Source organism: Hemiscyllium ocellatum, unplaced genomic scaffold, assembly GCF_020745735.1.
Source record: "Hemiscyllium ocellatum isolate sHemOce1 unplaced genomic scaffold, sHemOce1.pat.X.cur. scaffold_402_pat_ctg1, whole genome shotgun sequence".
Classification (NCBI taxonomy): Eukaryota; Metazoa; Chordata; class Chondrichthyes; order Orectolobiformes; family Hemiscylliidae; genus Hemiscyllium; species Hemiscyllium ocellatum.
The window spans coordinates 563,454-625,245 of NW_026868839.1; the positions used below are offsets into that span (position 1 = coordinate 563,454).

At 43.7% G+C, this 61,792-nt stretch overlaps 1 long non-coding RNA gene across 1 annotated transcript; it reads right to left on the reverse strand.

The window, feature by feature from the left end:
• Positions 1–9,205: 9,205 nt before the first annotated feature.
• Positions 9,206–59,625, reverse strand: LOC132813619 (uncharacterized). Its single transcript, XR_009644110.1, has 2 exons — positions 59,192–59,625; positions 9,206–9,316 (listed from the first exon to the last, which is right to left on the reverse strand). It is a non-coding gene; the product is annotated as an uncharacterized LOC132813619 (long non-coding RNA).
• Positions 59,626–61,792: the final 2,167 nt, after the last annotated feature.

The following is a 61,792-nucleotide window of genomic DNA, read 5'->3' on the forward strand; positions in this document are numbered from 1 at the left end:
AAACTTCAATATGATCCTCCCTCAGTCTCATGCACACAAAAGTAACAAGTCCTAGCTTGTCCAACCTCTTTCTATAACTATTACCATTGAGACCTTGGCAACATCCTTGCAATTTTTTTCTGCACTCTTTCCAGTTTAATAACATCCTTCCTATAACAAAGTGAACAAAACTGAACATAACACTGCCAATATGACCTCACCAGCATCCTGTATAACTGCAACATAACTCCCTAATTTCGATACTCAGTGATATAAACCAACTAAGGCCAATGTGCCAAAAGCTTTCTTCACTGTCTACCTCTGAACCAACTTTCAGAGAACCATGAACCTGAATTCCAAGGTCCCTCTGTCCCATTACAGTCCTTAGGACCCAACCATTCACCATGAAACTCCAAACTTGATTTGACTTTCCAAAATTCAAAAACTTACACTGGTCAATAATAAAATCCATTTGCCATTTCTCAGCCCACTTCTCCAGCTTTTCAAGATGCTTCTGTAATTTCTGAAATTTCTGATAACCTTCCTCACTCTCCATGATGCCGCGTGTTTTCGTGCCGTCTTCAAACTTACAAATCATGCCTGTAAATTCTCATTTAAATCATAGATATATGTAATATGTAGTGGTCCCAGCATCAACCCCTGAGGCTTTCCACTATTCACAGGCCTCCAGTCTTACCAGCATGTTTCCAGTATTAAACTCTGCTTCCTACCATCAAGGCAATTTTGTACCTAACTTGCCAGCTCCCACTCAATTCCATGCGATTGAACCTTCCAGAGTGGCGTACCATGTGGAATCTTGTTGAAGGCCTTACTGGAATTCATCCAGACTACATATACCACCCGGACTTCCTCAATGTGGCTGGTCACTTTAGCAAAGAACTCCAACAAAATTGTGAGTCATGCTCTCTCTTGCATAAACTCCCGTGCTGAATTTGATGAAAGGTTTTTGATCCAAACATCGATTTTCCTGCTCCTCGGATGTTGCCTGACCTGCTCTGCTTTTCCAGCACCATTCTAATTTTACTCCGAACCACACCCTGTCTTTCCAAATGCATGCATATCCAATCTCTCCGAATCTTCCAAAATAACCTACCCACTAGCTTTTAGGATTACTGGTCTTTAGTTCCCAGGTTTATCTTTGCAGCATTTCTTGGATACGGGCTCAGCATTCGCTACACTCCAGCCGTCCAGGACCTCACTCGTTGGCCAGCGATGATAGAAAAGAGCCAAGCAGTGTTCCCGAATTTCTTCTCTATCCCCTCCTATCCTCTTGCGGTGTTCCTGAATATAATTGATCAGGACAAGGAGTTTTTAGAAATACTGCAAGTTCTGAAATATACGTCTATTTATTTTAGGTACAAACACCAAAGAGTGAGAAAGTGACTCAATGATGGTTAACTTAACACATTAGAAAATATGTTAATCAGAGGAAGTGACTTCAGAAGAATTCCAGCTATTGTGGAAACCTGAGAATTCTCAGAAATTAACGATCCAAAAAAGGAAGGCCATGAAACTGAAAAGGAGATCAAAAAGAGAACATACATGCTAACAAACAGGAACACAAAGACTGCATCAATCTGCATCTATGTTTCAAAGGAAACTAAATAAAAGCAAGGTCAAATGTGGAAATTTGTAATCGGGAGTGGAGAGGGCATTATGGAGAACAGGGAAATGACCAAGAAAACTACCAGTTACTTTGAATCTGTCTTCATGGAGGAAGATACAGAAAATCACCCAGTAATACCAAGTGATCATATCGGACTCCAGGAGCAAAAGACATAACGTCATTTTATATCAGAAACAAGGTAGGACTTGAACATCGAGCTAGATTGAGCATTGCTAAGACGAAACAGATGTACTTCCTATCAAAATGTCGGAAATAAAACACTAATAGTACTATTAATTGCACTGCCGGTGACTATGTTTTATTTTCCTGCACATTCTGCAGAGACTAGAAACTATTGTGGATAACTATGAAGTAAGGACTATACATGAATGGAAGGGATCCAAACAGATAAAGGGAAAAAGAAATAGTGTGGAGAACTGCAGACCAGTTAACTTGAGAGCTGTAGTGAAACTGTTGGAATCTATTACACAGGATGACATTTTTGTCATTTAGAAATTAATAGCAACAATGGAGAGAATCAGCATGCATTTCTGATAGAGAAATCATACTTGATAAACTTCGGAATTGTTTGAAGTTGTTTCTTACAGCATAGATAATGGGGAAACAGTAGACGTGGCATATGATACAAAGCTGGGTGGCAGGGTTAAATGTGATGAGGATGTTAGAAGATTACAGGGTGACCTGGACAAGTTAGGTAAGTGGGCAGATGCATGGCAGATGCAGTTTAATGTGGATAAATGTATGGTTATCCACTTTAGTGGCAAGAACAGGAAGGCAGATTACTATCTCAAGGGTATTTACTTAGATAAAGGGGCATTACAGAGAGATCTGGGTGTTCTTTTACACCAGTCAATGAAGGCAAGCATGCAGGTCCAGCAGGTAGTGAAGAAGGAAAATAGCATGCTGGCCTTCATAACAAGAGGGATTGAGTATAGAAGCAAAGAGGTGCATCTGCAGCTGTACAGGGCCCTGGTGAGACCACACCTGGAGTACTGTGTGCAGTTCTGGTCTCCAAATTTGAGGAAAGACATTCTAGATATTGAGGGAGTGCAGCGTAGGTTCACGAGGTCTGTTCCTGGAATAGAGGGATTACCTTACACTGAAAGACTGAAGCGACTCGGTTTGTATACCCTTGAGTTTAGAAGACTGAGAGGGGATCTGATTGAGACGTATAAGATTATGAAAGGATTGGACACTCTGGCAGCAGGAACATGTTTCCGCTGATGGGTGAGTGCCGAACCAGAGGAAACAGCTTAAAAATACGGGGTAGGCCATTTAGCACAGAGATGAGGAGAAACGTCTTCACCCAGAGAGTGTTGGCTGTGTGGAATGCTCTGCCCCAGAGGGCAGTGGTGGCCCAGTCTCTGGATTCATTTAAGAAAGGGTTGGATAGAGCTCTCAAAGGTAGTGGAATCAAGGGTTATGGAGATAAGGCAGGAAGCGGATACTGATTAGGAATGATCAGCCATGATCATACTGAATGGCTGTGCAGGCTCGAAGGGCTGAATGGCCTACTCCTGCAACTATTGTCGATTGTCTTTTGTCTATATATTGGATTTTCGGAAGGGTTTCTATACGATCTCAGTGAGTTCGTAAATGCAATGACGTTTTTGATATCTGGAAATTAACAGCAACAATGGAGAGATTCAGCATGCATTTCTGATCGAGAAATCATACTTGATAAACTTCGGAATTGTTTGAAGTTGTTCCTTACAGCATAGATAATGGGGAATCAGTAGAAGTGGCATAGATTGGATTTTCTGAAGAGTTTTTATAAGAACTCAAAAAACGAGGTTGTAAATGCAATGAATGTGAAGGGTGTTTGGAGGAATATATGTAAGTGGAAAGTTAAAGTTTGGTTCGCCTTCATTTAAGAGAGTCAGAACATTGATGTAAAGACATGTTGAATCAGTTTCACAGCGTGTTGATGAGACTGTGCCTGGAGTATTGTGTACAGTTTTGGTGACCGAATCTCAGAAAGAATATACTGACCACAGAGGAAGTGCAATGGAAATTCTCCAGATTAATCCCTCAGATGGTGAGATTGCCTGATGAGGAAACTCGGTCTGTGTTCTCTAGAGTTTCAAAGAATGAGAGGGAGGTCACAGTGAAATTTAGAAAATTCACGAAATATATGACAACTTGGTAATTAACAGAACGCTTCCCTCGCTGTCTATTCCACATTCAAGGCAAATAATGGCAGGATCTGGGACTGGCCAGTTAAGACTGCAATATGGTGGAAAAACTTCACTTGGAGGGGACTGACTAACACAGGGGCATGGCAACCTACTGACAGGCAAGATTAGGGAGAATCTCCAGATATTCTCCAAGTGTGTCCTGCGGAACAGAATAACCAGAGAACAGGTAGGACTCAATAGTGACTGGCCAAGACGCATCCCAGTAAACTTTAGTGGTAGGAGACAGACGGTGTTGGTAGAAGGCTGTTTGTGCAATTGGAGGCTAGTCTCTAGTGGTGTACCATTGGGATCAGTGCTGTATCTCTTAATATTTCTGATTCGGAAGTGTTGGTGTTGGACTGGGGAGGACAAAGCTAAAAATTGCATAACACCAGGTTATAGTCCAAAAGATTTATTCGGTGGCACTAGCTTTCGAAGTGCTTCATCAAAGCGCACAACCATCTGATGAAGAAGCAGCGCTTCGAAAGTTCGTGCCACCAAATAAACCTGTTGGACTATAAGCTGGTGTTTCCTGATTTTAAACCTTATCATAAAGGATGCAGCTGTGAATCTGGACGAGGGGTGGGGGGGGGGGCATAAGTAAGTTTGTGTTTGATACAAAGATTGGCCGGGTAATTGGCAGTGAGGAGGAAGGCCTTATGCCACAGGAAGATACAGATGGAATGGTCAGATGGTCACATCAATGGCAGATGGAATATAACTCTGATAAATATGAGGTCATGCACTTTGGAAGAAGGAATCAGGCAGGGGAGGGCTCAATAAATGGCAGCACACTAGGAAGCTCAGAGGGTTCCTCTCCACATATCCCTGAATATGGCTGGACAGGGTAACACACAATTTAAGAAAGCGTACGGGAGCGTAAACTCAGCCTTCACACATTGAAGCATAGATTATAAGAGCTATGTGGAACTTTCGTTAGGCCAAAATGGAATACTGTGTGTATTTCAGGGAGATACATTACAGGAAGGATGTGATTGCACTGGAGGGAGTGCAGAAGAGATTCACCAGGATGTTCCCTGCGATGGAGCATATCAGCTATGGCGAGAAGCTGGATAAGCTTTGGTTGTTAGATTGGAGGAGAGGAGGCTGAGGGTGACGTGAATCAGGAGGATAAGATTACGACGGACATGGATGGGGTGGATAGACAGCAGCTAGTCCTTTTAGTCAAAGGGACACACTTTTAAAGTAAAGGGTTTGAGGCTTAGTGAGGATTTGAGGACTGTTTTTCACCCAAAGTATGTTGGGATCTGGAATGCACTTCATGAGAGGGGAATTGTCATGGTAACGTAAAATCCATTAGAAAATACATGTTTGTGCACTTGAGATGCCATAACATTCACAGCGACGGGTTTTGTGTTGGAAAGTGGGGCTAATGTAGACCGTGCTGTATTTATGATAGTACAGAGTCTGTGCTTCTGCGATTGTATGGCTGTGAAAGGTCAATCATTCAGTAGATTAAGATAGGAATTAATCAGTTTGTGAAGAATAGATTATCAAAGTATATAGGAGTGAACTTGTAATATCTTCTGAAAATACGTCAATGGCAAAATTAAGAGAAAAAGGTGCAGCTTCCTTACAGTCTGATACCAGATAATTGAGGACAGGGAAATAGCAGATCAATAGAGCAAATGCTTCAATTATGCCTTCACAGGAAAAAAAAAGCAAAAATAAAATTTCCTCCCAATACTAGGGAACTTTAGTCTGGTGAGAAAAAGGGAATAGAATGAAATTAGCAAGTGAAACGTTTTAGAGGAAATATTGGACTGAAATTGATGGGCATACACAAAGTCAACAGAGGTTTATGAAATGGGAATCATATTTGAGAAAATGGCTGTTAGCAAAATTATGGAGAAGGCATTAATGCAATACGATTGGAATCTCAGAAAGATTTTTGATAAATCCCCAAGCCTTTTGTGCAAATTCGAATCCTGTGGGACTGGGGCTAATATATTGTTAATGCTTTAGAATTGGAGAGCTGGCAGGAAACACTGAGTAGTTGTGGTTCTTTTCGCCGAGCTGGGAATTTTTCTTGCAAACTTTTCGTCCCCTTTCTAGGTGACATCCTCAGTGCTTGGGAGCCTCCTGTGAAGCGCTTCTGTGCTGATTCCTCCGGCATTTATACTGGTTTGAATCTACCGCTACCGGTTGTCAGTTACTGTCCGCTGCAGTGGCCGGTATATAGGGTCTAGGTCGCTCTGTCTGTTAATAGAATTCTTGGATGAGTGCCATGCTTCTAGGAATTCCCTGGCTGTTCTCTGTTTGGCCTGCCCTATAATAGTGGTGTTGTCCCAATCGAATTCATGTTGTTTGTCATCTGAGTGTATGGCTACTAGGGATAGCTGGTCGTGTCGTTTCGAGCTACAAATCTTCTCACAAAATTTGAAAACAGTGAGTAGGAATAAAACCATTTTTTTAATGGAAGGCGTGGAGGATATTACAAGGATTTGGCATCCAGATATTCCCAATACACATCATATCTTTGGTTAAGTGGCTGAATTGCAATATTCCCAAGTCTGCTGACAACAGTAAACGATGTCAGCTTGTGAGTGGATGAGGAGGATGTTAAAACGGCTCCAAGGTGATTGAGACATGTGGGGTGACTGGGCAAATACCTGACAGATAGAGAGCAATGGCAGAGATGAGAGGTTTTGTACTTTGATAGGATCAATTGAATGGCAGCCTATCATTTGAAAAGGGATTAGTTGAAAAATGTTGATCTATAAATGAACTTAAGCTTCATTTTTTGTTTATTTCTGCGCAGCCTTCTGGGTCCATGTAGGGCACTGAGTTCTGAACACGGAAATCAATACTGGGAATGGCATTGGCACGCTGTATACAGTGTACATAGACCCAGCAAGTGGGAACTGTAACATTGAACAGAATCTGGATCTCCCTGTACACCAGTCTCTGAAAGCAATATTGCAGGAGCAGAAAGAAGGTAGGAAGATAAATGGTTTATTCACCTTCATTTTAGGCGGATTTAGAATAAAGGAGTAAGGGTCATTTACAGCAACTGTACAGGGCCTTGTGGGACCCCATCTCGAACATTGTGCAGTGTTGCGTGCAGTATTGGTATCTTACCTAATAAAGGGCAAACATGACATTGAGGGAGTGCAGTGAAGGATGACCAGACTGATCTCTGGGATGACATGTTAGTTGTGGCAGCAGAGTTTGGGATGACTGGGCCTGTATTCTATGGGCTTTAGGAAAATGTGTGGAGATTTCAGTGAGATATATAAAACTCTGACAGGGTGTGACAGATTTGAAGCAGGGATGATAGTTCACTTTATAGAAAACATTTCATGAATCGCATTGCAGTCGAATCGTACTTAATAAACAAGTGTTATCAGAGAACTCCCTCTATATTGATGGGCCCAAGGCATTATATTTCATAATGTTTAAACATATGTTGGGATATGAACATTGTGTGGGGAAAGCTGCATTGAGGAGATGTTTGGCCATGAAATAACATGGAGAAAGCTCAACGTTTGGATGACCTCCTCCTCTCCCAATGTTTCTGTACAATCTGTTGGAAAGCTCTGTAAATGTCGTCACAAGCTCTCAGATGTTATGAAGGATGTCTATGCAGGGTCAACAGGACTGTGTTTCCCATTCCCTTTTCTGATAACGAGGTTGATGCTGGGTGTTCTGTCAGGTTTTATCCTTTAAGACCTCAGAGTAGTTTGATACAACTGAGTGTCTCACTTGGCCGATTCAGAGACCATGTCTGTGCGTCTGGAGTCACTTTTAGGCCAGACCTAGAAAGCACGGGAGATTCACTTCCTGAAAGTACATTGGTGTAGGAGATTGATGTTAACAATCAACATTGAACACAAGATCACTATTACTGACACCAGATTTTAGGTCTCGATATTTTATTAATTATTTTTAACTTCCACTAGCTGCTGAGCATTGGCCTGGTCTGGATTCGTAATCCAATGATATGTCCACTACAGCACCATCTCCACATGGGGACCTACCGGAAACCACACTGACCTGATTACTTTGGTGCTACTTGACAGCTCTATCAAAAAGTATTCCCACCAATTTGACTGTCGTGATGGGACTCAGGGTGTGGTAATTGTTCAGATTGTAATTACTCTCCTATTCAGGAACTGGACATAGCTGAGTAATTTTCCACATTGCCAGGGGGATGTCAGAGTTGGAGCTGCAATTAAACAGCTTCCCCAGGGAAATGGCTTGTTGTGCAGCACAAGTCTTCAGTCCTATTGCAGGAATGGGGTCAGGCCCCATTGCCTTTGTCGTATCTACTGTGTTCAGCTGTTTCGTCATGTCACGGGCAGAAAATCGAATTGTTTGAACACTACCATCTGCAATTCTGTGGGAATCATGATGAGTGTGAAGTGGATCATCCACTCAACACGTCTGGCTGAGGATAGTGCAGACACCACATCCTTAACTTTTCTCACTGACGTACAGAGCTGTTCCGATATTTAGGATGAGGATATTTGTGGAGTACTCTGCTCCAGTAAATTGTTTAACCATCCATCGACATTGATGTTTGCATTTGGCAGGACGACAGAACTTAGATCTGATCTGTTAGTCTTGGGATCATTTCCCCTCTCCATCAGACATTAGTTCTGCTGGTCGGAATGTAACCAGTTAATTGCAGTAGCTTTAATGGGTTGTGAACAGGTTTAGGTTCACGTGATTCTGACCCTGGCATGTTCACCCACACTCATCACTGAACCATGGATCGGCTTGATGGTAATGGTAGACTGATGAATTATTGTAGGGAAAATGTTACAGATTGTCGTTGAATACAATTCTGTTTCTGCTGCTGCTGTGATCTACAAAATCAAATGATAACCCAGTTTGAGTTGCAATATCTACAATTCAATTCTACTGACTGTCCCCCAGTTCACACCGAGACCCATTCACCCATCAGCCCTGTATTCTGTACCTCACCTGGTTTCTGATGTGGTAACAGTTGTATTTTCATATTCTTATTCTGCTGAGGGCCTCTCCCTGCTGTCACGCCTCTAATTTGTTATTTTAACTCAATCCATTTAAAGTAATGATCTAAATCGTTTCTCTTCCACAATGTCAACTTCTGCATTTGAAGTGAATGTCTTTCCCTCTTTTTCCACCCTGACCATGATTAAGAGCTCTGCAGTGTCAGTGATGCCAGACTTATGTAGTTTCAGTGTCAAGGAACTTGTGCACCATGCGTTATTGTTCAATTCCCAGTGTACGGCTCTCCATGTTGGACAGCATGTTTGAGCATCTTTGACATACGTCTTTGGAAATTGTTCAAAAACAGAAATTGCTGAAGAAATCGCTGTAGATGTTGCAGCATCTGTTGTAATGAATGCAGTGTTAAACATTCAGGTCTATTGACCCTCTACAAAGCTCCCAGTTTCTCAAGAAATTTTGGTATTTTTATTGCCAGTATCCATAGTTAGTAGTTTTGTGGAAAATTGTTCTCTGCCTATTCATTTCTGGAGGAGCTCAGCAGGTCTGTCAGCATCTGCAGAGACAGAGAAACGGCGTTAGCATTTCAAGCCCAGTGTGATACTTCTTCACAACTGAAAAGCATTGGAAACTTGGCTTTTTAATATCTTGCCAGAGGTGGGAGATTGTTGACAGGGAAAAGAGGGCATGGCAAAGATAAACCGGCTTTTAGCAGTGGTGAACGAGTAGATGATATAAAATTGGATTAAATTAAGATGTGAATGGGGAAAGGGGTTCTCTCTATTGAGTGCAAGATAAAGAAGACACAATCACATAAGGTCATAGGGAGGCCAGGAGGGAGAATGTTGACTATGTGGCAGTATAAAGATCTGGCCATAAATACATTTTCACTATCGAGATCATCACCTACCTTAGACAAAGGATATCAGGTGCTTGACTTCTTATTGGCACCAGTAAGCGATTCATGCTGCCTTAGTTTTGTAATAGGGAGAAAAAACAATTCACAGTATGAAGTTTGGGCGAAGTATTGTTTACCTGTCATGTTTGCTATACTTTCAAATTCGCAGTATTTATCTTTAAATTCTAGTTCTTGAAGTTAGCATTGAATGGAGTGTAGAAGGTTGAGGGATGGCATTACAGAAGTTTCTAAAATCACGAGATGTCTGAATAGCGTGAATAGCCAAGGTCTTTTACACAGGATGGGGGAGTTCAGCCAAAGTAGGCATAAGCTTAAAGTGAAAGAGGGAAAATTTACAAGGGACACAGGGGCAGTGTTTTTGCCCAGAGGGTGGTGTGGGTATGGAATGAGCTGCCAGAGGAAGAGTGGTATATGCGTGTGCAGCTAAAACATTTAGAACTCATTTGTACAAACATATGAATGGGAAACATTTCGAGGCATATGGGGGCAAATGAAAGCAGATGGGACGAGCTTAATTTGAAAAACTTGGCCAGCATGGATATTTAGAAAAGCTTCACGCAGAATCAGTGTGGTTTTGTGAACAAGAAATTATACTTTGTCCTGTAAAATCGTGCAAGGTATTTCTGGAGGTGCCTGAGAATGTAACAAGCGGACTTGATAAAGGAGATCTGGTAGACACCAGGCTTTCCAGAGTTCTTCCATAAGGTATTACTAACTAGAAGTTCTTACACAAGACAGAAGATCGTAGGATTTTGGAGAACGTATTAACATGGTATGATGATTGGTTAGCACATAGAAATCGGAGAGTCAGGATAAATGAATCTTTATGATATAGTTATACCTGTTGGAGGTCCACGGCTATCAGTGCCATGGCATCAGTTATTTACAATCTATACTGATAGTCTGAAGGAGGGAGCTGAGTGCAATATACATCCGAGTTTGAGGATGACACTGAGCATCAAAAGCAGGTTGTTATTTAATGGAGAACATTTCCAGAAAAAGAACAGTACAAAGGGATTGGAGTGTTCCTGTGTTTGAAACATAACATCAGCATGCTGATGCAGCAAGTAACTAGGTTGGTTCATTAGCCAGCTTCCAGGGATGAAAGGGTTGTGTTATTGAGAATCTCTAAAATGGTGAGGTGATTATTCTTTGGGGTTTAAATAAATGAGGAGTGATCCTGCTCAAAATTACAAGAGACAGAAGGGACTTGAGAAGGTCGATGTTGAGATGTTGTTACCATACCTGAGTGGAGTCTCGAACTCGAGGACATGAATACCGAATATGGAATATCGATTTCTATCTGAGACACAGAATGATGTCTTCTCTCAGAAGGTAGTGAATGTCTGGGAGTCCCGAACCCAGAGAGGTGTGGAGGGATACAAGAAAGTGGCGTTAGACCTGGAGTAGATCAGCCATGTTCGTATTAAATGACAGGGCAAGCTTGAGGGGCCGAATAGCCTACTCTTGTTCCAATTTATTAATTTCACATGTTATGCTTTTGCAAAGTAACTGGTTCTTTTCCCAGAGGTTGTGTTGTGTAATGTCAAATTCGGGTGAGCAGAGGATTTGTGTGAGTTAACGCTGGGTGGGGTATGGGGGCTGTATTCACAATAAATCTGGGTCTGTAACACGACCCATATCTGGAACAGATGTCGCCGAGAGGGGAAGCCTGGAAACAGGGATGGAGGGTGAGTGTCACTTCCAGACCCAGCCTCGATTTTCCAAGTATATTTCCAAAACTGCACCGAACCATCGGAGTGGCCTTGATCTGCCCCTGTGTAACAAGTCTCAAGGGCTGAATGGAACATCAGAACACAGGGCTGAGGGACACGAGTGGGCCATTCTGCCTTTGACACTACTCCACCAGTAAATAAAGTCGTGGCTCATCTCATTGTGGTCCCAGCTAGACTTTTCTCTCCATGCACCATTATCCCTGATTCACATGTCTATGGAAAATCAGACAAAGCATGCTTCGATATAATATAAAGATTCAACCACCCATCTTCTGGGAAAGAGAATTCCCACTTGAATGAATTCCCACTTTCTGATTTTTTTCTCACTCCAGTTGTGACTGAGGATGGAGGGTATCACTCTTTCCTTTTCTAGTCCCACTCCTCCACTGCTCACAACAAACTTTCAATGTAACCAGGTTGGGTGATTTGGCCGATGATAAAAGTCTCAGACTGGGTCAGGTTCAGTGATAAGAACAAATCAGGCAGATTTCTTTAGTCAGCCACAACTTACTAACAGAGGGATATGTTGGATCTGTGTGTAGCACTGCTGCCTCACATCACCAAGGAGCTGGGTTCAATTCCAACCTCGGGCGACCCTGTATGCGGAGTATGAACATTCTCCCCATGCCTGTGTGGGTGCTCTCCCATTGCTCCAGTTTCCTGCCACAGTCCAAAGATGTGCAGTTTAAAGTGGATTGCCCATAGTGCGCAGGGAAGTGTAGGTTAGATTGGTTAGTTATGGGACATGCAGGGTTACATGGATAAGATTGGGGCACGTCCAGGTGGGATGCTGTTTGGTGGGTAAGTGTGTACTTAATAGACGGAATGCCCTGTCTCCACACTGTATAGGTTCTATGACAATGACAATAAATTTGGACTTTACAAACACCCAGTGGGTACATACTAATCCACACTTATCTAGGTCATGTCTGTTACAATCTCATTCCAACAGTAACCTGTTAAAGCCTTTATAATATAAGCCTTTCACCCCAGGAATACGTGAAATGAAATATCTCTGAGCTGCTTCCAATGTAATTATATCCTTTCTCAGATAAGGAGACACAAAAGACAAATCTCACACTCAGATCATAATGCTTATAATTGTTTTCTCAAAGTGTTGTGAGTCTTTGGAACACTTTTCCCCACAGACCATAGCAGGCAGAGATATTGAATATTTTTGAGGCACAGATGTAAGGTTCATAAATAACAACAGAGTCAAGGATTACCGAGGAATGGGCAGCAATGTGCAGTGTGGGGGGAAATGTAGACAGTGGTATCAAATAACACAGCTTCAGAACCTCCAGGAATATAATGCAAAATGAAATGACAATATCGATAAAATGTTAAGGGGAATACAAGATCCAGAAGGTCTGCTTTTCTGGGTTCTGCATCAACACACGGGCAAAGTGGTTCTCTAACCTATCCCATCGCAGCCATTTACTTAAATTCCAACACTAAAAGAGTGATAGAATCTTTACTAATCCCGATTTGTCAAAGGGAAATGACAAAACATGGGGAAAGGATCGAGTACTCCCCACAAGTGTTGCACCCGTCAGAAGAATCGAGCATACTGAGGCGACATCTGCAACCCTTTCTGCTCGTTCGATGGACCAAGTTGCTCACCAGGCCTTGGTCACTGAGTTCATGAAGTTACGTGAAATGATTGAAGCCATGATTGAAGAACAGTTCAGCCGTGGCTAGAGCCGCTCTCAGCTGTGCTTCAAAAACATAAGCAGCAATTTGACAGCCTTGGAAACAGAACAGACTATGTCAAGAGCCGAACTGCAGTGGCAGAGACCGTGATCGATTCCTCTCGGGAGAGGATCCTCGTCCTTGAAAAACAGGTCTGCACCTTAACTGAACAAGATGACGACCTCGAGAACAGGGGCAGGATGAAGAATATTCACATCGTCGGTTTGCTGGAGCGGACAGAAGGTGGTCAGCTGGTGAGTTTTTTCAAGAACTGGCTGCAGTGATTCCTTCACTTCGAAACTGAGGAGGGACGGGTGAAGACTGAGACAGTTCATCCAGTTACGGCACGGAAGTCAGACTCAGACCAACGCCTTCATCCTGTCCTTGCGCAGTTACATAGTTATGGGGACAAACAAAGACTAATGGAAGCTTTCAGAACCTGGGGAAAGATCCGATGGGTTTAATTCACGAGAGCTCCAGGATTATGTTCTTTCAGGACTTTTCAGCAGCGGTGATTCAGGAAAGAAAATATTTTGCTGAGATCAAGAGAAGAGTAAGGGAACTCTGGATTCAGTATTCCTTACGCTACCCAGCGGTGCACCGTATTGATTTCAGTGGATTCACGAACTCGTCTGACTGTCCAGAGAAAGCGAAAATTTTATGGACATTTTAAAGTAAGCTGGATATTTAAATAATCATATTTCTCCTAAAGACATTTTGTTGATTTTTCTGGTATTAAGCAGTATTAAATTATAGTCGTGACTGGGTTGAGTACTCATTTTTAACTTCTTCATTAGTATTACTACTCTTTTTCTCTTTCTTTGCTTGTGTTTGGGGTGCAGCTCAAGATGGAGGGAGTTACAAAAGTAGTTGTCATGTCTAAGTGCCGACCGAAGGGCAGTTCTAGCCCGATTTTTGTTGTTAATTGCCCAGGATCCGATATTGGTAGCACAAGATAAAGTTTTGAGATATGTTAGCGTCCCCAGTAGGCGGTAAATTCCCCAATCGAGTGTGATTGGCATTTTGGATTTTATTTCATTCTTTGTTTTTTTAATGTGTTTAGCTTTGGAAAGTTTTAAGACCTTTTTAGTTGTACTAGTTTTAGGTGGTACAGTTTTTAGGCTCAATGAGTCTTTTTTTTCATTAATCATCAGCGATGTGTAATTCGATGTGAAACTCTAGAGTTAAAATGTTGCTACAATGAGTTATGGATAATGATGTGCTGAAATGTTGTACCTGGAACATTAAGGGGAGCCATCTGCCAGTCAAGAGGAAAAATGTACTTTCTAGTCTTCAAAAAGAGAGGGTGAATGTTGTCCAATAGCAGGAGATGCACCTTGATGGCAAGGAACATTTGGCGTTAAAGCAGGGCGGTTTGCTCGTTTTTTTCTCTCGTCTTTTAATACAAGGAGTAGGGGAGAAGCCATCCTAGTGAAGAAGAATCTTCCATTTAAATTACTAGATTGCATTAGACACTCACGGGAGGATCATCAGCCCCAAAGTCTTGAACTATGGGAAGTAATACAGTATTTTGAATGCTTATTGCCCCCCCGGTGCACCATCTTAAAATCCTGGTAGATGCATTTTCCAAATTCAGTTATCTTACATCGTGGCACATAACTGTAGAAGGAGGTTTCAACTGTCTTATGGACCCACGGTGGACAGAGTGTCCAAATGTCCCCCAATACCCTCGTTATAATGTAAACAATTAGTTCTCTAGCAGAATTAGAGCTGATGGAAGTCTGGAGGCAGATCTACCTCACAAGTAGGGATTTTAGTTTCTCCTTTAAGCCGCATAAATGGCACACGAGGGTTGATCTCTTCCCCATCCCTGCAACAATCTTAGATTCGGTGGCATCCTACACCATTGGGAATATTATCCCAACATTCCTGCCCCAGAAGTAAGATAGAAGTAACATAAGATTATGGTGTATGCAGATGAGGGTCTTATGTTTTTGTCAAATCCCACAGTTTCAGCAGCTCACGTGATGCAATGCATTAATTCGCTTATCACCTTTTCGGGCTATAAGATTAATTTTACAAAGTTTGTGTCCATCCCTATGGGAGGTCCAGGGAAATACCTGATGTTGAAGGCAAATCCTGGTTTCCTTTTAAATGGTCACGAGAGTGGTTTACCTGTTTTAGTATATTCATTACATCCGTCTTTGATCATTTATTTAACGTGAACTATGTTCATTTGTTTGACAAAATTAAACAAGACCTTCAAAGCTGGGATGCACTTCCAATATCCTGGCTAGGTCGGATAGCTGTTCTTCCAATGAATGTCCTTCCTTATTTGCTATACCCCGTGTGCATGCTTCCTTTGATGTTTCCCAGACAGATATTTAGGAGACGTAATGGCAGGTTTAGCTCTTTTATTTGGCACCAGAAGCGACTCTTTATCAAGCTAACCAAATTATAACTACCCAACAGGTTGTGGGGAGTAGATGTCCCAGATTAAAAGCTATCAATTAAGCTCTTTTTTTATCCTATGTTAGTGTCTGGGCCACTGAGGACTCGGTGTTAATACGGTTAGATATTGAACCCTCTCAGACAAAGTGAACCCTTATTAGTCTGTTGTTCTTAGGCAAAATGACAACATTTATGGAGTATTGACATAACCCAATAATTATCAATAAAGTTAAAGCATGAATGCAAATATGTCAGGTCGAGGGCAATATCGCCAAAACTATGCTGCTTACCCCTATAATTGGTATAACGAGTTGTCAACCGGGGATAATGGATTCCATGTTTAAATTGTGGGAAGCCAGCGATTAACTTGCTTGAGTGATTTAGAATTAATAGAACCCCTACAGTGTGGAAACAAGCCCTTGGGCGCAACAAGTCGACTTCGATCCACACAGACCCATTCCCCTAGTATCCTATATTTACCCTTACTAATGCTCCAACCTACATATCCCTGAACACTATGGGTGATTTATCAATAGCCAATTCATCTAACCTGCACATCTTTGGATCCTGGTGCTGTGAGGCCACAGTGCTAAATACTGAGCCACCACGTGTTATTTGAGGGAGAAAGAATGACATTATTTGATCAAATAACTCGTAAGTATGGACTACCTAGTAGAGACCTCTTCTGGTTTTTTTATCCAGATCAGTGATTTGATTTTAAAAAAATACACGTTTAACAGACTCTCACAGATCGGATAGAGAGAAATGGGTGCTTATTGCTTAGAATATACTCTCTGCCAGTACTCTTTATCATTAGTTGGAGTGTGTCCCCTCAGACGAGACTGTGCAGCTTTGTAATGTCTGCGAGAGAGAGATATGGGGGTTCAGAATACCTCAGAGAGATGGGACGATATTTGCGAACATTCTCAAAGGATTTTGATCTGTAATAGGACCTATTCCATACAGTTGACAATTCTTCATAGGGTCTATCTGACACCAGATTGACCTTTAAAATGTGAAGTCGGATTATCTTCAGCCTGTCGTAAATGCAGAATGACTACAGGTACTCTTACTCATTGCTTGTTGTCCTGCTACAGACTTCAAATATATTGGAGCACTGTGGTAGCTGTGATAGAGTAGATATTGGGGACTGAATTGGAGATGGACCCAGTTTTTCTTTTCCTGGGCCTGCTCAGGGTACCTTACGCAGATGCACATGATGAAAAAAATATATTCTTACTTTCTGTGTTGGGAAACATGTTCTGTTGTGTTGGATGTCTGAAAACCCTGGGTCTGTTGTGTCATCGTAAGTTCTTCATGGAGAATATCCCTTTGGACTTTCTCACCAGTATGATGCATCAAAAATACAGAGATTTATATAAGACATGGCAGCCCTTTTTGGATTACCACAATGCAGGTTTATCTATCACATTAAGAAGGGCTTTTATATAGCCATGACGATATTGTCTAATGAATCTAATATCCAGCAAGGAACAATTATGAACTTTAAAATGCGTATCAGTTAATGCTCTTGAAGAACGAGAGCTATTGTTTTGTTATGCTGAACTGTACTATTTATTCATTACTTATTGTTTATTTTTGTTTTTCTTCTGTCCATTTTGTGTTTTTAACTTGTTTTGTAAGTACATGCACATGAGTGTAATTTTGTTCAGTTATTTGAATTGTGTTGTTATTGGGTTATTATAATATAAAAAATCTCTTTTCAATAAGATAACTTTTTAAAAAAATAAACTGCTAACATTGATAGAATAGAGACCCAAAGAACTCTCATTGGAGAGACCACTCATGCTGGTTTACCCTGAGGGTCACCACATCTCGGGTGATGGGGTGAGGTTGAGGTTGAGAGAGCGTCCCCTTCATGGTAACCTCTGTCAGTGTGAGGAACTGAACCTGCGCTGTTGGCCTCCCTCTACATCACAAACTTGCCGTCCAACTAACTTAGTGGGAGACTGTGCAACTGTCACAGACAGAAACAGTCACAGGGAAAGGGCAAGAGAAACTTTCATAACAATGAAAATGGTGCAATTCAAATAACGGTCAAGATAACGGCTGAGAGTAAATACGTTCTCTGCTCGAAATTATATTTTATAACAAGACGTGTTAAGAAGCTGTCTTTGATTTAATATCATTAAGGTGAGTCAAGTGAAATAACCAGAATTACTAAGTGTGATTGGACATCTATAACCATAAAATAAGTGTAGATTTTTTGTTTGGTCTGTGTAAAGCATGCTGACTGTCGTATGAAAGTATAAAGCAGATGGAATATATTGTTAGGACAGTGCGTTCCATGGGAAATGCCCTCGAACAGGCACTTGAAGAAAACTGGGGTAAAAGTACCGGAGTGCCGTCTGGTCAATCATGATGGGTGGGAGAATCGGGTTGGTATTGAATGAGAGGGACACCATGGGGTGGGATGGGTAGCTAATGAGGTGAGTTCGATAAGATAGCACCACGAAACTAGCTCAGCTTTGTACAGACAATCCCTCTGTCACACTGAACGACAATGAAACTGAGACAAATTACTGTTTTATACAGCTCAATGTGTCGAAGACTCTGCTGTCCTCCCTCCCAGTTACGAAGCTGCAGGACAAATGCTCATTCAAAACTCTCCATCGCCTGAACTCATACTAATATACCATTCACTCATAATTATTCATTATACCGACCCGTGTTGCATGATACTATCAAAATATCTTAATATCAGCATTCTGGAAACAGTGAACATATCTTTCCATGACATTTTTTCTCAGTCTCCCCCTCCCTGTCTCTATCCCAAAACACACCTATTTACATTCATATGGTTCTACAGACGGAAACAGGCCCTTCTGCCCAGCTGTTCCATGCCGAACAAAATGTCCATCCACACTCATCCAATTTCTCTGCCCTTGCTCTGTATCCTTTTATATTTTCCTATCTGTGTACTTGTTCAAATGCCTTTTCAATGTTGTTATTGTATGCACCTCAACCACATCCAGTGGCAGCTCAGTCCATATGTGTACCATACTCTGTGTAAAAAAGTTGCCCCTACGGGTTAATTTTTATTTCATTTCTCTCGAAGCATTGATGGATTTCCTCTCGTCCTCGAATCCCCAACCTTGCCAAAAAAAATGAAGTATTCACCCCGATGCATGACTCTCATAATTTGATAAGATCTAAACTTCCTGTTGTGGTTCTGTTCGCCGAGCTGGGAATTGATGTTTCAGATATTTCGTCCCCTGTCTAGGTGACATCCTCAGTGCTTGGGGGTCTTCTGTGAAGCGCTTCTGTGATGTTTCCTCCGGCATTTATAATAGTTTGTCCCAGTCTATGTTAGTATAATTAAAATTGCCTATTATGACAATCCTATTGCTCCTGCAAGCCTCCCCAGCCTCCCTGCATATTTGTTTCTCTAATTCCCATTGATTATTTGGAGGCTTATAATGCAACCACTATAACAGCACCAACCCGCTCTTACTTCTGTGCACCCTCCACAAAACCTCACTCAACATTATCTCAGTTATTTCATCTTTAAATACTGGAGTGGTATGCGCCTGAATCGGAACTATTTGCATTGAAACTGTTTCAATTTACATCTCTCCCTTCCAGTGATGTTCCCTCATCAAGGTGCAATGGAGATATAAAGCTGTAAATGGATGGGAGCTACACATCCTGTCACTGCCAGCATTGGCTGCAAGTTTCCCCTCACTGGGCAGTGATCTAACACAGTGTTACCGAACAATGCAAAAGCCTGAGGTTATATATGAATGAACCAGTGTGGTCTGCACAGCTCCCTATGCTGGACATTTGGCAAATGATTATGGATCAAGCATTGGTGTGGGTTGCACAGAATTCCACTCTGGACATTGCTGGGTTGCATTCAGCAGTTCGCTAGCTGGATCTACACAGTGCTCCATACTGAACGTACAATGGATGGGCTGGCTATGTGAGTTGGATTGCAATTGTGAAAGAACTAAACATCTGGCAATGCCATTATTTTGTGTTTTCATTCTTGTGATTCGTTCCTTCAAATCCTGACTCATCTGATTAGACCCGATCCTCTGGATGAGTGATGGTGACTGTTGCTACGGCATCTGTTTCTGCAACGTGACCAACAAATGGAGCAGAGGCTGCAGAGAGGGGAGTCTCTGTAAAATGGAATGAGGGAATCACTATCAGATCAGCTGTGCTCTGAGTGAATGGTGGGTCAGGATTGTGTGGACTCATGAATGCAACTTATTCATCTATTTCTGTTTGCAACAGGCAAACTCCCCTTCTCTGCCAGTGCCCAAAGCTGGTGGGGAGTGAATCACCTCCTGCTGTCCCTGCGTAACAGGATCCTGTGGTCTCACAAGCCTCCAGATTTCCCAGTGCCAGCCTCGAGCAGTTGAGTGACTCCCTCTTGTTCCTGTGTCCCAGTCTTGAGCAGTTGCGTGACTCCCTCCTGTTTCTGTTTCCCAGTCTCGAGCAGTTGAACGATTGGCTCCTGTCCCTGAGTCCCAGTCTCGAGCAGTTGAATGACACCCTCCTGTTCCTGTGTCCCAGTCTCGAGCAGTTGAGTGACTCCCTCATGTTCCTGAGTCCCACTCTCGAGGAGTTGAATGACTGCCTCCTATTCTTGCGTCCCAGTCTCGAGCAGTTGAATGACTGCCTCCTCTTCCTGTGTCCCAGTCTTGAGCAGTTGAATGACTGCCTCCTGTTCCTTGTCCCAGTCTCGAGCAGTTGAGTGACTCCCTCATGTTCCTGAGTCCCACTCTCGAGCAGTTGAGTGACTCCCTCCTGTTCCTGTGTCCTAGTCTCGAGAAGTTGAGTGACTGCCTCCTGTTCCTGTGTCACAGTCTTGAGCAACTGAGTGATGCCTCCTGATTCAAAGTTTGTGAAAATAGATGTCCTCCTCTTGCTACTGACTAACAGGCTCCAATCGCTCTGTGCTCACCTGCTGCTCCTGTGGAATGGACTTGAGGGACTGAATGGTCGCTTCACATTCTTTACAGCTTCTCTTGACTAAAAGCCTTTCGCCTGTTTCTGTAAAATACCATCAAAATCTGAATGACGTAGTTTTGTATTTGACTCTCAGTAATTGAGCAAACAAGCTGACTGACAGAATTCAGAACCTGAATAGCCTCTTCCTGTTCCTGTGTTATACACTCAAGAGTCAACAGAGTCTCAGTGATGTACAACACGGAAAAAGACCCTTCGATCCAGTCGTCCATTCTGACCAAATATCCTAAATTAATCTCGTCCCCCTTGCCAGCACTTGGCCCATATCCCTCTAAACCCTTCCCATGCACGTACCCATTCAAATGCTTTTTAAATGGTGTAACTGTGCCTGCCTCCACCACCTCTTTTGGTGTTCAGTCCATAAACACAGCAGTCTCTCTTTGAAAGTGTTGTGCCTCCTTTCCCTTTATAAATCTTTTCCCTCTAACTTAAACCTTTGTCCTGTAATTTTCGACTCGCCTATCCTGGTGTAAAGATATTGACTGTTTACCTTATCTATGCCCGTCATGATTTTATAAACCTCTTTAAGGTCACCCCTCAGCCTCAACACTTGAAAATAGTCCCAGCCTATTCAAACTCTCCCTGTAACTCTAACCCTCCAACACCTGCAACATTCTTTTAAATCTCTTCTGCACCCTTTCAAGTTTGACAACATCTTTCCGACAGCAGGGAGACCAGAATTAAAGGCAATATTACAAAAGTAGCCAAACCAATGTCCTGTACAGATGCAACATTTCATGCAAGCGCATAGACGCAAAGCACGCACCAATAAAGGGAAGATCACCAAGTGCCTTCTTCACTACACTATCTACCTGTGACGGCATTTTCAAGGAATGGAGAACCTGCACCACAGGGTGACACAGTAGCTCAGTGGCTTGCATTGCTACCTCAGAGCTCAGCGATCTGGGTTTAATTCTATCCATGAATGACTGCCTGTGTGGAGTTTTCACATTCTCCCCGTGTCTGTGTGTGTTTCTTCCAGGTGCCATGTTTTCCTGCCACAGTTCAAAGATATAGAGGCAAGTGGGAATTGGCCATGCTAAATTGCCCCAAGTACCCAGGAATGTGTGGGCGAGGTGGATTAGCAATGGGAAATGCAGGCTCAGAGGGACAGGGTAGGGGTTTCTTCAGTAGGATACTGTTTAGAGGGTTGGTGTGGCCTCGATGGGCCGAATAGCCTGTTTCGTCACGGTGGGGATTCTATAATTTCAATGGAGTTCTCTTTGATTGACAACTTTTGACAGAACCCTACTTCATGCCTTGCCCTGATTTGTCTTGCCAAAATGCAACACTTCACATTTATCTAAATTTAACTCCATCTGCCACCCCTCGGCTCAACTAATCAAGTTTCCACTTTGTTCAGAGATATCATTTTTCACTGTCGATTACACCACCAAATTTGGTATTATCTACAAGCTTACAGACTATACTTCATATACTCAAATGCAAATTTTTTTTGTGACAAGAGGCAGTGAACTCACTATTGACCTTTGTGGCACACCACTGGTCACAGGTCTCCAAGTTCAATGAACAAATATCCAGTGTCAAGCCCTGTCTCCGATGTTCAAGAAAATGTTGGATCTAAATGGCGAGCTCTCCCAGGATCCCAGGCAGTCTGATATTGCTAACCTGTCTACCATGTAGAACATGTTGGTTTTCATACTGAATTCCCTAAAGACAACATCCACTTTCCTGCCTTGATCAATCGTCTTCATCACTTCTTCAAAACTTTCCACCGAGTCAGTGAGACGTGATCTCCAATGTACAAAGCCCTCTTCTGTCCTTGTCTTTCCAAATGCATATACATCCTTTCCCTCAAGATCCCCTTCAACAATTTAGTCACCATTGACGTCAGACTCACCAGTCTATAGTGACCTGGTTTTTCCTTCCTTTCTTAAATGATGACACTATGTTAGCAGCCCTCCAGTACTATGGCACCTCACCTGTGGAAATCAATGATACAAATATATCACCAAATTGCAGAGCAATCTCTTTCGTAGCTTCCCACAAACTTGTGTGATACAACTGATCAGGTCCCAGGGATTTGTTCACCTTTATGTATTTTAAAATGTCCAACACCTCCTTGTAATATCGATACTTTTCAAGCTATCACTAAACATTTCTTCATTCTCTCGCTCTTGTAACTCCCTCAACATTCAATACTGAGGAGAAATACTCGTTTCATATCCCTCCCATCTCTTGTGGTTCCACTCATAGGTTGCCTTTCTGATATTTAAGGTGTCCTATTCTCTCCCTAGTTAATCTTTTGCCATTAAAAGATTTGTAGAATTTCTTCAATACCTCGTTAACCCTATTTCTAACGCCAACTCGTGTTCACATTTTTCTGGCTCGATTTCCCCGTTGACATTACATTTACTGCCCTTATACTCCTCTCGGGATCCACTTGATTTCAGCTCTGTTTACCTGACATATGCCTGTTTTTAACTTGAACAGAGCATCAATATATCTAGCCATCCAGCACTCCCTGCACCCACCAGCCTTGCCCCTCTCACCAATGGGAACACGTTGGCTCTGGACTCTCTAAAACCAAGTTTTGATTGCCTTGCATTTACCAACCATCCCTATCCCTGTGAATAGGGTATTGCAATCAGCCTTTCACAGGGCTCGCCTAACACTTTCAAAATTGGCCTTGTTCAAAGATAGAACTTTATTGTTTACATCAGGTATTTCCTATTCCATATCTAGTTTAATCGTAATATTTATGCGTAACAGACTTGAAATGTTAAATAAACACTTCCTGCTCCTCTGTAACAGGCTCGAGAGGCTGCATGGGATCCTCCTGTTCCTGTATAACAGTCACAAGACATTAAATGACACAGCAACCCCTGGTTACAAGCAGCCAATAAACTGTATCTGACGGAGGTCCATCCCTTCTCAGTTACAGAAACAATGAACTCCAGGTGCCCTCTCAGTGACACCTCATACAGCTGCAGCGACAAATCCTTTTATTTTGAATGATTTTGTTGGCAAAATGTGCTAATATTCCAGAGTTCCACCTTTTCAATTAGCAACAAGCTAATATGGACTGAATGGCCTTCTCCTAACCTTCTGTAAGAGGCCCATGGGGACAGAATTGCTTCGGCCTGTTCCTGAGCAGCAGTCTCAGTGCTCTGTCTCAAGGTTATAAAAGGATTTGAAAACAGGGCACTTAAAATCCAGCGTAGCCTCACAATGTTCAATAAGTATCATACTGTAGGTTAAGGCATCTAGAAACTTGCCCAACCGATGCTTTTTTTATGTAGCTGATCTATTATTTTATAACTGCTTCCTTTCATAAACAGAGTGGAACATATATACACCCCTGCAGTGTTCCGTTTATAATATTGTATGCAAGGAAAAATAAATAAAAAATTAAAGATTTATGGTCCATCCCTCAGCAACCGTCATCCATTCCATCCAAAACCGGGAAATGTTCCCGTTTATAGTGATATGAAAAGTGATGTATGGAACTGGTTAACTGATCCTATTTGTTCAGTGACTGTGGTTAATGCTAATCTCCATAGATTCTAATTGTCCCAGTGGAGGATTTACATCTTTTAATTATAAATGGGCGCGGTTCAATGCGTTATCCCATAACATGAGCGGGACCATCACCGACAGCACTGACAGGGATCAGCAGATTCAGGGAGAGGGGGAGGAGAGATCAGAATCTGAGAACATTAGACTGGAATGTCCCAACAATGGATCAGAATCTGAGAACATTCGACTGGAATATTTCAACATCAGACAGGAGTTTATCCGATCATTTTTGGTATCTTTCTGTATTTGATTTGTTGAAATTATCATTGCAGATCTATTACGCTCTTCTCTTTATGCAATATTTTTATTATCCCTTCCTGGCTATCGTTGGTGTTCCTGGTAAGTGTCATTGTCCATATCTTTTATCTATAAACTAGTTATGACTGTATTACTGTTCTTTCATATTTTCTACACTTCTGTCCACTATTATTGTTCCTGTTGAAACTCTGAATCCAGATATTTACTCTACAGACCACTACTAACTACATAAATGAAGGTGTTCAATTACTGCCTCCCTCTGCTCTGGCAATGTTACTCATGGGTCTCGATGCTGACCTACTCAATTTCAGCGGAGAACCGCAATGTATTGTATCTTTGCCTTTGTTATTTAAATATTAAGAGCATGGAGGTCACTGTCTACTCTTCTGGTTACAAACTCCACTTCCTTCCAGTGTTTCCATCCCATGCCTGGCCAATCTCTGCGGCTGAAGCGGATGAGTCACTACTGCGGAAGATCCCTTTGATCATGAGCTGATTCCTGACACCATGCCCTGACCATTTCTAGCTTGAAATACTTACCACTCCGCGATGTATCTCACTGGCTTATTCCATCTCCTGTTTGAACCTTGAGTTATAAAATACAGCCTTAATGAAGTTAATAATCTGCTGCTGATGCTCCCAGCTTCAAACCTGCCCAAGAAAATCTGATTCGAACTCACACCAACCTCCCATCCATCTGTCATTCATGTTCACACGGATGTATATTGCTATTTTTATGGCAATGCCTTTATTTTAACATTCTCAAACACTTTACCTTATCTGTACACTCTGATGAACACACACACATGCAGAGAGAGCAAATCTTCCCATTGTAGGCAGTAATCTGATGCGAGTATAGTTAGCATATGATAGTAAAGTTTGCAATGCTCTCCATGCTGGGAAGATAATGCAGTTTACTGAGCAACACACTAGCATGGTCTACACAGCTCTCCATGCTGGGCTGGCATCTTGTCCCAGTTTGTGTTGTTTGTGGTGTTCTGTGAAGCAGATTCAGAATTTGCTGTAACAAACCATTTCAGATGATCTGACAATGCCTTTATTCAATGTTCTCATTCTTGTAATTGTACTCTCGAAGATCTCACTTCTCCAGTTAGTCCCACTGCTCTGTCTTTTTCCCCATATTTCCACAACCTCCTTCCAGTTAATCAACTGTCTGTTTCTGTCTTTAATGTGAATCTCTCTGTCCCTCTGTATCTTTCCCTGGCCTTGGTTTTGGCTATATTTTGCATCGATAGCTGGCATTGTGTAGCTCAGAAACAGTGAAATGTTGTGTGTCAGGCTGTTTTTCACTTCCCGGTATGTCCCATGTGATGGTCCATTGATAGGCGTGTTTCAGAAGTTATGAGACACATCCTCGTAACTTGGACTTTACCTGTGTTTGCCAACTCAGGTGACCTTGTGAACAGTAACACGGGGAAGCCCATTGACTAAAGGACCAGGCATCTAAATTGTCTGACAATGCTGTCACATTTTTTTTTAAAAAAGGTTATTTTCTCTTTTTTTTAAAAAGAGATCTTAAAGTCCAAACTGCCGACTGTAAACGGCTAAAGTAACTAACTTTTAGGGTTTTAGTGTTTTTAATAAATAGTAGTAACAATGGCCAGCTCGCATAGTCCAGGCTTTCTAGTTTTTTCTTTATAGCTGTAAGTCATTAGGTGCGTGTGTCCCAGAAGGGTTGGAAGTTTTAGTAAATTATCCCTAACTGCTATTCTCTCTGAAGCTTCACTTGATGCTGTTTCCTCCTGGATAGGAGAACTGCATGTCTGAATGCTCTTTGTTACCATGGGGTGTGTTTAGGTGATGTTAGTATATTGGAACAGTTCATTTGTAGACGGTATTGTATCCATTATTCGGTTAAGGTTTCCAATAGTTAAGTTATTCTAAATTCCTCTTCATTTTGTATGGATTTTCATTAGAGTGTTTAAATATATTTTGTTTTAATTAATGGTGAGTGGTTTGGGTAGTATCATCACATCTGGAAATCCCACTTCGCATCCAACTTTAAAATAAGAAAATGCTGGCATTCAAGCTACCTTCTTGAAATAATTTGAGACAGTCTGGTTGGTCTAACTGTGGACTCTTGTCTGGTTCTAAATCGATAATACCAAATTGGGTTTGAATTACAATCCCTACAATGTGCAAACAGGCCATTTGACCCAACAATTCCACACCGACCCTCCGAGGAGTCACCTACCCAGAACCATTCCTCTGCCCAATTATGACATATTTACCCCAACAAGGCATCTCACCCACACATCCCTGAAAACTACAAACAATTCACCTGATGTGCACATCTTTAGATTGTGGGAGTAAACCAGAGCATCCAGAATGCTCTCATGCAGACACTGGAGAATATGCAACGGAGACCATTGGGTTCAAAAGTCGCGTATGGTATTGTTCCAGATGTTGAATTCGGTTGGTTTAAAACGTGTTTTGTGTATAAAGATTATTTCAGTCACTGAGAGTTCTCTGGGTGTGGAAGAAGTGAAGTTGGGTGTTATACAAAAGGTAACGAAGGCAAAGCTTTAGGAATTGGCAGACAAGCTGGAGTTGGGGTTGTGTTTGTCTGTGAGAAAATGAGAGATAATTACAGCTATAGCTCGGCAATTACATTTGGTGGAACCACCATCAGACACTTTGGAAATGGCTCGATTTCAATTTGAAATGAGGCGCCTTGAACATGAGAAGGAATTGAAACCAGTTAATTTAAAATGAGAAGTAGAAATAAAAGAAAGGAAATGAAGAAGAAAGAGAGAGAGAGAAGAAAACCAGAGAGTTTCAACTTCAAAAGTTAGTAATTAGAGAGGAAAGTTGACATAGAAGGTGGAGATGAAGGCAGACGGTAGGTTGAATGAGGAAGATAGTAAGGATGAGCAATCCTTTAGTAGCCAAAGGCCTGATGGGGTTTTGTTTAACTACGCTCAGGCATTGTCTAATTTTGATGAGAAGGATGGGGAAGCCTTTTTAATTTCATTTGAGAAAGTGGCTAAACAAATGCAGTGATCAGTTAACATGTGGATTTAGTTGATCCACCCAGAGCTGGTAGGTATTTGCATCCCTATCGGAGGACATATCTGACCACTATGAGGAGGTGAAGAACGCCATCTGAAGGGCATATGAACTTGGGCCAGAAGCTACAGACAGCGTTTCTGGAATCTAAAAAAAAGCTCCCTCGTTAAACGTACATTGAGTTTGAACAAATCAAACAAAGTAATTTTGAAAGGTTATAGAATGGCATTAAAAACAGAGGAAAGCTAAGGCACTCTTAGAGAGATTCTTATTTTGGAGAAGTTCAACAATTCACTTCCTGCAGTCGTGAGAACTCGTGTGGAAGAGCAGACAGAAACAATGGCAAGATTAGAATCTGAAATGGCTAATGATGATGATTGCGTTCAGAAATCAAAGTTTGGTTTCTGGGAGAGATGGAGAAGAATGTGCGAGATCTTCTTAATACATATCCCTGTGAGAGTAAGGTTTACTGGCATAGGCCAGGAGTAGCAGGTGAAGGGTTTTCAGCATTAAGAGGTACAGAAGTATGTAATTATTTTATTCTAAGACATAAGGAGCTATGTTATTCAGAAGAACTATTGGAGAGATGAGGAGTGCTCCATTATGTAACGTGTGGTTGGAGTGTCCAGTGCAAACATCAACAGATTTATTCCACAATGGGGAAGGAAGCCTTGAGCTTGGTGTTGGCGTTACAACATTTCAGCATTTAAATTGCGAAGAACATTCATGAGACAAATCTTTATCACTGATCGTGACCCCTTAAAACTTTTGGAGACGTTCAGGTGAAACAATACCAGTTTGTTTCGATTGAGCTTATTATTGCTGCCATTCAATTTGAAATTATACAGTTGACAGAGCGAGAAAACTAAGTTTTGACACATTCTGGGGACGTGGATGAAGAAAGACAAAGGCATTCTGTGGCAGGAGTAAAATGACTGAAATCGAATCTCGTTGTGAACATTTATATGCTCAGAGTCAATATTATATGTGTGTGTGTGTGTGTGTGTGTGTGTGTGTGTGTGTGTGTGTGTGTGTGTGTGTGTGTGTGTATTGCAATCATAGAATCACAGAGTCATAGAGATGTACAGCATGGAAGCAGACACTTCAGTCCACCCACTCCATGCCCCCAGATTTCCCAACCCAATCTCCTCCCACCTGCCAGCACCCAGCCCATATCCCTCCAAACCCTTCTTATTCATATACCCATCCATATGCCTCTTAGATGTTGCAATTGCATCAGCCTCCACCAAATCCTCTGGCAGCTCATTCCATGCACGTATCACCCTCTGCGTGAAAAAGGTTGCCCTTTAGGTCTCTTTGATATCTTCCCCTCTCATCCTAAACCTATGCCCTCTAGTTCTGCACTCCCCGACCCCAGGGAAAGATTTTGCTTATTTATCCTATCCATGACCCTCATAATTTAGTGAACATTTATAAGGTCACCCCTCAGCCTCCGACGCTCCAGGGAAAATAGCTCCAGCCTGTTCAGCCTCTCCCTATAGCTCAAATCCTCTAGTCCTTGTAAATCTTTTCTAAACCTTTTCAAGTTTCACGACATCTTTCCGAAAGGAAGGAGACCAGAATTGCCCGCAATATTCCAACAGTGGCCTAATTAATGTCCTGTCCAGCCGCAACATGACATCCCAACTCCTGTACTCAATACTATGACCAATAAGGGAAACATACCAAACACCTTCTTCACTATCCTTTCTATCTGCTACTAATAGAAGAAGATTAGGAGATCTAACATGAATCCATCTTTGTATATTGATAGATTATTTTACTAAAGGTGGAGTTGTGAGGATCCTATCACTATAAAAAGGTTATTTTCTCTTGTTTTTTTTAATAGAGGTTTTAAAGACAGAGGTGCGGAACTGCTGTCTGAAAACAGTTTACGTAAATAACTGAGGAGGCCTTTAGGTTTTATTAAAACGGTGATAACAATGGAAGGGCAGTGGCCAGCTCTCCCAGACCAGGGTATCTCATTTTTTTTTGCTGCAGCATTCAGAAGCTGTTGGAGATCCCATCAGGGTTCGAAGTTTCAATAAATGATCCCCAGCTGCTTTTCTCTCTGAGATGGTTGTTGATGTTGATTTTTCCTGGATCAAAAAACTGCATGTAAGAATCTGTATTTGAATTTATCTTTGTGCCAAGCAGTGTATACCAAGAAGGTACGGTATCTATTGTTTGTGTAACTGTTCCAACATATAAGCTCTCCCAAAATTTTCTTTGATTGTATTTTAACTAAAGAATTTGAATAGATTATATTTGGCTTAATGTTGAGTGCTTTGACCAGTCACAACATATCTGGAAAACGCACTTCACATCTCTCTTTCAAATAAGGAAAGGTTTGGGTCTAAGCGGCCTTCTTAAAGTATTTTGTGGGGATCTGGTCTGGTCCACAATATTTGTAGCCGAGGGGTTTCTGACTGACTCCTGTTGCTGAAACGTTAGTGGAGGTGCTGGGGATGGTTTGCTGGGGCTTGTGCTGTGAGCTGCCTCAGACATTCAGTGAGACTGGAGGATTTGGTGACCCAACTTTGGATGGAGCATGGGGACTATGGTAACAGCATCTGGGTGTGTAACATGAACACCAAATGGAACAGAGGCTGCAGACAGGGGAAGCTCTGAAACCACGGGGTGAGTGTGTGTTGGGAAAGGGATCTGCTGTATCCACTCCAGGTTTTCCAGGAACAGCTTCCCAAGTTACACTTAACCCAGGAGCAGAGTATGAGGGGATCTGGACTGAACACGGATCTGGTCACAGAGCGGTGTCACCTTCTTCAACATGACCTGCAGCTTCACGCCAGGGGGAAGACGGTGCTGCAGATGGCTATTAGGGTCACAGTTTCATTCAGCTTCTGTGATCCGAAACTTTCCAGGCCGGAGTCGGTAACAGCTCCGTCTTCTCCCAGTATCTCAACATCAATGTCACTATTCGGTGATGGAGGATGTATATGGTGGATGAGATCAATACATTGCTTCTCCCTCAGCGGGAAGCTGCCAGGTGTATCCTTATTTTCCCAGTATAGTGAGATTCCCGAAGGTGTACATGGTACCTGCAGAGTAGCCATTACATGGGGAGAGGTAGAGGAACTGAAGGAGCTCTCACTCTATTAATAATACAGTGTGTCCATGTACAGTATATTATGTTGGTGAATACCCCTGTCCTGAAAGCAGCCATTGTTCCTTCATTCAGAAGCAGGCAGCCATTCCCATCGTCTACGGGTCTCCATATAGAAAGGAATAATTGTATCTTGGATAAAGGCCTTCCCCTTACTACACGTTTCAAAACACCATCCCCACCACCAACCAACCACATCAAAAGTATTCCATGTGTACAGAGAGCAATGGGGTCACTCGGATTGTCAATGAGCAGACCATCAGGGATGGAGAAAAACCTTCCATGTCTGAACGGGTCTGAGTGAACCCCCCAGTACACAGTATCACCAAGTCCTGTAATCCCTCTCCATTACAGTAAGATACTGCATTCCATTATTCCTGTAAATGAAATTACAGGTTATATTATGTTGTATTGCACCTGCCAGATTATTATCCATTGTCTTTAACTTCCTGTAACTATTTGCAGACACTCCACCCTCTCTTGATAATTTAATCTCTTGCTTATCCAAGCGACATCACCAAACTCAGTATCTGGATATCTATTCCAACCTCCTGATCATTGATGTAGATTGTAAATAGTTGAGGTACCCGCACTGGTCACTGTGTGACTCCACTGGTGACGTTCTGACAAACTGATTAAGACTGATTTATCCGGAGAGCCTGCTTCTTGTTTGATAGACAGTCTTCCCTCTATACTGTGTAACACAGTCGAAAGGCTGAGTATGGACGAGGAGCATCAGTCAGGAATCCAACCCCTCAAACCTGCTCCGCCATTGAATACAATCATGGCTGATGTTATCGCGGCCTCTGTTCCACTTTCCTGATAACTCTCCATCCTAAGACACCTTATTTGCAGGAATCAGTTGAGGGAACTATCTCTGAGCTCCTTCCAATATAACAATACACTTTCTTCATTGAGTACAAAAATTCTTTACACACTACTCCAATGTGATCTCACTAAGATCCTGTACAGAGGCAGCAAAAACATTACCAGGCTGCTGAAAGGTTCCCATCCAGTTTAGAGCAGTCTCAGCTCTCTAGGGTAATACACAGCATTGTTTAAAATCATTGTCCTTCTCTACTCCACATGTATAACGGGAGATCTAGAGAAAATCTCACAATAATGCTTGAGAAGAGCATGAATAACGTGGTGAGATGACCTCTAACATTAATTTTATTTAGAATCTGGCCATTGGGGAGGTGCCAGAGTGCTGGAGAACGATTAATACGATCCCACTTTACAGGATTCATGATTTGGAAATGCTGGTGTCCAAAGTTAAAAATCACACAACACCAGGTTATAGTCCAATAGGTTTAATTGGAAGCACACTAGCTTTCGGAGAGCCGCAACTTCATCAGGTGATTGTGGAGGACAAAATTGTAAGGCACAGAATTTATAGCAAAAAATTACAGTATGATGTAACTGAAGCTACACATTGAAAATTACCTTGATTGTCTGTTGAGTCTTTCATCTATTGGAATACCATGATAGTTTCGCTCCTTCCGTGTGTAAATCAAAAAACCATATTTTAAAAGTTGCATTCTCAGGTTAACTGTAACAATTGGGTTAGTTACACAATATGTCGAAGGTGTTAGCGCCCTGTGTTCTCTGTCTATGCCATGCTTTTAGATCGATTCTAAACTAAATAGTCAAATAACAGAGTTTTACTGTATTCCTGCAGTTTTTGAGCAAAGTACAATGTAACACTGCAAGTACAAATTCACCCCACAAAATATTTGTGTGCATGTGGGTCTTTGTCTGTCTGTGTGTGGTGTTTTTGTCTTGGTTGGGGGTTGTGAGTGTGAGAGGGAGTGTATATGTGTGTGTAGTGATGTAGGGTGTTTTAAGTCTGTGAGGGGGTGCATATGTGAGTGTGGGAGAGTGTGTGTGTGTCTGGGGTGGGGGTTTGCGAGTGTCTGTGAGAGACAAGGTATACGTGCCTGCATGAGTGTGGAGTGGTCTAAGTCTCTGAGAGCATCCATGTGTGAGTATGGGAGTGTGTATGTCTGTAAGGTTGTGTGCAAGTGTCAGTGTGCGTGTCTGTGCATATATGTGTCCATGTGTATGTGTGTGTACAGGAGTGACTGTGCGTGTGTGTGTGTGTGTGTGTTTGTGTAGGTGTGTCTGTGCGTGTATATAGTGCAATGGTGGTCACCTGTAGTATGACATGAACCCAAGGGCCCTGTTGAGGCCCTCCCTATGGGTACTGCTCTTAGCTATCAGCCCCTGTTTGGCCACTTCTCGCTATTGCCTGTCCCGAAGTCTGCCTTGGAGGATGGTCACCCGAAGGTCCGAGGTCGAATGTCCTGTACCACAGAAGTGTCCCCAGCTGGGAAACAACACTTCTCTCTGTTGATTGTTTTGTGGTGCCCATTCATCCTTTGCTGTAGCCTTTGCTCGGTTTCCCCAATGTACCATGCCTCTGGGCGCCCTTGCTTGCAACGTATAAGATAGACAATGTTGGCTGAGTCACATGAGTACCTGCCACGTACATAGTGGGAGGTGTCCTCACATGTAATGGTGATAACCATGTCCACACTCTGACACGTCTTGCAGCGCCTACCATGACAGGGTTGTATGAAGTTGTCCTGAGAGCTGGGCAGCTTGCTACGAGCAATGATCTGTTTGAGGTTTGGCGGTTGTTTAAAGGGAAGCAGTGGAGGTGTGGGGAAGGTCTTGGCGAGGTGCTCAACCTCATTGATAATGTGTTGCAGGTCACGAAGAACATGGCATAGTTTTTCAGCTCCTGGGAAGTACCGAACAACGAAGGGTACCCTGTTGGTTGCCCCAGCAAGGTACCACAATGACTTCCTTAGGAGATAGACATGTGCTGCAACCGACAGGGTACCCTTCGTTGTTCAGTGCTTCCCAGGAGCTGAAAAACTGCACCATGTACTTGGTGACCTGCAACTCAATATCAATGAGTATGAGCACCCCGACAAGACCTTCCCATACCTCCACTGCTTGCCTTTAAACAACCGCCAAACCTCAAACAGATCATTGTTCAGAGCACATTGCCCGGCTCTCAGGACAACTCCATACAACCCTGTCAAGGTAGGCGCTGCAAGATGTGTCAGAGTGCGGAGATGGATACCACCATTACACATGGGGATACCTCCCACTATGTACGTGGCAAGTTCTCATGTGACTCAGCCAACGTTGTGTATCATATACGTAGCAGGCAAGTATGCCCTGAATCATGGTATATTGGGGAAACCGACCAAAGGCCACGGAAATGGATGAATTGGCACCACACAACAATCAACAGACAGTTGCCTCGCAGTTGGGGAACACTTCAGTGGTCCAGGACATTTGACCTCGGACCTTCAGGTGACCATCCTCCAAGCTGAACTTCGGGACAGGCAACATGGAAAAGTGGCCGAGCAGAGGCTGATAGTTAAGTTCCATATCCATAACGAGGGCCTCAACCGGCACCTTAGGTTCATGTCACACTATAGGTGACGACCATTGCACTATATACACATCTACACACAGACACGTCTACACACACACACACACACTACACAAACACAGAGCCACTCCTATACACATATATACACATGGAAGGCACACACACACACTCTTACAGACACACACCCTCCCACACTCACTCATGCATCCTCTCAGAGACATAGGCCACTCTACACTCATGCGCACACATACACCCTCTCTTTCACAGACACACACAACCCCCCAGCCCAGACACACACACACACACACACGCACACTCTCCCACACTCACACCTACACCCCTCACAGACTTAAGGCACTCTACACTCACTACACACATATACACTCTCTCTCACACTCACAACCTCCAACCCAGACAGACACACAAGCAGACTGTCACAAAGATCCACAAGCACACCTATATTTTGTGGGGTGAATTTGTAATTGCAGAGTACATTATACTTTGCTCAAAAACTGCATGAATTAATGTAAAACTCTGTTATTTCACTTTTTAGATTAGAATCATCTAAACATCCTGGCATAGACAGAGTGCTAACACCTTCGACATATTGTCTAGCTAACACCAATTGTTACATTTAACCTGAGGAAGCAACTTTTTTTTTACAAAAAGTTGTTTTTGATTTGCACACGAAAGAAGTGAAACTATCATGGTATTCGAACAGATGAAAGACTCAATACATGGTCAAGGTAATTTTCAATGTATAATTTCAGTTACATCACACTGTAAATTTTTGCTATAAATTCTGTGCCTTACAATTGTGTCCTCCACAATCACCTGATGAAGGAGCGACGCTCCGAAAGCTAGTGTGCTTCCAGTTAAACCTGTTGGATTATAACCTGGTGTTGTCTGATTTATAACTTCACAGTATGGTTGGTAGAGATAGACCAGGGAAGTATAGTTGAACGAATATTAATTCACAGTTAAGGAAACTACTGGAGAAAACACGGAAGGATAAAATTGAACTCCAATCAGAGTAGCAAGATCGGATCAGGGATAATCATCATGGTTTTATCAGAAGGAAGTCAAATCTAATGAATTTGATTGAATTAGTTTGAGGAGGTCACTTATTTAGTATTGCAGCAAGGCCTTTGGCAAAGCCCCATATGGGAAACTTTAAAATAAAGTAAAATCTCATGGAATCAAGGATAACGTGACAAGTTACAACGGAAAGTTTCTTAGTGTCAGGGGTCAGAGGGTGGTGGGATAATACTGTTTGTGTGACTGGAGACCAATGTCCCTTGGTGTACCACAGGGATAAGTGCTGTGTCCCTTATTATTTGTGGTTTTCATAAATGGTGCAGATGTGAATGAAGGGGTTGGGTGAAAGGGGTGGGGATTGTGATAAGCACGTTTGTGTTTGCCTGGTTGATTGGCAATGAGGAGAAAGGTCTTATGTTACAGAAAGGTACAGATGGAATGGTCAGATGGTCAGATCAATGGCAGATGGAACGTAACCCTGATAAATATGAGGTGATGCACAGTGGAAGAAGGAACCAGACAGGGGAGTAATCAATGAATTGCAGCACATTGGGAAGCTCAGTTCGTTCTTCTCCACACATCACTGAATGGGACTGAGAAGGGTAATGGACTAGCTAAGAACTGGACCTTGGGTGTAGCGTTAATCAATCGGGGTGTAGATTATAAGAACTATACACAGCATTGGTTAGGCCAAGATGGAATACTGTATGTAGCTCTGGAAGCCACTTAAAAGGAAGGGTATGGTTGTACTGGATGGTATGCAGATGAGATTCACCAGGATGTTCCCTGGGATGGAGCATATCGCTATGGAGAGAAACTGGATAAGCTCAGGTTGTTTACATTGGAGCAGAGAAGGCTGAGGGGGATGTGATTCAGAAGGCAACGATTATGAGAAGCATGGACATGGGTGGATAAACAGCAACTGTTCCTTTTAGTCATGAGCACCCCGACAAGACCTTCCCCACACCACCACTGCTTGCCTTTAAACAACCGCCAAACCTCAAACAGATCATTGTTCAGAGCACATTGCCCGGCTCTCAGGACAACTCCATACAACCCTGTCAAGGTAGGCGCTGCAAGATGTGTCAGAGTGCGGAGATGGATACCACCATTACACATGGGGATACCTCCCACTATGTACGTGGCAGGTTCTCATGTGACTCAGCCAACGTTGTGTATCATATACGTAGCAGGCAAGTATGCCCTGAATCATGGTATATTGGGGAAACCGAACAAAGGCCACGGAAATGGATGAATTGGCACCGCACAACAATCAACAGACAGGAGTTTTGCCTCGCAGTTGGGGAACACTTCAGTGGTCCAGGGCATTTGACCTCGGACCTTCAGGTGACCATCCTGAACAAGCGAGAACACTTTTAAAGTGAAGGGTTTGAGAATTAGAGAGAATTTGAGGTTTGTTCTTTGCCCAGAAGCTGTTAGGGTCTGGAATTCACTTCCTGAGAGCGGAGGTATCACAGGTAGCCTCATAACCATCAAAAAGTACTTGGACGAGCACTTGGAAGTGTCATAACATTCCCTGCTATGGGCCTGTTGTTTCAAAGTGGGACTAATATAGGTTGTGCTGTATTTCTGTTGGTCTATGCTCCTGTGAGTATATGGTGTGGAAGGTAAATTATTGAGGAGCAAAAGGCAGGAATTGATGGGTTTCTGAAGAGTATATTCACAAAGTTTATAAGAGTGAACTGTAATAGCTCGTCAAATCGTGTCAATGTGAGAAGTATGAGAAAACAAGTGAAACTTCCTTACAATCTGAAACCAGAGAATGGAGAATGGGTAACGGAAATGGCAGAACAATGAAACAGCTACTTCAGGTCTGTCTTCACAGAACTTTCAAACAATACGAGGAAAACCAAGTCGGGTGTGGCAAAAAGGTTCGAGTACATGGGGCATAGAACATAGCAAATAAAAGATTTAGGAGAAAGTATTGGGACTGAAAATAATGGTCACAGACAACGCTAACACGGATTTATGAAATAGGGATTATGTTTGAGAAACGGTCTAGGAGACAAGTACTTGGAGTTTCAGGAAAGTTTTGGTAAAGCTAGTTTGCAAAATAAAATCTGAGTGGATTGGGGCGAATATATGACCATGTTTCCAGAATGGGACTGCTGGCAGGAAGCAGTAAATAGAAATGAATAGGCTCGTCAAACAACAGCCTGACATTGTCTGTAAGATATGATTCTGTGAGTATGACTATATCCCAGACACCCCATCACCTTCCAGGATATCTCCTGTCTCACCAGCAGAACAGACAGAGAACAGCCAGGGAATTCCTAGAGGCATGGCACTCATCCACAGACACAATCAATGAGCACATCGACCAGGACCCAATATACCAGCCACTGCAGCGGACAGCTGGAACTGACAACCGGAAGCGGCAGAGACAAACCACTACAAATGCCGGAGGAAACATCACAGAAGCGCTTCACCGGAGGCTCCCAAGCACTGACGATGTCACCTAGAAAGGGGATGAAACATCTGCAACACAAATTCCCAGCTCGGCGAACAGAACCACAACAACAGGCACCCAAGCTATAAATCTTCTCACAAACTTTGAATTAGTAATTATTAGTGGTTATTAGAATTAGTAACAGATACAGCAGAAGTGATGGTGGAGTGGGATACAATTGGAAGGGAATTGCTCTGGGAGTCCTCAACAGTGACTCCGTATCCCATAGGTCTCGAGGCGTTAGTTTACACATGGGAAGAAAACCTCCTGCTGATTACCATGTACCAGTCTCTCTTAACTGATGAATCAGTACTCCTCCATGCTGACCAACACTTGGAGGAAGCCCTGAGCGTGGCAAGGACACAAAGTTGTACCCTGGGTGGGGGATTCCAATGTCCACCACCAAGTGTGGCTCAGCTGCAGCATTACAGATCGAACTGGTCGGGTTCTCAAGAACATAACTGCTAGACTGGGTCTGCCGCAGTTGGTGAAGGAACTAACGAGACATATTTGATTTCATTCGTACTAATCTGCCAGTTGCAGAAGTATCTCTCCATGACAGTATCTGTAAGAGTGACCATCGCATAGTCACTATGGAGACAAAGTCACACCTTCACATTGAGAATAGCTTCCATCATATTGGGTGGCACTATTACTGTACTAAATGGGACAGACTTCGAACAGATCTAGCAGTTCAATCCTGGGTTTTCATATGGTGTTGTGAGTCATCAATAGCAGCAGAATTGGACTCCCGCACAATCTCATGGCCTGGCATATCCCCCTTGCAACAATTACTATCAAGCCAGAGAATAGACTCTGATTCAATGGAGTGTGCAGGAGCAGCACCAGCCATTCCTGAAAATGAGGGGACAGCCTGACGAAACCACCAAACAGGACAACATGTGGGCCAAACAGTATAATCAGTATGTAAGAGACAGAGCTATGTGATCCCAAAAGCAACGGATCAGATCTCAGTTCTGCAGTTCTTCCACATCTCGTGGAGAAATGGTAGGGACATTTAAACAAGTCATTGGAGAAGGAGATTCCACAAATATCTCCATCATTAATGATGCAATATCCTAGCTCATCATTGCAAAAGATAAGGTTGATGCATACTCAACAATCTTCAGTAAGAAATGCTGAGCGCATTATCCATCTTGGCCTCCTTCAGTGGTCCTCAGTAATTCAGTTACCAGTCATCAGCAATTCCATTTAATCCATGCAATATCCAGAAACGGTTGTAGACACTGGATACTTCAAAGGGTACATACCCTGACTACATTCTGGCAATAGCACTGAAAACATGTGCTATAGAACTTGCCACTTCCCTAGCCAAGCAGTTCCCATACAGTTACAACAACGACATTTACCCGATTGTATGGAAAAGTACCCAAGTATCTGCTATACATAAAGAGCAGAAAGAATCCAATCAGGCCAATTACCAACCCATCAGTCTACTATCTATCATGGAAGGTGTTTGTGCTTTTAAGCAGCACCCTGGTCAATGACGCCAGTTTGGACTCTACCAGAGCCGCTCAGCTTCTGACCTCATTCCCTCAAACATGGACAAAAGCGCTGAATTCCAGAGGTGGGGTGAGAGTGACAGGACTTTAAATCAAAGCTGCCTTCGACCAAGTGTGGCATCAAGTGACCTTAGCAAAACTGGAATCAATGGGTATCCGGGTTAAACTCCCCGCTCGTTAGAATCGTACCTGACACATAGGAAGATGGTCATGGCTGATGAAGGTCAGTCAACTCAGCTCCAGGACAAGTCTGTAGGAGTCACTAGAGCAGCGGCTTAGGCCGAAGCATCTTCAGGTCTCCTTCATCAATGGCTTGCCTCTATTATAATGTCAGAAGTGGGGATGTTCGCCAATGATATCACAATGTTCAGCAACATTTGTGGCCCCTCAGATACTGAAGTAATCCATGTCCAAATGAGACAAGATCTGGACAGTATCCAGGCTGACAAGTGGCAAGTAATATTCAAGCCACACAAATGCCAGACGGTGACCATCACCACTAAAATACAATCTAAACACTGCCCCTTGACATTCAATGGTGCTACCATCACTGAATCCCCCAGTATCAAAATCCTGGGGGATAATCATTGCTCAGAAACTCACGAGACTCGCCCACATAAACACAGTAACTACAAGAGCAGGTGAGAAGCTAGGAATACTGCGGCGAGTAACTCACATCCTGACTTCCAAAAGCCTGTCCATTATCTACAATGCATAAGTCAGAAGTGTGATAGAATACTCCCTGTTTTCCTGGATGATTGAAGACCCAACAACACGAAAGAAGCTTGATACCATTCTGGGCATAACAGCCAGTTTGAGTGTCGTTTCATCCACAATACTCCACCATCAACGCTCAGCAGCAGCAGTGTTTTACAATCTGCACCGAAATGGTTCACCAAAGATCCTCAGACACCCTCTTCCCAACTCACGACCACGTCTATCCAAAAGGACAAGGGCAGCAGATGTATGGGAACACCACCATCTTCAAGTTCCCCTCCAAGCCATTCACCATCCTGATTTGGAAATATATCACCTTCCCTTCACTGCAACTGGGTCAGAATACTGGATTCCCTCCCAAATGGCATTGTGGGACAGGTGGACTGCAGCAATTCAACAAGGCAGCTCACCACTACCTGCTCAAGGGCGACTAGGGATGGGCAATAAATGCCGGCCCAGCCAGTGACACCCAGATTCACGAAATAAATAAATCAGAAAAATAAAATGAACACAGGAAGGTTACTGAGGTATCGCAGGGATCGGTGCTCGGGCCCCGCTGTTCACAAAACGCATTAAGCATTTGGTTGCGGGTATGAAATCCCAGCCTGCTAACAGCACTAAAGGATGTCGGATTGTGAGTGGGCGAGGAGGTTGTAAGAAAAGCTCCAAGGTGACTGAGACACGTGGAGTGAATGGGCAAATACGTTGCAGATGGAGAGTAAGGTGGGTCGAGGTGACGGTGGGCCCTTTCGTGGGAACAAGCGATTGGCAGCCTATGCTTGAACCATGTTGATCTACAAAGCGATGTATACTCCTTTTTGTTGTTTCCTTCTGAGCAGCCCTCCAAGGTCCCTGCTGCACAGTGAGGTCTCAACCCAGAGGTCAGTTGACCAGTGTACACAGACCCTCCAAGGGGGGAGTTGTAATATGGAAAATGATCTGGATCTCCCTGTACACCAGTCACTGAAAATAATATTGCAGGAACAGAAAGTAGTTAGGAAGGTAACTGATGCATTGACCTTAATTTCAGGTGGATTTGAGTCCAGCAAAAAGGGTCTCTTACTGCAGCTGTACAGGGCCTTTTTGGGACCACATCTTGAACATTGTGCAGTATTGTGTGCAGTTTTGGTCTCCTTACCGAATAAAGGACAAACCTGACATTGAGGGAATGCAGTGAAGGATGGCCAGACTGATCTCTGGGATGACAGGCTTGTTGTGGGAGCAGAGTTTGGGGCAACTAGGCCTGTATTCCATGGGCTTTAGGAAAATGAGTGGAGATTTCAGTAACATATATAACACTCGGACAGGGTGAGACAGATTGGAAGCAGGAATGATAATTCTCCTGACTGGTATGTCTAAAACAAGGGGCCAAAGTATTAGATACAGACAGGACACTCTGCATTGAGATGAGAATAAATGTCTGGAATCAGGCACTGGTGACCCTGGGGAATTCGCTCACACCTGGTAGCCAAGACACTCTATATAAATAAGGATTTAGAGACAGGAAAGGGATGGTGGGAGAGCAGGAGTACGGTGTGGAAATAAAGGGCCAGCCATCATTATGCTGAATTGGGTGGCAAACTTGATGGACCAAAGGGAGTACTGCATTTCTTATTTTATAGCTCTCCAAGGTTACTCACATTAATGGATATATTCATAGTGTGGGAAAAGAGCATTGAGGAGATGTTTGAGCATGAACTAGAATGGGTGAGGCTCAATGTGTTTTGCAACCTCCTCCTTTACCGGTGTTTCTGTGTAGTGTGTGGGAAAGTTGTCACAAACTCTCAGATGTTAGGAAGAACGTCTCTGCAATATCAACAGGATTGTGTTTACTGTTCCCTTTTCCGATACCGAGGCTGGTGCCGGGTGTTCTGTCTCGTTTTATCCTTTAAGAGCTTGGAGCAGTTTGAAACAATAGATTATTTTGCTTGGCCGACTCAGAGACCATTGAAACGTTTATCATATATCTGTGTGTCTGGAGTCATGTTTAGGACAGACCAGGAAAGCACGGGAGATTCACTTCCTGAAAGTCCTTGGGGAAGCAAATTCGTGTTTGCAATCGATATTGGTTTCAAGGTCATATTACTGACACCAGATTTTGCATCTTAATATTTTATTAATTATTTTAACCATCCACCCGCTGCCAGACCATTAGCCTGGTCTGGATTAGTAATCTAATGACATTTCCACAACAGCCCCATCTCTACATGGGGACATATCAGAGACAACACTGAGCTAGTTATTTCTGTGCTGCTTGACAACTCTGTCAAAAAGAACTCCCACCAACTTGACTATCGTGACTGTCCCGAGGGAATGGTAATCGGTCAGATTGTAATTATTCCCCTCTTAGGGGACCGGACATAGCTGAGTAATTTTCCACATTGCCAGGGAGATGTGAGAGTTGGAGCTGGAATGAAACAGCTTCCCCAAGGACACGGCTTGTTGTGCAGCACAAGTCTTCAGTTTGATCGCAGGAATGGGGTCAGGTCCCATTGCCTTTGTCGTATCTACTGTGTGTTCGGCTGTTTCTTCATGTCATTGGCAGCGAATCAGATTGATTAAACACTGGCAACTGTGGTTCTGTGGGCATCATGGCGAGAGTGAGGTGGATCATCGACTCAACACTTCTGGCTGAGGATGGCACAGATACTACATCCTTGTCTTTTACACTGATATGAAGGTCTGTTCCATTATCTAGGATGGGGATGTTTGTGGATCCCTTTCCTCCAGTCATTTGTTTAATCATCCATCACCATTTATGACTGAATGTGGCAGGACTGCGGAGCTTTGATCAGATCGGTTGCTCAAGTGCGGTAACATTAATTTGTTAGCATAAATAGACAATAGACAATAGGAGCGGGTGTAGGCTATTCCGCCCTTCGAGCCTGCACCACCATTCAATATGATCATGGCTGATCATCCTTAATCAATATCCTGTTCCTGCCTTATCTTAATAACCCTTGATTCCATAATCCTTGAGAGCTCTATCCAACTCTTTCTTAAATGAATCCAAAGACTGGACCTCCACTGCCCTCTGAGGCAGAGCATTCCACACAGCCACTACCCTCTGGCTGACGAAGTTTCTCCTCATCTCTGTCATAAATGGTCTACCCATATTTTTAAGCTGTGTCCTCTGGTTCAGCACTCACCCATCAGCAGAAACATGTTTCCTGCCTCGCGAGTGTCCAATTCTTTAATAATCTTAGATGTCTCCATCATATCCCCTCTCAGTCTTCTAAACCCAAGGGTATACAAGTCCAGTCGCTCCAGTCTTTCAGTGTAAGGTAATCCGCCATCTCAGGAATTGACCTCGTCAACCTACGCTGCACTCCCTCAATAGCCAGAATGTCTTTTCCCAAATTTGGAGACCAGAATTGCACACAGTACTCCAGGTGTGGTCTCACCAGGGCCCTGTACAGCTGCAGAGAAACCTCTTTGCTTCTATACTCAATCCCTCTTGACATGAAGGCAAGCATGCTATTCGCCTTCTTCACTACCTGCTGAACCTGCATGCATACCTTCATTGACTGGTGTACAAGAACACCCAGATCTTTCTGTACTGCCTAAATTGATTCCAGTTAGATAGTAATCTGCCTTCCTGTTCTTGACACCAAAGTGGATAACCATACATTTATTCACATTAAACTGCATCTGCCATGCATCTGACCACTCACCTAACTTGTCCAGGTCACCCTGTAATCTCCTAATATCCTCATCACATTTCACCCTGCCACCCAGCTGAGTATCATCTGCAAATTTGCTAATGTTATTGCTAATACCATCTACTTTATCATTAACATATATTATAAAAAGCTGCGGTCCCAGTTCTGATCCCTGTGGGACCCCACTGATCAGTGCCTGACATTCTGAAATGGAGCCGTTTATCACAACTCTTTGTTTCCTATCAGCCAACCAACTTTCAATCCAAGTTAATACTTTGCCCCCAATACTATGCGCCCTAAGTGTGCTCACTAACCTCCTATGCGGGACTTCATCAAAAGCTTTCTTATAGTCCAGGTACACTACATCTCCCTCGTCCATCTTCAGAGTTACATCCTCAAAAAATTCCAGAAGATTAGTCAAGCATGATTTCCCCTTCATAAATCCATGCTGACTCTGACCTATCCTGTTTCTACTATCCAGATGAGTCGTAATTTCATCCTTTATAGTAGACTCCAGCATCTTTCCCACGACTGAGGTCAGACTAACTGGTCTATAATTTCCTGCTTTCTCTCTCCCACCTTTCTTAAAAAGTGGCACATCCTTAGCCACCCTCCAATCTGCAGGAACTGATCCCGAATCTATCGATCTCTGGTAAATAATCACCAACGCATCCACGATTTCTCGAGCCACGTCCTTCAGTAACCTGGGATGTAGACCATCAGGCCCAGGGGACTTATCAACCTTCCAACACCAATTCCTGGCAAATATAAATTCCCTTCAGTTCAGGTTCTTCAGCCACTGTTACCTCAGGGAGATTGCTTGTGTCTTCCCCAGTGAACACAGATCTGAAGTACCAATTCAATTATTGTGCCATTTCTTTGTTCCCCGTAATATTTCCCCTGTTTCTGTCTTCAAGGGCCCAATTTTAGTCTTAACCATTTTTTTTGCCTTTCACACACCTAAAAAAACTTTTACTATCCTCCTTTATATGATTAGCCATCTTAAATTCGTACCTATTTTTTCTCTGCGTATTTTCTTCTTGGTAATCCTCTGTTGTTCTTTCCAGTCCCCCGTTTTCCCACTTATCTTTGCTATGTTATACTTTTTCTCTTTTAACGTTATATGATTCTTAACTTCCCTCGTCAGCCACGGCCACCCATGCCTCCTCCTCCTGGGATCTTTCTTCCTTTTTGGAATGAACTGATCCTGCAACTTCTGCATTATGCACAGAAATATCCGCCATTGTTCCTCCACTGTAATCCCTGCTAAGGTATTGCACCATTGAACTTTGGCCTGCTCCTCCCTCGTAGCTCAATAGTTCCCTTTATTAAACTGTAAAATTATCACTTCCGACTGTACCCTCTCCCTCTCAAATTGCAGATTGTATTATGGTCAGTACTTCCCAATGGCTCCTTCACTTCGAGGTCCCTGACCAATTCTGGTTCGTTGCACAATACCAGATCCAGAATTAACTTCTCCCAGGTCGGCTCCAGCACCAGCTGTTCTAAGAATCCATCTCTGAGGCAATCCATAAAGTCTCTTTCTTGCGGTGCAATACCATCCTGATTCTCCCAGTCTACCTGATGTTGATATTCCCTATAACAACTCTAGCAACATATTTGCGACAGGCCAATTTCAGCTCCTGATTTAACTTACTTCCGACATCCAGACTCCTTTTTTGGGGCGTGTGGGTAACTCGCAAGAGGGTATTTTTACCCTCAGTATTTCTGAGCTCTATCCACACTGACTCTACATCCCCTCATTCTACGTTCCCCCGTACAAGGGACTGAATATCCTCCCTTACCAACATGGCCACCCCACCCCCTCTGCTCGTCATTCTGTCCTTACAATAGCATGTGTAGCCTTGAGTATTAATTTCCCAAGCCCTGTCCACTTGAAGCCACGTCTCAGTTATCCCCACAATACCGTATCTGTAAATTTCCAAAAGAGCCTCAAGCTCATCCATCTTATTTCTAATGCTTCATACATTCATATATGGTATTTTTAATTTGTTACTGCCCTGACCCTTCCCATCAACTCCTATTTCACTCAACCTTACAGCATGATCTCCTTCTGAGTTTCCTGCCTCATTGATACAGTTGTCTTTCTTGACTTCCCTTGTTCTAACTTTCCCTCCAATTTCCTTCTTAAACATCCAGTTTGTCCCCTCCCCACACCCCCCCCCCCACCCCCGCTTCTTAGTTTAAACATAGCTGAGTTGCAATAGCAGACCTGACAGCCAGAATGCTGGTCCATAACCTAGGATGGTGCAAATCGTCTCTCTTGTAGAATTTATGCTTCCCGCAAAATATTCCCCAGTGATCCAAGAATTTAAATCCTTGCTTCCTGCAGCAGTTCCCCAACCACACGTTCAAGTCCATTATCTCCCTGTTTCTGGCCTCACCAGCCCTAGGAACTGGAAGCAAACCGGAGATAACCACCTTGGGCGTCCTGCTTTTCAGCCTTCTTCCTTGTTCTCCGAAGTCCCGCTGTAGTATGTTCCTCCTCTTCTTCACGACATCATTTGTGCCGACATATACCACCACCTCTGGCTCTTCACCTTCGCCTTGGAGGATTTCCTGCACTCTGTTTGTGATGTCTTTAACCCTGGCACCAGGAAGGCAACACACCATCCTTAAGTCCCGTCTGCTGCCACAAAAACCCCGGTCAGTTCCTCTCACTATGGAGTCCCCTATTACCACGGCTCTGTGTGACTCTTCTGCTCTGCCTCCATGCCAACATTTGATTGAAAGACCTGGCCGCCTCGTGGACTGGCAGTGTCATCTGTCTCTACTGTTCCCAAAAGTTTCAACTTGTTCCTGACAGGTACTTCCCCCGGGGTCCCCTGCACCCGTCTCCTCTCTGCCTTACTCATTGTCTGCTCTCCTCTGCTCTCTTCTGGTACGATTAGCGTAATAACCTCGCTGAAGGTCTTGTCCAGAAAGATCTCGTTCTCTCGGATGAACCTAAGGTCCTCGAGTTCTTTCATCAGCGCTGCAATACGCTCTGCCAGTAGCTGAACGTGCACACACTTTCCACACTTATACAAGCCAGACACACCAGAGTCGTTGACCTCCCACATCAAGAACGTAGCACACTGAACCAGCTTGGCAGTCATGTCTTCACCCTCTTCAACTGTGGCGTAATCACTTCCACTTAAATAGCAATCACTTACCTTCCCGACCGGCTTGGCGTTCCGACTTCACTTCCGCCCAGCTCCTGCCTCTCTGATGCGAAAAGCAGGTTTAGGTTCACGTGGTTCTGACCCTGACATGTTCACCCACAGTCACTACTGATATATAGATCGTGTTGATTGTAATGGCAGACTGAGGAGATTATCCCTGGGTAAAATATAAAAGGTGGTGCTTGAATGGTATTCTGCTTCTCGTGCTGCTGTGGTCTCCAGCACTACGTGGATATGCAGTTTTGAGCCGCAATATCTGAAATGCAATTCTGCTCTCTGTCCCCTAGTTCACATTGAGACTCATTCACCCATCAGCCCTGTACTCAGTGACCTACTCTGGTTTCTGATGTGGAAATACTTGCATTTTCATATTCTCATTCTGCTGAGGTCATGTTTCCAATCTGACACATTCCATCAGAACATTTAACTGATTTTATTCAATTGTTAAATTCACCTGATCTTTTCCCTTGAGTAATCCCATCTTCTGGGTTTAAGTTGAATGTGTTTCCGTCTGTTTCTCTCCCTGACAATGAATAAGAACTCTGCAGTGTCAGGGATGCCAGCCTGATGTAGTTTCAGAGCCAATGAATTCTCTAGATTCCCAATCATCTTCACCACATTGTATGTTTCCTCTTTTGATTCGAAGCCTTGTCACTCATGGCTGCCTTGTCCTCCCATGAATATGATTCATCTTTTTGGGAGAATTTCTAATATTCTCCGAATTATCCAACATAAATTCCTGCCATTGTAGCTCCGTGGTCTTCCCTGCTTGGCTCCCCTTCCAATTAACTTTAGCCAGCTCCTCCCTCATATCTTTGTAGTGATATTGCTCAATTATAACCACATTACATCAAGAAGAGAGCTATAGATATAAATCGAAATAAGGTGTTTTGAGAGATGGGACATAAAGAATAATTGGCAATTTTTTTGACTAGATACAAAGAGAGAGGATATAGATGGGGACATGTGAAAAATGAGTAAACTAGGTTATTGAAAGTAATAGATGCACATCCCTCAATGTTTTGGCAATTCCTGTGTGCTGTGGTACTTTCTACAGTGCATTTATAACAGAGTAATGTGTTCAAATGGTGGGTCTGATGCCAGAATTTTTCTCTCCAATGATATGACAGACACTAGCTTTGGAATGCACCCAGCAGGCCAATATATTGAAGTCCCAGTAGAAAGGGGATTAACGGAAATACGTTGGGACACCAGAAGAAAGAATGTACAACACACAACCTGATAAGAATGTGAAGTTAGAGTAGAGAATTCCAGAAAAGGATGGAACACTGCGAGAAGGGGAACATGTCACATTACATGAGCATCAAATAATGTTTTATAAATTTTATACGTCATGTGCGTCATTTTTCAATAACTGTGTCTCCATTGTTCATTTAGAATGTGTTGTGCACATATGAAAAATATCTGCACACACACATTGATTAAACAATGTATACAAAATCATTTTTCTGCCATTGTAATGGTCCTGTTGTCATGTTACCAGGATACATGAACACCAACTGGCCACCAAAATACATGACGCACTATCACTATATTCCATAATACAGACAGAGAAGGGCATCACTTTGACTGGAACATCACACACACATACGAAGACACGCAAGGACGTTCTCAGAAGAATGGCATTATAACCAGAAGTCCATCGATAAATGCATCAATTTGGATCCTATTTACCTTATCTTCTAATAAAAAACCGGAAATGACATCACCCAACTTCGGGAAGAAAAACCCATAAATAGAGAGACAGGACAAACAACCAGCGCTTCAGTGGAAACTCTCACTGATGATGTCACCTAATCATGGTGACGAAACATCTGAAAACAAATATTCATGCTCAGTGAGCTAACGTGCATACATATAAATTATTATTTTTCGTTAATTAGTGGAATTTAGGAGTTCTCTGTCACCCACCTTTTATCAGATTATGATGCGAGGCGAGCTTTTCTGGGTGTGTTGTTTTAATTAACAGAGGGGTTTGACATTGATGTCATCACAGTTTGGGGCCTTGCTGGGGACTTGGACAGACTTGAACAGATTTGTGGTACAAAAGGTCCCAGCAGATTCCAATACATTGCAATTAGTGACCTGGATCTTCATATAAAACCGTTAGGAAAATTCATTTAATTTTGTTAACTTGTGGTTGGTTAAAGTAAAAGTGAAAGAATTGTTTTATTTTAACATTACTAAAGAGGTTCCCAAATTTGCCAAGGAAGTTTACAAAGTCAGAGCAAGGAATATGTTTATAATTAGCAAATAGGTTGGAATTGGGTTTAACCAGGGACAAAAGGAAAGCTGAAATTGTAACGGAGATGGTCAAGCACTTTGGTGTGTCAGAGAAACAGGCAACTGCAGTAGAGTTAGAAAAAACTTAAATTGCAAATCTGGCAACTGGAGTTAGAAGGTGAAAATAGGGACGGAAACAGAGAGAGAACAAAGGGAAAGGGTAAGAGAGGAAAAGAGAGAGAGAATTTGAATTTCGGAATTTGGGAAGTTAAATGAACAGGATCGAGATGAAGGGATGTATACAGCTATGATAATACCTTGTCATATTTCGGTGAGAAAAATGTAAATATTTTTATTTCATTTGAAAAACAAAATGGCTCAGCAGATGGTGTGTCCAGTGAACTTGTGGGTAACGCTCATTCAGACCATGCCGGTGGGCACAGGAGTGAGGTATTTGCAGCACTGCCAGATGAGGGGTCAAGAGATTATGCAGATGTCAGACTGGCTATTTTGGTTGGTTATGAATTGGTACAAGAAGAATATAGGCAGAGGTTCAGAAATATAGAGACGGAACCAGGTCAAGCTTATGCTGAGTTTGAAAGAATTAAACACAGTCATTTTGGTAGACAGGTGCGGACCTTAAAAATGGATAAGACCTGTGAGGCTCGAAGGGAGATTATTCTGCTGGAGGAGTTTAAAGACGCACTTCCAGAGATGGTAAAAAATCATGTGAATGAATAGAAATTTCAAGAAGTGAGAAGCGCGGCAGAAATGGCATTGGTGCATGAGATGAAATTTAGTTTCTGGGAGGATTTTCATCCTGTGAAGGATAGAAACTGGGAGAAGGGGAGATCACACACTACAAAGCGAACAGTAGCGCACAATAGTTTACTATAGGTGAAAAAAAGAAGCCCAAAGGAGTTGAAAGGAGGTGAAAGGCCTATGGTGTTCTCACTATTAGGGAGTGAAACACATATAATTACAGTGCCGATGGTTTAAGAAAGGCACTGGGAAAAGGAGCTTTCACTGCAGTAAGTTGGGACACACCGTGCTGGGGGTTGAAGGAAGACACTTTGGGAAAAGATGTGGTAGAAGAGGCTAAGCCAGTGGCATTAGTGAAACTATTAAAGAAGACCCCAAGTCTCCAACGAGCTGTAGGAGAGGGCACAGCCTAGGTACAGAGTCAGTGACTGGTCTCTATCAAGAATTCACCTCTGTGGATAAAGTTTACTCAGAAGGTGGGGGGAGGGGAATGCGGGGAGGACGATAAATTATTATTTTCCGAGATAGGGGATTTGCTCTATCGCTAATAATTGAGAAGTGAGGTGCCAGAAAAGCACAATAGATCAGGCAGCATCTGAAGAGCAGGACATTCTACGTATCAGGTATAAACCCATCGTCAGGAATGTGACAGTGGGACAAGGGGGCTGAAAGATAAATAGGAGGGTAGGAGCTGGAGGGTCACTTGGAGGGCGATAGGAAGATGTCAGAGAACAATTAAGACAGTTCAAGAGGGCGGTGCTAATTTGAAAGTTTGGATCTGGCATAAGGTTGTGGGAGGGGAGATTTGGAAATTGGTGAAGTCGATGTTGATGCTGTATAGTTTGAGGAGTCCAGCTGTCCTAACACTTACCCACTTCACCCTCCTCTCCTACCTATCACCGTCACACCCACCAGCATCTACTTATCGCCTTGCAAGCTACCTTCCACCCAGCTCCACGCCCACCCCCACCCCAACCCTCCCATTTATTTCTCAGCCCCCTTCCCCCTCTCTTAACCCCCCACTTATCTAATGAAGGACTTGTGCCTGAAACGTTAACTTTCCTGCCTCCCAGATACTGCCTGATCTGCTGTGCTTTTCCAGCCCCACACTTTTCAACTCTGACCTCCATTGTTTACAGTCCTCACTTTCTCTCAGTCCTAATACCAAGAGATGGAAAGATTTTCACTCTTTCTGACATGTTACTCAAGAGCGTGATAATTTGTGGAATTGGGACAGAAACTCAGGTTGGGGACAGAAACATCACATTGGAGTGCCAAATCAGGATTGGGGAAGTAACAGTGAGAGTGAGTGACAGAGTGTCAGTTCCAGGAATACAGTTTGTTCTTGTGAATGATTTAATAGGATTCAAAGTGGGAGAGACCTATTATGGTGGAGAAGTCAAATGAAAACCAGGGAACTGAGGAGTTAAAAGAATATACCCAGGAATTTTCCAGACTGTGTAGTAACAACATCCCACTGTCATAAGTTACAACAGGAAGGAAAAACGGAAGAAGAAGACAAAGGAGTTGATGTTCAGGTAACTGACACCCTGTGAGATGTCACGGTGCAGGAACATCCTGAACGTTGAGGAAAACGGTAGGTTAGTGCAGAAGGGAAATGGGCCAAAATGCACTAGATCGCTTGACTGGTAGCATACCATGTTACTGGTAGCACACAAACTAACTGCATGTGATCACCTAGGTGTAAGGAAGACTCAAGCTTAGGTGCAGAAGCATTTCTAGTGGCCTGGAATGCTCAAGGACGTGGTTAATTTTTGTTTTACATATCATACATGACAAATGGTAGGTAGCTCACAGGCAATAAACAACCAGCATCTTTGTTGCCAATTCCTGCATTCGAAGAACCTTTCACGTGGGTTCTGATTAATTGTGGAGCTCCCCTTTCTCAAGTAAAAGTGGAAACCAACATTTGCTGATCATAATGGATGTGTCTCCCAGATTTCCAGAGGCAATTCCATTATTGGAGTGTTAAAGCAAAAAGGGAGGTAGAGGAGTTGGTAGCTTTCTTTACTTGCTGTGGGCTCCGCAGAGAGATTTAGTCAGACCAAGGGTCTCACTTTACCCCTCAGCAGTTTAATGAAGTCATGGATAGCTTAGGCATACAGCACTTCAATCAAGGGCGTCCCATCCTGAATCCCAGGGAGCATTGAAAAGTTAGCATCAGACGCTGAAGACTATGTTAACAGCGTTCTGTCAGGATTGGCCAAATGATTGGGATAAAGATGTCCCAGTAAATTACTTATCATCGAAGATGCCCCAAATAAATCTACTCCGTTTACTTCCTTTGAGTTGATCTTCGTACATGAAGTGAAATCCTTTGAATTTAATTAAATCTAAATTGACTGGACAGAAGTTGGAGATCTCACACTTGGATAATATAAGTGAGGTGAGGGAGAGATTAGACCGAGTAGGTGAGTGAACTAAACAGCACCTGAACATGACACAGCATAGAGTGAAGCAGGTGGGGATGACGTATTAGTAGTTTAAATAATGCTCAGAATACTAGAAGCTAACTGAATTAGAATAATATTGTTTGGACAGCTGGAAAGCAAATTATGAGAATTATTGTATCATGAGGAGTAAATCAACTCGGCATTTTGAACACGAGAGAGAGAGCTACTGCCAGCCAACAGCAGAGTAACTGCGGTAGAGCAGGAGTGCTAACTGGCCATCTCTACCAAAGATACATGTTCATGACAAACCTACTTGCAGTAAAACAAAACATGACCCAGGGAGATCAGCAGCTGGATGAGTGAGCACAGTGGGGAAGATGGTGACTGTGTGCTCTTGAGATTGTAATGTTTAATATGTGGGTTGTTGGAACAGCATATTTTTACAGAGTTGGAAACAGATAGTAAGTAGCAAAGAAAAGAGGGGCTTGTATTTGTGAACAGCTGTTCAGTGTTCACTACTAAAGTTAATACACTAATTTGTGAATGTTTGTTTAAATAGTGGAATGTAGGAGATCTGTGTCACTCATATTTTAACAGATTACGAGGTGAGGCAAGCTTTTCTGGGTGTTTGGTTTTAATTAACAGGGAGGTTCAACTCCACCTTGTAAATGTCCATCCACACTAACCCCATTTCCCTGCAGTTGACCCATATCCTACCAGTCCTTTCCTATCCACATATTTATCCAAATGCGTTTGAAATATTGCTAATGTACCCCCGTCAACCACATCTGCTGGCAGCACATCCACATACCAGTCTCTGTGTGAAGAAGTGCCCCCCCCCACCCAGTTTTCCTTTTATTCCTTCCCCTCTAATCTTAAACTGATCCCATCCCGTCCTTGATTCTCTACACCTTGGAAAAAGACTGAGAGCATTAACCCTATCCATACCCCTCATGATCTTATGCAGCTCTATAAGGTCCCCCCTCAGTCTCCTACACTCTATAGAAAAGGTCCTAGCTTGTCCAACCTCTCCCTATAACTCAGACCATTGGGTCCTGGCAACGTCCATGGGAATTTCTTCTGCACTCTTTCTAATTTCATAAAATGTTCCCTACAACAAAGTGACAAAAACTGAACACAATACTCCAAGTGCAGCCTTACCAAAGTCCTGTATAACTGCAACATAAATTCCCAACTTCCATACACAATGTCTGGCCTGATGAAGGTCAGTGTGCCAGATGCCTTCTTCACTGCCCTGTCTACATGTGACTCCACTCTCAGAGAACCGTGCTCCTGAACATCAAGGTCTCTCTGCCCTCTACACCCCTTAAGGCCCTCCCATTCGCCGTGCAACTCCTACCTTGAGTTGAGTTTCCAAAATGCAAGACCTCACGCATCTATATTAAATTCCATTTGCCATTTCTCGGCCCACTTCCCCACCTGATTAAGGTTGTTCTGGGCTCCCCTACCCTGGGAAGCATAACATGGATGTTCAGAATATCCATGCCCCTGCTGGTTCTATAAACCTCTATAACGTGACTCCTCAACCTCTGACACTCCAGGGGGAAACACCTCAACCTAATCAACCTCTCCCTAAAGCTCAAACCTCCAGTCCTGGGACATCTGTGTACGTCATTTCTGCAGAAAACCGAGTTGTACTCGGTATTCTTAAAGTGGCCTCACCAACATCCTGTACAGATACAACATGCCACCACAACTCCTACACTCAATGCTCTGACTGATTAAGGCAAATGTGTAAAATGTGTTCTGTACCGCACTGTCTGCATTAGACTCCACTTTCAAGGAACAATGTACCTGCAGCCGTGTGTCCATTTGTTCCACAACACTCACCAGGCCCTTACCATTAAGTGTATAATTTCTGCCCTGATTTGTGTTCACAAAATACAAAACCTCGTCTTTATCTAAATTAAACTTCATCTGTCACTCCTTGCCCCTTTGTCCCATCTATCTGTGACCTTGTTGTACTCTGAGATAATCTACTACATCACCATTCTGATGTAATCTGTAACCTTACTAACTATGGCCCCAATATTCGCATTTAAATCCTTGACATAAATGATGAAATGCAGTGAACTCAGTCCTGATTCTTACAGCACACTGCTGCTCACAAGCCTCCAGTCTGAAAAATACCCCTCTTCCTTCAAGCCAATTGTGACGAGCTTCTTCTGTATCCCATGTGACTGAAACTTATTAATCTCTCTACCAATCAGAATGAAATCCTAGCTATGAAGAGAGGCTGAGTAGGTTAGGTTTATTTTCACTAGAAAAAAGGAGATTGAGGGGGGGACCGGATTGAGGTTTACAAAATCATGAAGGTTAAAGATAGGGTGGACAGAGACAAGCTTTTTCCCAGGGTGAAGGATTCAATAATGAGAGGTCATGCTTTCAAGGTGAGAGGTAGACAGTTTAAGGGGGATACACGCGGTAAGTACTTCACACAGAGGGTGGTGGGCGTTTGGGACAGTTTGCTAGCAGAGGTGGTAGAGGCAGGCACGACAGATTCATTTAAGGTGCATCTAGACAGATGCATGAGTAGGTGGGGAGCAGAGGAGTAGGTGGGGAGCAGAGGGATACAGATGCTCAGGGATTGACCGACAGATTTAGACAGTACATTTGGATCGGCTCAGGCTTGGAGGGCGAAGGGCCTGTTCCTGGGCTGAAAGATTTTCTTTGCTCTTTGTTCTTTATATAAACACCTTGCTGAAGTCCATATAGACAATGTCAACCAAACTGCCTTCATCAATCTTCTTTGTTACCTCCTCAAAAAACTCAACCAAATTAGTGAGACATAATTTCCAATGCAGAAAGCCATGTTGTCTACCCCGGTCAGCCCTTACCTTCCCAAATGTATGTAAATGCTATCCCTCAGAATCCCCTCCAACAATTCACTCACCACCGACATCTGGCTCACCGGTCTATAGTTCCCCGGCTTTTTGGGCCATTGTTTCCTTTCTAGTCCCACTCCTGCACTGCTCACAACAAATGTTAAATGTAACCAGGTCGGTGATATGGCCGATGATATCGGTCTCAGACTGGGTCAGAGTCAGTTTTAGGAACAAGTCAGGCTCGTTTCTTTAATCTGCTCAAATAGCACGTTTATGATCCAGAGCAATGTTACTCCAACTATGGTGGAAAGATGAATGGCAAACTATTTTTGTATTGCAAATATATAATCAACATTTCCCTTTCTATAAAACACACACACACACGCACAAACACACACACACACACGCACAAACACACACACACACACACACACACACACACACACACACACAATCTCTCTGCAATTGTAACTTGAAAGAACTTTGTCCAGATATTATCCCATGTACATTGTCCAAACGATGTCTCCATCACATTCCCTGTTCCATGTCGGTGCATCATTGCTGCTGTCATACACAGAGCCATACCCTGAGCAGAAAATGGTCTTGGTCGATTTGAAGATAAGTTTTTATGTTCCTGCTTCATTAAAAAATAAAAATGTCTAATTTATTCAGAATACGTGTGTTAAAATGAATGCATTTTTTAAACAAATACAGAAATTGCTGGAAAAGCTCGGCAGGTCTATCAGCATCCAGATGCCTTTTACATGCTGTAGTTGTACCAGCCTCCACCACTTCCTCTGGCAGCTCATTCCATACGCACACCACCGTCTGTGTGAAAAGGTGCCCCTTAGCCCTCATCAAAACCTTTTCCCTCTCACTTTCCACCAATGCCGTCGAGTTTTGGACGCCCCTAACCTGGGGAAAAACCCTGAATACTCAACCTATCCATGACCATTCTGATTTTATAAACCTTTACCGCTGCGAAATATGACTTCAATCAACACGAATGGCTGTACTTTCAGTCATCCCGGGCCTAAATTCTGAAATGCAGCACTGACACCTCTTCCTTCTCCATCAAGTCACAATTCTAAACCAGTTTAATCAGTTTGTTCAGATATATTAGGTGACACTTCTGTGGGATTTACACCTAGACCTTTGTGCCCGGAGGAAGGGACACGATCCTCACTACCCAATACCCATAAAGCTGTAACATTATTCTCCTGTGTGTTTGTCCATCAGCCTGTTCTGTCATACTGTGATATACCTCTGCAACAGGCAGGACTTCAATACAGGCCTTCTTATCCAGAGCTAGGAACACTACCACGCAAGTTCAGGAATTGGAATCAAATCCAGAGGTCTGGCTCAGAGACACGGACACTGCCCACTATACTACCATACCCAGATTTTGGGTCATATTTTAGTGTCCGCTTCCAGCTCAGTGTGGATTGATTATAATCAGGTTACTATTACTGAATTACAAAAAACACTTTGTATTATTAAACAAATGCAAGATATTTGTCTCAACTGTAGGATATTGAGTGTACTTGCTGAATATTGAAATTAACTATGACCATCTTTAATCGCTATTATCTGTAGTCTGCAATATTAGGGAAAGAAATCCCGCAGAAACACTCTGCCCAATGAAGGGTCTCAAATAGATATTTATTACTGAACACCAGAGGCGAAGGAAGAGCTTAATTTCTGACCCCAAAACACCGATCAATCTTACCCACCTCTAACGTGTGTCTGCCCTCTTCCTAAAACCATGAAATGACACCAGGCCGCTGATTACTGTCCAGCCTCTCCTCCCCACTGACTGTGTCTGCAATCTGTCCCTCCTCCCTCTAACCACACAAGGCAAACCAAGCTCAGGGTCTTTGTGAAAATCAAGGCCAGAGTGTGCAGGCCTCCCGGAGAGGGGTGGGCATTTTAAAATTGAAGGGGGAGGGGGAGGTGGCAGTCATATCACACACTGGGCTGAGGGGTGGCAGATGGAGGATAGTCTGGATTAATGCCAGGCATTGGATTTGGTAAATCAAACAAGAACAGGACCTGTACAATTAAAAGTAGGGTCTTTTGGTGGTGTTGTAGTACAGAAACCTAGGCTGTCAGGTTTAATTCTTTAAAATTTGCATCTGATATAGAAAGTGGATAAGAAGGTGTTTAACACACTTGTCTACATAGGTCAGACCTTTGAGTATTGGAATTGGGATGTCATGATGTAGCTGTACAGGACATTGGTGAGACCTCTCCTGGAATACTGTGTCCAGTCAGAGAGTTGGGGATTTAAAACTGAGGGATATTTTGAGGCGTGAGGAAAAAGATTTACAAAAGTCAGGAGAGGTAATTATTTTAGACAGAAGCTGGCTTGTGTGTGGAATGAACTTCCAGAGGAACTGGTGAAAATAGGGACAGTTACAATGTTTAAAGGACATTTATATCAGTACATGGATAAGACATCAGTTTGGATGGTGCTGTGAGCAGCTGCCCTCTCCCTCCCCCTCCCCCTCTCTGAGTGAATCCCTGTTGGTTTTCACCCTCTCCCAATGCCTGTGCAGTGGCGTATGGAGGCCAGCAGAGGGTGGCATTGCATCACTTTCAGCACCACAGAGACTGCCAGACCTGCCCCACACAGACACACAGATACACACAGCAATTGTTAGGGCACAGTGTGAAGCTCATCTGGTAACTTAAACTAAACATAAAGAAATGCTCAATTTACCTTGTAAACTGTTGAAGTATGAGTGATAGAGAACTCCCAAATTCCAGTGTTTAAACAAAAGATATCAATGTGTTTTTTTAAATCTGAAAGTGAACATTTTACATCAACTATTCACAACTCTGCGACCCTCTTTCTCCTAACTGCTTATTACCCTACTCCAACTCTACAGCAATATACTGTTTCAATAAGACACTTATAAAAATTACATAAACGTAATTTCAAAACCACACAGCAGCTGTTGTTTCATCTGACCTCACACCAATCTCCCTTTTTCCCATCTTTCCTGGGAAGACTGGCTCATGTTACAGGATGCTATCGAAGTGTAGACATTTCAGCATTCTGAAACCTGGGAACACATCCTTCCATGACACTGTCTCTCAGTCTCCCCCTCTCTGTCTATACCCCAAACCCCTCCCATGTGGTGATATTTAAACTGATTCCCCCGCCATCTCTCTCTGACAGTGATGTTCACACCCACAGCACCCCCTTGTCATGGCACAATGGGGATATGGAGCTGGAAAGGGGTGGGAGCTGTACGTCCTGTCACTTCCAGCATGGGCTGCAAGTTTCCCCACACTGGGCAGGGATCTAACATAGTGTTACTGAGCAATGCACTGGGGTGGGGTACACAGTCCTACATGCTGGGAGGGTAACTGCTCCTGGGTTACAGATCAATGCACTGGGTTGGTGTACACAGCCCTACATGCTGGGAGGGTGACTGCTCCTGGGTTACAGATTAATTCACGGGTGATCACTGCACAGGTCTCTGTGCTGGTCAGACTGTCTGGCTGAGGTTTATAGATAATACAATAATGTGGTCAGTGCAGCTCCCCGTGCTGGATGGATATGTAACCTGTGCACAGTACATCATGGTGGAAGAATAGATAGAGGGGAAAGGTGATGGACAGGTCACGGAGTTCCCCGGAACGTTCTGACCCCGACATTCTATAACGGACATTCCCCGGAACGTTCTGTCCCTGACATTCTATAACTGACACTCCCCGGAACGTTCAGTCCCTGACATTCTATAACTGACATTCCCCGGAACGTTCTGTCCCTGACATTCTATAACTGACATTCCCCGGAACGTTCTGTCCCTGACATGACGTTGTTTGTTTGTGAACGGCCGGACGTCAGTGAATTGAACAAACGATAAGATCCCGAGGGAAGAGATCCCGTTCCAGGGAGAAGGAGACACTGTTCCGAAGGCCCCTCAGGCAGTTAAAGGGGGAATACGTTTTCCCTGCGTTTACATTTCTCCACGACACAGGATCGACCAGAATTTAGACCAAAATACAGAAAATTCCCAAACTCCGTTTGTCTTCAGGAAACTGGGAGAGAATCGTTCCCACCCTCCGTATTAGGAACTGGGAAGAAGTGACCTGTGTCTGCTCTCGAGTGATCGAGTATATGGGAACGTTCTAGAAACCATCTGTCCTTATGGATGTGTCTCTGTGTGTTTGGGGAGGGAGGGATTCTTGTGGTTTGTGTCACATTTTTGTCAGTAATTCCGACCTTCCCATTTGTTATTCCAGCTCCAATTATTTTAATAAATCCCTGAATACAGGGACACATTTGAAAATCTCACTGGGTCCCCGATCAAACGGGTCCCTTTGCCTCCAGGCTGATGGATAATGGGTTTGTTTTCCTTCCTCACAGTTAACGTAGTGACCATCTACGTCCTGCTTTATAAAGATTGTGGATTGTCTCCATGTGTCAGACGTTACCTGGGGGCCATGGCAGCAGCGGATCTCCTGGTCATTATCCTCGACCTGATCCTGAGACACATTCCCATTGTTTATCGGGATCAGTTTTATTTCCTGTACTCCGTCCCCGTGTGTAATATCCACGCCGTCCTGCTTTATGCAGCCACTGACTGCTCTGTCTGGTTCACCGTCACTTTCACCTTTGACCGGTTTGTGGCCATTTGTTGCCAGAAGCTGAAAAGTAAATATTGCAGTGAGAAAACGGCGGCTGTGGTTCTGGGAGCAGTGACTGTGCTGAGCTGTTTAAAGAACATTTCCTGGTATTTTATGCTCACGGCTCGGTATCGGCTGGGGAACTACCCCTGGTTTTGTGATGTAACAGTCGCTGTTCGTTACTCCAGTGTCTGGGTCACAATCGAGTTCCTCCACCACATTCTAACCCCGGGTGTCCCATTTCTCCTGATTCTGCTGCTCAATGTTCTCACCGTCAGACACATTTTAGTGACCAGCAGAGCCCGCAGGAGACTCCGCGCTCACACCAATGGGGACGCTCAGTCTGACACTGAAATGAGAAACCGAAAAAAATCCATCATTTTACTGTTTGTGATCTCGGCCAATTTCATCCTGTTATGGTCAACGTTAATGCTGTATTATATATGGAACCGGATGAGGTATATTGTGTATACCCCTGTGTTTCTCGATTGGTTTGTGCAGGAATGGGGCTTCATGCTGCAGCTCCTCAGTTGCTGCACAAACACCGCGATTTATGCCGTGACCCAGACTAAGTTCAGGCAGCAGCTGAAGAATGTGCTGAAATATCCCTTCACCCAAATCCATCCATCCATCAAATTCCCTCATTAATCACACCATCCGGGATTTTCTCATTTCAGTTCAGTGTTTCAGCGATGGAGCAGCCTGTCGCTATGGTAACAGACTGAGGGGAGTGCTGGTTTGTCCATCCTTATCCCACAGGGGGGTTACAGGGAAACATTTCAATGTTTCTCACAACTCAGGGGCCAGTGAGAAAAGGCACCATCCCACTGACTGTATCCATCACTTCCATTTGTAACCAATAAAAATGCTGATGAAAGCGTGCCGAGCAGCAGAGGGACCGATGTTGTTGTGTGTCTGTGTGTTGGAGAAGCTGAGCTGGAGAGAGACAGACTCAGCCCCGAGTCCTGGTCCTCAGGGAAGGGGAGGGCACCGCGCCCTGAGCTCAGGAGCTGGGGTTAACTCCCTCTGTCCCCCCACTGCAGCCTGGCCTCCCCATTACCTCTCCCCTACTCTTTCACCTGAATTCTCTCTCTCCCTCTCTCTCTCTCTTTTAGCACACACTCTCTTTCTCAACCCTCTCCCTCATCCCTCTCTCTCTCACACACACCGCCCCCAAACCCGGTTTCTCCACCTGCCTCCACTATCCCTCTCCCCCTCTCTCTCTCTCGTGCCGTCACAGTCTCCCTCCCACAATTCCATCTCTACCCCATTTTCCCCTCCTCCCACATCTTACCCCCACGCCCCACACGCAGCCTCACCCCCAAACACCCCCAGTCTCTGGGTCAGAGGGAGAGGGAAGGACCAGGGAGACAGAGTATGTCAGAGAGAGAGAGGGAGGGAGGGACAGGAGGGAGAGCGATTCAGTCAGAGAGAAACGGAGGAACGTGGGGAGAGAGAGAGACACTGGTTGAGGGGGGTCAAGAGTGAGAGATGGGTGAGGGAAAGTGAAGGAACGGGGGGAGAGAGAGGGGGCAAGGGAGAGATAGGGTGAGATAGGGGAGGCCGAGGGATGGGACGGAGGGAGGGGAGGGAAGGTCAAGAGTGACGGAGAGGCCGAAAGAAGGGATGGAAGAGGGAGGGAGTGCGAGAGACGGGGAGGAAAAGGGAGAGGGAGAGGGCGAGAGAGGGGAGGGAGGTAGGGGAGGGAGAGAGAGGGGAGAGGTTGAGAGAGGGGAGGATGAGACAGGGGAGTGAGGGAGGGGCGGGCAAGAGAGAGGAGCATGAGAGGGAGGGAGAGTGAGAGAAGGGAGGGGAGAGAGGGGGGATGGGGAGAGACTGGAGTGCGAGAGAGGAGGAGGGCGAGAGAGAGGAGGGCGAGAGAGAGGAGATGGCGAGACAGGGGAGGGGAGAGGAGAGGGGAGTGCGAGGGAGGGGAGAGGGAGGTGAAGGCGAGAGAGGGAGAGGGCGAGAGAGGAGAGAGGCGAGAGAGGAGAGGGCGAGAGAGGGAGAGGGCGAGAGAGGGGGAGGGAGGGAGGGGTGGGCAAGAGGGAGGGAGAGGGCGAGAGGGAGGGAGATAGTGAGATAGGGGAGTGCGAGAGAGGGGAGGGCGAGAGAGGGGAGGGCGAGCGAGGGGTGAGGGTGAGAGAGATGAGTGAAGCAGGGGAGTGTGAGAGGAAGAGAGAGGGTAACGGAGGGGATGGGAGAGAGGGGGAGCACGAGTGAGGGTGAGGGCAAGAGAGGGGAGGGCAAGAGAGGGGGGAGCGGGAGGGTAGGACGAGAGGGATGGAGAGTGCAAGAGAGGGGAGGGAGGGTGGGGTGGGCGAGGGGGGAGAGGGAGGGGAGGGGGAGAGAGGGGAGAGGTTGAGAGAGGGGAGGAGGAGACGGGAGAACAGAGAAAAGGGGCCAGAG